General features: G+C 30.6%; 1 pseudogene; it reads right to left on the reverse strand.

Annotated features, from left to right (window-relative positions):
- Window positions 1-13,727: 13,727 nt before the first annotated feature.
- LOC128178798 (uncharacterized) lies at window positions 13,728-41,436 on the reverse strand (annotated as a pseudogene).
- Window positions 41,437-72,089: the final 30,653 nt, after the last annotated feature.

Here is a 72,089-nt window from a genome sequence, read left to right on the forward strand (position 1 = left end):
AAGTGACAAAATTGAGGCACCTAAAAGGATATAATTATACCCGCACTTTCTAAAGAAAGTTCGTTAGTCCTGGGGGTCAAATAATTGGTAAAAAATGACGTTTTTGCACAAAAAACCTTCTTCCTCGAACTCCTCCTACATTTTCAACAGTAGACAAATTATCTCTTGGAATATGTTTTAGGGTTTCAAAAACGTCATTGTTAATTTTTTTATCAGTAGCCAAATGATCTTCTAGAATATGATTGGGGGTGTCATATTAAAGTGTGATCAGGTTCCAGAATTTTTTTTTTATTAAGGGGATCAGTGGGCAACAAAAAATGACGTTTTTTTGCCAAAAAAAGTATGGTTCCCAGAACTCCTCTTACAACTTTTGGAGTAGCTCCGTCATCTCTTGGGATATAATTGAGGCTGTCCTATAGATGTGCAATAAGGTTTTAAAAATTTGAATTTCATCCAGGGAGTCGAATAGTAGCAGAAAATTGACGTTTATCACTAAGAAAAAAACATAGATCCTAGAACTCCTCTTATGATTTAATGGATAGCCTAATCATATCTTGGGATATGATAGGGACTGTCCTATAGATGTGCAGTAAGGTTTCAAAAATTTAAATTTCATCCAGGGAGTCAAATAGTAGCAGAAAATTGACGTTTATCACTAAAAAAAAAACAACATAGATCCTAGAACTCCTCTTATGATTTAATGGATAGACACATCATATTTTGGGATATGATAGGGACTGTCCTAAAGATGTGCAGTAAGGTTTTAAAAATTTAAATTTCATCCAGGGAGTCAAATAGTAGCAGAAAATTGACGTTTATCACTAAAAAAAAACAAACAAAGATCCAAGAGCTCCTCTTATGATTTAATGGATAGACACGTCATATCTTGGGATATGATAGGGACTTCTAAAGATGTGCATTACGGTTTTGAAAATATTGAATTTAACCCTGAGGCCCATTACCTACATACCTTTTGATGCCCTTTAATTAAGGATCAAGAATATATATATGGTTAAGGGGTGGGGATCTTAACCGTTTTCGAGATATTCGTGCACTTCATGTTCGAGGGGGGTCATGACCACCCCCGGGGCTCATGACCTACATACTGTTTGATGCCCCTTGACACAAGGAACAAGAATATACATGGTTTAAGGGTGGGGATCTCAACTGTTTTAAGGGATATTAAGGGACTTGCTGTTCTAGGGAGTCAGGACCACCCACAGGGCACATGACCTACATAACATTTGATGCTCCTTGACATCAGAACCATGAATATATATATGATTTAGGGGTCATGATTATAACAGTTTCTGAGATATATGGTAATTTCAAATTCCTGGGGGGTGGGGATGACCCCAGGGATCAGATCAAATAAACCCTATTGCCAGTAACAGTCAATATATGATTATGAAAACCCTATATTATAATCTTTGTCCGTTTTCAAGTAACCATTTACAATAGAGTCTACTATTCTTCCTACAAGGTTCAACGTTAGACCCCACACCGTTTTGACACCCCCCCACCCCCGAAAAGTGGTTGTCTAACCCAAAATGAGAAAAATCAAACCAGGATGCACAACTAGATATGCAGGCCTATCATATCCTAGAGTTTTGTACAATTCTCTGTTCAGCCATCTCTGAGAAACAAGTTCAAAGCGGGAAAGAAGAAGACGAAGAATAATAATACATGTATTAAGAACCGTACAAAAACAATAAGTCTCCAAAGTTTATTTGGGAAACTTAATAATAAAGATTATAAATAGAGATAGGATCATTAAACATCAATAATCTAAAGATAATTGACAATTTCTGATTCTAAGGGTGTCAGGATAATCCTGACCCCTTAGGGTCATGACTTACATGCCATAATAATCTGATGCTCCATGACCTAAGAAGGAATAATATCTTTGGATTAAGGTGGGGATCTCAATGGTTTTTATGATATTTGATAATTTCAGGAAGGGCACTTGGGATCATGACCTACATACCATCTTAAATACCTTGAACAAAGAGACAATAATATAATATGTACATGATATATGATTTAATTTAAGGACCCAGATATAGATCAATCATCTATGTTTTGTAATACTTCCTATGTATATATACATGTATTAGTTTGTGTTTTGTTCTATACTATTCATGTTCATGACTGTAGTATGGCTTATAGTTTTATTTTAAATTACATTAAATAATTGTCAAATATATCGGGATGACTTGGAACCCCCACCCCCAAACAAACTCAAATATAAACTGCCCCCCCCCCCCCTTAATTGTCGAATGATCTATTAAAATCAAAATATAATTTGGGTGTCTAAAAACTTTTATAAACTGGTAAAAAATGTTATTCTTAAAAAAAATTACATTACACCTTGCATACTTGACAAATGATCTATTGAGATATGATCATATTTCTACCTTGGGATCAATAACTAATATTCATTGACAAATTAAAATTAATAACAATAAATGATTCAAATTATAAATGTTTATACTCCACATCCACCCCCCCCCCCCCCCCCATCTAACCTGGTTCTAAAGATTCAGTCTTCTTAATACATTCTCACATGTGTACAGTAGCAAATTTTAAATTATTTCTTGATTGCTTTTTCTCTCCTGATGCATTTTGGAAATTGCTTAATTCAATTTTTAAGATTTATAAACAAAATGTTATCTGCATGTGTATTCGCCTATTTTGGGCAATTGTAAAGTCTCCGAAACAAAGCAGTGTCATCATTAGGCTAGGAATTACCTACATGGATCAAACACTACATATGAATAAGATAAAATACTTTATTATTTCTAGTTCTAGAATTTCAGAGTGTCTCCAAGAAGGCATAACCTATCTATATACAATTTGATGCGTAATGACAAAAAGAGCAAGAATGAATTATATGGTTTAGGGATGAGGATCTCAGAAGTTAACAAAATATACAGTGTATCATCATTTCCTATTTCATAAAGGTGGGGGGGGGGGGTTAAAGACAACACCTGGGGGTCATTAATATACTTTACACCATATTTTCCTGTTTCGTGGGGTCAGATCGAACAGTCCCATAAGGTCATGACCTACATTGTATTTGATGCATTATAATACATTAAGAAAGAAATACTCCTTCCTTCCTATTATGACTCATATAAAAATGAGTGTCTACACTTACTTACATGTAATACACAAATTTAATACGAAATTGTTTATACAGGGTCAATATGGGGTCAACTCAATAGTGTAAGTCTGACAAATAAAAAAAATAAGTTTTGCAATTAAAATGACAGAAACTTTACAAATGCAATAGGATAGGTAACAATGATAAGCTTATTTAAATATTAAAAGACAATAATACTGTATGCTGTCAAGATCACATTTAGAAAGTGAAAGTAAAACTTATGTGTGCTGGCATCTCATTATATTGTGCTACTGCTACTAGATGTATTGTACTTACCTATATTGGTCAACATCATAATGATAATTAATCCAATTAAAGCACAATAATGAATTCCTTTAGCTGATCTTAACTAATCCTTTTCTGCATATGGAAAACACATACCGGTACATGAAACCATGCATCTAATCGAAGAGCTGGGTAAAACTAGTACCCGCTAATGAGACCTGCAGACCTGTGTTATGTATGTAACTACAGACAAAGATCAGTTATTTGTAACATGCATGTATTTTTGTGACCTATTCTTAAAAACCCCTTGCACTATTTTATTAGGTAAATAACAGCTTTAAGGTGGTGCAGGACACCAGTGCATATTGTGATGTATACTTCCTTAATTGAGATAAACAATAAAGTATAGATATTAATTAAATATTTACCCCAAACTAATGTTACCTAACATTGAAGCGCAATGGGTTAGAGCGTTTACATGTCTGTAAGAGCATTGGGGTTCAAGGTATATTTTTGGTAATTTTACTATTGATATAAATGAATTTTCATGGGGGGGGGGGGTCTCGACCCCTCACTCCAACCCCTTCTCTAAATCTGTGCACACGATGATGTACATGTAGGGACACAGTAGGAAATCTAAAACAGTCAACTGCCACGGGGAGGGGGCATAATAATTTTTAATTTTGTTTGTAATAATTATATAGACGGCCATTATACTTTCTATGACATGAAATGTTAAGATTATTGATTAACTGAAAATTCACTGTAAACAGTTCAACCCCAAATTGCACATAAAGTGCTGCTCATGTGTATCATCATATGGGAAGGAAGTCAATATATCTCATCCTTCAGTTATGAAAATTATAATTTTTAAATGTATTACAGAAGCTTGCATGTGGCCTTTATTTTTAATAAAACTGGGACAAAATAGTGTTATCTAGGGACAAACACTTGGTGCGGGTATTACTGTCTAATGACAGCATCTAGTTATAAAATTAAAATCAAAGGTACCCTAAAGGAAAATGTATGAATGATTTAATCTGTTGATTGTGCCATACCGTATGGGAAACATTTAGTTAAATTACACGATCTGCTGAGTCTGCAACACCAGACTCGGCCGAATTATGTTTTCTGTGTTGATCTTATTGATGTCATTCTTAATAAACAATAAGCATATTATTAAAATAAAGCAATTTTTACGTGTATTATACTCCCTAAAGTATGCATTAGTAAATTAAACGTTTACTGTTGGGACATGCTACCTTGAGCTATACTTTTTTAAAATATTCTTCAGATGATTTGTGTGCAATTTGACTTTAAAAAGTGTTGTGAATGTTTCATCAACATTAACTGCTCCAACAACAACCCAGAATACTATTAAATATGTACATACAAGACAGTGTGAGATAATTGACCATTCTCTGTCAAAGAAAAGGGCCAAAACATGTTAGTCACAATAAGATACATGTAATACCATACGCACAGCGATCAGTAGTTTACTGAGAACTTACAGTTCAGGCCAACAAGAAAAACTTGCGGAAAGTGTCAAGGAAGTTCTTTTAAAATGTTATAATGATAGTACCAAAAAATTACATCTAATATTATAATCTATACTACTATATTAAAATAATAAAATCGAATTTTTTGTCTTTAATACCTAGAAATCGGAAGAATAATGTATTTTGTTTTATATATTTTAAACATCATTGGTACTTGAAGATTACCAATTTGTTTGTATTTTTTAATTAATAATCAACAAATTTTCCTTTAAAAAATTTCCGGAAATCACCTGTATTTTTAGGATTTTACAATCTTGCGCTTGCGCAATACATTCACGCTTACGGGATCTTTAGTTTATGTTTCCACAATATCACATCTGCATGAATTGTTTGGAGAGTGGAGATAGAATATGTTTTATCGTAAAAATGAATAATGTCCTACGGACGCAGTTTTACAATGAAAATGCGTGTACGTTGGTGAAAAGGTGTTAAATTCTTCCATTATATGGATTAAAACTTTTAGTTGAAAGGTATTTGCAGTCACAAAAAGGTTTGTGATGAATTTGACTTATTTTCAAGGCAACTTATTAAATTATTCCAAAATCGTTCCGGGGCGAATCTGCAATTTTCTGCTACATTACGGGTATAAGGGAGGCATTCTATCTGTGGTGAGGGCCTTTCCCGAGACACAGTTAGATTATTCAAACTAAGGAAAGTGTAGTGAAATTAATAGCATTTTTGTAGGCTTAACGTTATAGCTTTGTTATGTAAATGTAAGATAAATGTAAAATAAGGTGTGTTGATGTACCTATTTCGTAAATGTCAGGGGTCAAATTCTAGTATGATACTAATTGCAATTTATAAGTTAACTATCTTACCCTCAACTCCTACATAAGTCTAAATTAATTCCACTTCCCGTGCTTTACAAAAATGAAAAAAGTTATAAAGATGTTGTGAAGATTTTAGAATTGTACAAAGAACTTGTTCTTGACGTTTGTCAGAAGTGTTTCAAAGATGAGACAATTTTTTCATTCATTTTGGGGAAGATCAAATGACAAGAGAACAATTTTCTGGGGCGAAGGCTGCGAGGGCGCATGAAGATTAGCTGAAAGGTCGTTTTAGAAATTGAAGCCCCATAACTTTTGAGTTATTTCATATGTAAATTAACTACCTGAAATGGCATCTAAAAATTTATACAAAAAGAATAGTGTAGCAGAGAGAAGAACATTAAGACATTCGAAAAATATATTCAAAACAAACTTCAACGAAAATATCAATATCCACTATGTAAAAATGTTTTGGAGTATTTTGGAATGCCTGACATCAATTTCGCACCTACTTAAGCAACTCAAATCAGAATTTATTGAACAAGAAGTTGAAAAAATCGTGATTCTTAATGAAAAATAATCAAGAAAAAAGCAGCAATGTAACTGAAGAGGTTGAAGGTTAATAATAGCGAGCGCAGCTCGCCGGCGCGCAGCGCCGGCGCGAAGCGAGCTCTACCGGCAAGGCGTGTGTGAATAGAAAATTCGGACTTGTTGCACATTCATTCAACGGATTTTTTTGGCGTCAGTAAATCGGACCAGTAATGCCTTGTTTTAATCGTCCCAGTAATTCCCTGTAAATATGGTTTCCCATTTCACACTCTCACGAGAACAAGATAAAAGACTATGTACATCATGCATTGTAAATAAAATAATTTCATTACATAAGACTAACAGAGTTGTCGTTCCTTCGAGTGACGTCACAATGGATTTCTTGCACATTGATCCCACATAATTTTTCGGCATCAGTAAATTCCGACCCACAATGCAATTTATCAATGTCGGACGATCTCACTAGACTTGATTCCTTCTCGCGAAAATCAAAGTAAAACTTTTGAGAAACAGATAAATTGTGTAATTTCAAGAATATCATGCTTTTTAAGTAAACAAAACAGTATATTTCACTTATTTTTTTTTCAGGGTTTTTTCAAAGAGACAGACGACACTTGACCGACGTGAACTTTGATGTCACAATAAGGGGAAATTACTCTAAGTAGTTATTGTAAATCTGTTGGAATATAAAAACCAAAATCTTCTCAAAATCTTGCAAAGCTAACGAATGGGGACATCTTTTTTTTTTAAATAGAAAACAGTTGTAACTTGCTCTCATTTGGATGAATGCTCACATTAATTTTTACAGTAATTCATTTTAACGTTTTTTAAAAGGGGGCGCGGCAGCATCATTCAAAGAATATTTACAAGCAAAATGAAAAGAAATTCTCAAAATCAGGGAAATTCTAATCCGGGTGAGGAATGGTGTGTGCGTAGTATGCATTTAGCTTTTTAACTGCTCAATGGTATCTTTTTTTCACATTTATTACATCCTCCCGGGGGGAGGGGGGGGGGGGTCCAAAACCGTTTTTCTTATATGATCAGCAAATTTTTTTTTATACGTAAATTATATTTTTTTAAACGGGGGGGGGGGGGGGGTGGACTCTATGATAAGTCAATTTTTTATATGCAAGTTTAAGAAAATTGTCTGCTGCAAGAAAAGAGGAAATAAACTGCAATAAACAATATGTTAAAATCTTTATTATTCAACAACATTGTATAATCTGTGATAAATTCTATTTGAATAAATAAACAATCTTATAAACTACGAATAATGAAAATTTACTAGAAAAAAATAGGCATGTTTATATTTTATTTTGCATTCAAATTCATTTACGTTACGTTGATACTTTTATTTTTATTGATTAATCATAATTCATTATTTGATCACATGCTGCTCTCGTCCCAACTGTCGCACCGTAAAACATATTAAACCTTTATCAAAGACAAAATTTATGATACATAAGGTTTAGGTCACAAAAATTACCGAGAAAACTAGATTTCTGAGTTTTACACATTTATGGGCTATAATGGACACGGCTGATTGTAATTATTGCAAACACAGATAACAAGGTCAACCATGGACCTAGATGTTAACTTAAGTAAACTTACCTATGTAACCATATTTCATACTCATTTAGACATTAACATACGCAAAGTAAAAGTCCAGGTGAGCACTACTGGTAAGCTCACAACAACATGGCAAAAGTAGCGTTTCCAGTAGACGCCATTTTTCAAAGGACGATAACTCTAATATACAGTAAAATTGTGCAAAATCGACCATCTTGACCACATCGGATGACTACGTCAGGTACCATTTTCCTTTTTTTCATTTTAGAAAAGGATTTGATCATGACATTAATGTATTGATGAGCAGTGATAAGGAGATGAACGCTGTGAATGTTTTAGTGCATTTTATACACATATTTCACAGTAGTTTTTTCACATTTACAAAAAGAACGTAACTTATATCTACACTGCAATGTTATTTTTGTTTTTGTGAAGTTTAACATTTAGGGTACGCATCGGTTTCATCGATTTACATTTAATATTATATGTTATCTACAATCTGTAAAAATTCCATCGTTTTTTGATGTGTAGATTTCTGTAGCTGAATTTTACAAAATTATATGGCATAGGAATACCGACCTAAAAAATCGAAATTCTCTTATAACAGTAAAGATACAGGGTATTTTAAGTGAATTTTAGTATTATTTTTAAAATATAATTTCCATTCATAAGAATGCATTCAATATTGAAGATTTTAAGAATAACATTGAAGTGGTAAAATTTGAGTTATCTCCCTTTTCTCATAGTCTGTTTCAAATTGTTATTTCAGATTGTTGATATTGAATTTGTTCACCATTGTAGCATAGTACAACATTGGATTTGATCACAGTATTTACGGTAAATTGTTATTCATCAATGTCATATCTGTAAATTTTAATTAACATTTGAAAAAACACTTTTACTTGTGTAAATTTATGTAAACTGGTTAACTGGTCATTGTCTGATAGTCAAAATATTGAGTCTTAATATCTAAAAAAATAAGTGAATAAAAAAGCCTTGTATATCAAGATCAAAAGAGGATAATCAAAATTTAGAAAATTAAAAGGAAAAAAAACAAGCCAACATAAAGAATTTGAAAAAAAAAATTCAAAATTCATATTGAAACAAAACCAAATTTAAATATAGAGCCATCAACAGTGCATTCAACAACGGAGTCAGACATTACAATCACAAAGGAGATGTTTTATATTGTGAGAAAGAGGTTGGAGAGAAACAAAAAGAGGGTGTTAAAGTTTTGAATTTTAGAGAGAGTACTAGAGGGAAACCTTCTGATTTTAACTAAGAGAAGTTATTTACGCTCTAAGGTCACATAATATGGGAGTTAATCATATTAAACTTGTTATTTATGCTGTTTTATCTCTTGTCAATTTTAGAATTTTAAATATTCCGCGTAAAAGTACAAATTCTGTTTAAACAACATAAATGGGTGTTTAGGTCAAAATCAATTAAAAGTTATTGAATTGTGAAAAAATGATCATGTTGCGTGATGCCACAACAAACAAGGGCAGACATTTTTATGGTGTACAATTTTGTATAGATTCCAATACATCTACTGCTGGTTTAACAGAAGTGAGGGCCGTCAAGGCCGATAGATATGTTTCTATAACAAAAGACATTCTTAATGAAATAAGTGAAGGACATTCAATTGAATTTTTAAATAATGTATCTGGTTTTATGACAAACAGAAGTTTTACAAAAGAAAAAGTTAACAAAGTTCTAATGAATGAATGTACTGATTTAAATTATAACAAATTTTTTTTTTATTTTTTTAAGTTTTCAGATGGATGTCTTAAAGAAATTTTAAAACTTGAAAAAGATTTTAATATCAATTTTCATAACTTGTTTTGTAAAGAATCCTATACTTTTTATTTTATTAGATGTGTGTCAAAATTATTTTTTAAAGATGGAACAGGTGACCCTCTTTTAGCAGTAATTTTTATTAAAGACCAGGGTATTGGAAACATACCCATCATGAATGTAAGAGGGAATCGTTTTAATGTTTTGTTTAACGTTGCTGCAGGTAATTATTTTTTAAGAAAGCATATTATTTTTTATCTGTCTTCATCAAAAAGCACTTTGAATGTTGTTCAGAACTTTATTTTATGTGCCTTCAAAACAATTTTATCTTATGTATTCTAAAAGCTCTGGGTATTTTATGCAAATCTGTTACAGAAACTTACTGGAGAAAAACAGATACGGTTGAAAATGCAGCAACAATAGGTTCTGTATAAAGAAGAATGTTAGATTTTAAATTCTTGTACAATAAATCCATATTTACTTTTAAAGAGAGAAATTTCATTGTTTTATGGTCCACCCTTACCATGTTCTGATTTAGAGGACAATTTGTATGAAAGTTTTAATGATGATATCACCTGTTCCATCATAAAGAAGTTTTCTTCTGTTGTAAAGGTTAAATGTGAAAAACGTTTTAGAGTTTTTTTTTACAACTATCGGGCAAGTTTTTTTAACCCATCAAATGTTGTTTTAAAAAAATGTAGATCTTGTCCTACAAATAATATCTCTGTTAAAAGACTGATGGGTAAGTTAGACAAGAAAATGAAAGATGTACCAACGTACGATGTTTTTAATCTTCAAACTACTATTTTATTTAATGACAACTGATGAATGGCTGAAAAGAAAATCATTGAAAGAGAAAGAAAAAATTATTAATAATGTTAAAAAAAAACAATGAAAATTATTTTTGTGAACAAGACCAAGAAAACAGAATTGTTACAACATTTAAAGATCATTAAAGACAAACAAGGTTTTGTGAAGAAAACCAAAGAAAAACAGAAAAAAAAATCAATGATGCCGTTGATATTTTGCACAAAGATGGTATGTGGACATCAAGGGAGAGAGTGGACTTAGAAGAGGGGAAAATAAAGAAAAGACAGAAAAAAGAGTGAAATTAAAAAAACAAATTACATTATATAAGAATGTGTTCGCATTTGATAAAACTCTTAATTTTTTTTATAAAATTCAGTGAAAAGGGACATCAGTTTAGTACAGACAAACTTTTAGACAACTTGAAATTTCTCATTGAACACGTGAAGCAGGACAAATCAGAGGATGAAAATTCCCAGAAAGTAGTGTCCAAACTATTCTACCATGTGTGGATTAATGGTGAAGGAGAGAACATAGAGTGGAATGGACAAATAATTGAGTACAATAATGGAATATTTAAAGTAATTTATTGTTAAACTTCAAATGAACACTTATTTTAACTAAAACTAATACAAGTTAAAAATGGTATGGTACAAAGTTGCAGTGTATGGTACAAAATTTGCATGCTTTTAACTACTAATAATCTAATCTAATAATCGTAGCAAATCCAAGCAAAACCTGCCTGTTTGTCCCGTAAAACTTTATCCACTGCATCTTTCATTCCGTTTAGTATAACTCTACAGAGGAACTTACTAGCTACTGGCAGCAGCGTTATCCCTCTCCAATTTTCACAGCAGCTTAGGTCTCCCTTTTTAGGAAGTTTTACAAGTAGCACTTTGTTTTATTTTTTATCTTTTTTTCCCAGATTTTATCTTATAGTTTAAACAAGTATTCACTTATCTCTTTACCTCCATATTTTAACGCCTCAGGCGGTATACCATCAACTTCAGCTGCCTTACCATTCTTTTATGATTTGAAGGTTTTCTAAGTTTCATGATTCTTTATGTTGTCAACCGTTACGTTAAGGTCTTCCTCTGGTGGTAAGGTTACCGGTTTATCTGGTTCTTGCCTATCCAGTACACTGATTAAGTGTTCATTCCAGCTTTCCATTTGTCCGTTTAGCTTGGTGTGACCTTACCATTTTTATCTTTGACAGGTTTAGACTTGCATGTGTAACGTCTGCTTAAGGTTTTAGTGATGTTATAGAGAGCTTTTATTTCTTCCATGTTAGCAGCTCTTTCTGTTTCTGTTGCAAGTTGGTTGACGTATTCTCTTTTGTCATTCCTGCCTAATGTTTTTTATTTCTTTATCTAGATTTTGAAATGTGCATCATTCTTTTGTGCTCTTGTTTTAGCTTTGTCAATTTTTTCTTTCCTTTTACGCTTTTTTTTAACCTTCTGCCATGTGATATCAGACATCCATTCTTTACTCTTGTTGGTTTTCTTTCCTAGGACTGCTTCACATGCATTCTTAATGCTATCCCTTCCAGCAGTTCATTCACTCTCAATATCTAGTTCTTGATACTCACAGTATAATGTGCAGAATCTTTTCTTAGTTCTAATTGGAATACATATACGTCTTTGTCGATCTGATGTTTAGCTTATCTACAGTATACTTCATTCAATTTGTCTCAGTTTTTGCATTATTTGCCAGTTTGATTTTCACTTTGGCTAGTATGTCATTTTATACGGGCAATATAAAAGATTGTTACAGATTGAAATATATATTTACGAATAGGCTTAACATTAATCAATACATATTAATTTGTAGCTGTTCCTGTATTTTACCTCTGCAGATGGATACGGTATTTGTTGCATGTGCTTTATTCAAACTTACATGTACCTGACGGAAGCTTTTGGCTCGCGTTATACTTTGGGGTAGACCTTCCCCAGTTGGTTATATTTGAAGCTTAAACACTGATAAATAGGTAAATGCTTAATATCGTTTATATTTAATGCACATTCATGGTGTAATTCGATAAAAATAAATTATATATTTTAAACAACAACTACCTTAGTTAGTCCAAGATCCAATGTCTGCTCTATAGATAAAAAAATTATTTACATATTTACACAAATTTCCAGCTTCCTTCTTCAAGATTAAGCAAAATGGGAAGCAGAAGATTGCATTCAGGGCAAGCTTTGTAATAAAGGGATTATTGTATTAATTTTTAATAAATTGAACACTTTTATATATTTGTATAGCAAAATAGTAAGTGGCAAACGGAGATTTAAAAAACTATTTATTTGCACGAATTGCTGAAAGAAAATCCTTGCAACTGAGCAGGTGAAAAAAGTTAAAATGTTTTTGATACTATATTTACATGAATCTATTTTGTATATATGAAAATGTTCGTCATTTTGTTGTTAAATGGCCATTTTTAACCGGTCGGTTTACCTCAGTTAAGTTCAGGTAAGGGTGGAGCCTACATTAAAAGATGTGTGAAACCCCGAGGAAAACACGCTCGCTTGTGTATAAATGCCTATATACACGGTGTATTAAAGTGCTCTCAACAGAGTTTTTTCTGATGATATGAAATAATATCGTATTTATATGTACTTATATAACAAGTCGATCGTTGATGTGAATATAAATGCATGAATAACCGCGTGCGACATGGGCAAAATATATCGTTTGATTGAACATATTGACAAAGGGGTACTTTGGTATTTTATTTTGGTTGAGAAAACATCATTTTATCTTCAAATTGGAGTTCACGATTCACAGATCAATAGTTTACGCTGCAATAATTCAATTTCAGAAAGAATTTCTTCATTTGCCGAAGAAAATTTGAGGATTGTAAATAAAATTAGGGTATAAGTAACATAAACTTTCATTTTTAGGTTGGTGAAGATACTTTTTAGAATTTGAGGGAGAACAAAGATAACATCATCAGGAATGAAATGTTTCAAAACCTAAATCAATATCATGTGTAATAAAATTATAAAAATCAGTGAAGTATATACATATACGTATAGACATATGAATAAATGGTGTATATAATGCTCTAATGTTTATGTAATTCGAAGAATAGAATACAGTTATATTCAGCTTCTTAAATATCGTCAATAAAAAAGTCATCATCATTATTAAGTTTTGTTAACATTTCAAATTTAAGATTATAACATACAACTCTAAAAAAACATAGATATAACAAGCATAGCAATGTCCTAGTATTACAATTCATTCTATAGCAAAAGATAAAATATACATATTGATCACAACATCTCCATTGTAACAATTTTTTAATGAAATTTTTGTACAATGCATATGTATCAGTAATTTGGCTGTAGCATGGGTTAAATGTTCAACATCAAATATATAGGAAAATCAATAAACATCTTCTTGTCAAAAACTGCACTGCTACAATTTTAAGATTAAAATAAAGATTTACATATAAATGATAAACATAAAATGTATTGCAAATAGTGACGCTCTTGGCCACACTGGACCATAAGGGGGTTTAAGGTTCAAAATAGGAATGCATAGAGATGTGTAAAAAAAAATTGGAGAACTCCATTGCTACAGTATGTGATAGTACGAATAAGCATAATCATATTGTGTAAATTTTACAAAAGATTGTAGATAAAAAAATGTTCGAAGCATCCCTCTTTGGTAAAGGATTTGCACACATGTTTACGAAAATGTCCAACGATTCTTCTTGGGAAAGTTCCTAAGACAAATCTAAGAGAAATTGAGGTCCATGCTCACTCGAACTTAGGGAATAAAAACCAAAGCTATTTCAGGAATATCATAAACTAAGACGTCTTAAATCATTGGCTCTGTACAGAGGGGTACAGTGGGATACAGTGTGGTACAGTAGCTCTGTACAGTGGATGTACAGTAGATTTACAGTAGGGTACAGTGAATATACAGTGGATGTCAGACAATGTCTGTCAATATTTGGGAATATTAGTGGACATTGAATTCAGTAGTGAATGTAATCAGTATGTTATTCCTGAAACTGAATTCCATTCTCCTCAATCGTTTTCTGTAACACTTTCACATATTCATCCTTTTGAAGGGCAAAGTCTAAAAATACCATAGCCCTTTTCTTTCTCTCTTTGCTTCTGTCCGACCACATCTTTTTTACTTCTTCTGGAACATCTTCCATGTAATTGATTGCAGTTTCAATAAAATCCGAATCAATTTCATCAAGAAGGTTATCCTTATGATCATGGATCCAGTTTCTTACAGGACCTATAATATTTTCCGTACAGTTAGTTATTGTATATAGCTTTTATTAGGAATTAGAGCACGGGTGTTTAAAGTAACTTACCCAATTCTTCATTGGTACTTATTTCTTTTGGTAAACAAAAATGCTTTTGCAAATATGAGCATACTTCATCTAATTCTTCTCTCTGTAATCCCTTACACATTTCTAAGAAACGTTCTGCTCTGTTTCTTCTCCCTTCAATGTTCAACATCTTCATCATTTCATCTTCGTTAAACAATGATGCAATATCTGCTTTGGTAACACTCGAAGGTTCAAGATTTTCTAGCAAAGAGGAGTGGTTTTTCTCAATAAATGATTCATGACTGCTTGATTCATCTCTGTCGTCTACAAAATAACAAACTCAGTTAATGTAAATAGTATATTTTTCCAAACATTATAAATAACAACTTAATGGAAAAATATTACGATTCTGTATTTTATTTTATCAAAATTATGTTCATTTTATGTACATTGTATGGCAATTGGTATTGTGTTATTCATTTTAAAACATAATTTAATCTACCAGTTTTTGTAGGAACTGATGGAAAAGTTCTCATGTAAATCTCTTTTCCATCCACCGATGTCGCTGTCCTTCCAAGAACTCTCGTTGCTACATTTCTTACACGATCTTCAATTCGTTCATAACAATTACGTCCTAAACGCAAACGAATATTAATAAAGGTTGATCCATTTATGGCTTTGCCTAGAAATGAAATAAAAAACAATTTGGATATAACAAGTAATAATGAATAGACATCAAACCATTTTAACCCAAGTTTTAACACAGAAACTTCTTTAAATAAAACTATTTATCTTTGAAGTTTCAAAACATGCACATTTTTTACCAATTGCAATTGTCTTCCCATTATGGATAATTTTTTCGACCCTTTTTCGGGACGCAGCAATTAGTCCATCATCAGTTTGCAGGTATCGAAGAAGCGCTTTTGCATGTTTTACTCTCATCAAAAATGTTACAACAATTGGTCCACTTTCTAAAGCTGTCATAAGAATTTGACCAGGATGCACTTCTATTGTTTTCGCAAGCCAGTATCTCAAATCTTGAACCTCAGCGCTGTATGAATCTAGTTCAAACACCATAAACTGGAACTTCAAATGTTGGCTATCACCACCTTAAAGATGAATAGATTAAAAGTTAATTAAAATAGGGTTAATGAGAAAAATAATAAAGTAAAAAATTTTAGAACACTACTTACGTGGTGTGTAGTTTGTATCAAAACATTCCAGTTTTAACTGATTTTCCTCTGAAAATGCTTTACACTTTTTTACAATATCGCATTCTCCACATTTGTCAAAAATCCACTCCAGAAAATTCATGTTATATTGGAGTTTGAACGTATTTGACAATTGATTCAGCATTGTTGTTGTGTCCACCCCGACAAAATCTTGATCCATGAAGCCTTTAAATTCGTATAAAGAAAGTTGTCAATTAATTTCATATATAAAAACAATCACAATGAAGTAATGCTAAATTTTCAAATTTACTTTTATAAGGGAATATTCAACGCATTTTAAACATACCACGTAAAATAGTCTTTACATCTTGCAATGTATCGTCAGTAATGCAACTTCCAGTTGTCTCAAGAAAGGTCCTAAATTTTTGTAAATGTGATGGATGTGTCTTGCATATCGACATATCTGCAACAAAGTTTTTTTCTTTAAAATACAAAATTTTACTTTGAATAAAGAATTCATTTATCGCGATCGATATTTAAATCACAGAGTGCATTGCTTACATTTAAACAAACATACATCAAGTTATATCGTATTCTAATTCACTTTAATAAATGGGATCCACCCATTCTATTGATATTCATTTATTGAAAGGACATGTTATGAATGAATGCTTTAATCATTACAATAAAAACCGACATAGGCTATAAACACTAATTAGTATGTGTTATTTTTATAAATGGGCGCCGAGAGAATGTGGTCGGTAAAAGTCCTATTATAAGTTAGGAATATTCGCACTTTGTCGGGGTTTGTCGTAGAGATAGTTGCAGTCTATATTCCTTCGACGCAGTAAATCGCTAGACGCGGTAATTATTCAGAGCATGTTCAAAATAATCGTGCCGACACAACGATTTTTTAGTATTTATAGATGTAGACATTTTGCACAACACTAATTTTGCACGATAACGTTGCGAGTGAACTGCACGCTACAATGTAGTACGAAATTACGTATGTAGTACGAATTACTAAAAACATCTTTTTATTTTAAGTTACTTACAGAACATCATCTTTCGAAATTTTACATGAAGTTTCTCCATTTGTTTTTTATTTACGAAAACAATCACTTAAAAAAGAAAATTTATATTGAATATCTGTATTCATATCATTCGTTTTAAAAACCTGATTTTTTCCCAAAAAATTAGTTTAATTTCATAGTATTTTCTTGCGCTTTAGTGATGAAGCATGATTTAATAATTCACTTCTGAATTGTCATAAACATGTATTAGTCTACTTGAGTTTTTAGGTTTTGGTGACAGTACATAAACAGCATGATTAATTTCTTAGCTTCAAACATTTTAATGATACATTTGTATTTTAAAGTACCTTTTCTTGGTTCATTTTCTGTCGAAAAAGGTTCTTTATATTCTAATGCTTCCGGGATGCACCTTCCAAAACCACTTTTCTTTTTAGACATCTGAAAAATTTAAAGCATGTTATGCATTCCTTTTTTTTTGTTTTGATTTATCAATGTTTAAAATAAAATGACTGAAGTTTATTTGAAACAAAGAAAACAAAATACCTTTCTCTTCTTAATTTAACAAAATAACACCGAGAACGCAAATATTATAAGCATATTAATAACCTTGAGTGATTGTTGGTCGGAATTCAAACTGGAATGTAGAATATCTCCACTAAGCTTTGCTTCAGCAGTTAATCTGTCCACAGGCAGCAAAAGGTCTAGTAAAAAAAATGTTGAAGAAATAAGCAATCCTTTTCATTTATCATAGCGGTTTGAACTACATTTACATTAGCTAAAGAAATTTGGATGTTGTTTAACACGATTGGACCATGCTAAAAGACCAAGAGCCGTTCTTAATGCCATTACTACAGACAAAATTGCTGTTTACTATGTACCTTTGCATATGATGAAAGTTTTTTTAACATTTTAAGGAGGCTGGGTGGTCAACGAATTCACCATTATATCTTTCTAAAGTTTTAGCTCTAATTTGTCTATAAAACAATAATATCTATATATTTTAGCTTTGAAATATGAAAACATCTGTTTTATCTTTAAACAGAGCTCTTGTTTCCAGAAGATTAATACGGTCCTAAACGGGCAAGACCAAACAGCCCTATTATATGTACGTCTTTGATAAAGGCAACTATGGCTTGCGTGATATAACGAAAAAGATATCTCTGAGCCAATGCACAAAAGTACTACCTCCGCACTTATGTGATTAATAACAGAAAGTTGCCGACCGATTGGTACATAAATAGACGTATGCCATGCCTAAATAAATAGCGTGTTAAAATTTCAAGCAACTGCAATAAATAGTGGCTGAGATATATTTGACGAATATTTGTTTTAAATTTCGGCTGTAGACAAATAAAGTTTTTATTTAACAGAAAATTGACGTCTGATTGGTACAAATGAAAAATGACAATGATTGATACAAAAATATATCCCAATGTATGGCATGCCTAAACAAAGACTGTATTGAAATATCAAGCAACTGCGATGACTAGTTCCTGAGAAATCATTGACATAAATTTGTTTGAAAATTTAGACAGGCTTTAATAAAAATTGTTATTCAATAGGAATTTAACGTTCCATTGATACAAATTTATTTTCCAACATATGGCATACACAAAGAATGTGTAAAATTTCAATCTGCAATGAATAGTTGCTGAGAAATCGTTGAAGAAATTTATTTAAACATTTCTGCTACAAGTAAACACAGTTGTCATTTAACAGGAAGTTGACGCCCGATTAGTACCAAAAAAAATCCCAACATATGGTATGCCAAAATAAAGAGTGTGCAAAAATATCAAGCACCTGCAATGAATAGTTGCTGAGCAAAATCCGACATAAATTTTGGTAACGGACAAACAGACTCACAAGGGTAAAACAGTATATACCATTCTCCTTCGGAGTGGGGGTATAATAAATATGCAACATCTTTCGTGGGAACATTTGTCCCCACGAATAAATGTAATTATATAGTACTTATTTTCCCAATCAAATAAACAATTACTTTAAGTAGAAATGTCGTTATTTAGCTTTGTTGAGGATGTATATGTGTTGTACAAAAACATACCAGACATGTAGATTACTTCTTCCTTTATCATTACTTTCATGACTTTGTATTTCAGAGATAGCTTCAACATCCACTGACATGTCATACTTATTTTTTCTGACGTGTAAAGTGTCTTCAGTGTTGGCACCAGGCAGTTTCGTAACATAAATGTAACAATCACACATCCATTTTTTACTCCAGACAGAAGGATGTCGTCGTAATGGGCATGAAGTAATGTTGCTAACATCACTCGTAACTTCTCAAGCTCTGTTCTTGTGTAGTCAGGCATTTTAGGGCAATTGACAATGTATTTAACTTTTGTATGATCTGAAACGTTTATTAAAGACGATGCATTAATTTGATGTCTTTCAGGGATTTTTCATACATAACATTTGGTACAAAACATTTCATTAAAAAAGCTTTTTCGCTGAATTCATTTTTTTCCTACTAAGACAGTATCTGCGTTGATTGAAAATAACATGAGATTTCGTTAATATTTAGATACTGAAGGTTCCTAATTAACGCAACGAATTAAAACTTGTAAAACCTTACTTCCCAGAACAAAAAATTTCGCTATCATAATTCTATTATTATTTTTATCGTTTAATATATCATTTTTATGGTTAGATATGTCATCATAACAAAAGATTAAAGCTCGCGTGTTTGAATTTTGCAAATTGATACAAAAGATCGGAATTGCAGAACTTTAGACTCGTGTAAAATAAAGCACTTTTGGTTATTCATGCATAAATGCAAAAAGAGTTTTTCTAAATTTCAGAATCCAATAGAATCGAAAACGTTATCAACATGTAATCAGTAAGAAATATTAATAATAATACTAATATGCTTACATTTTCACAGAGGGAAACAAAATTAATGAAAGAATAAGAACTCATTATACTCATGTAGTCGTTTTTTTTAAATTTTCTTACCACTTTGCAGTATTTTTTTTTTCAAAAAAACAAATTTCCTCTCCTCTCGTTTTAGCATATTCCACACATTGATCATATAGAATAGGGACTTTACACTCAAGAAAAAGTCCTTGTAGAAACACGATATTGTTGTAAACGAGATATTTTTTATCTAAGTATTCTAATAATTCCATCGGTTCTTTGATTTCATCTAAATCGTTTGAATTATTTTCTTCTTCTCGATCTGTAAAAAGTAAAGACAGTCAATGCTAAACTTTAAATATAATTCAGGATGTAATTTTGTTGCTAGCAAGTTCGGAATAATTTATAATAAATATTTGATAAATGCTCGTATTTACGTTCGCAGGGATAAACATTAGTGAGCAACAGTTACATGTACCTACGAAAGCAATGGACAATGGTCCCAACGAACAATGATGATTCATATATATATATATATATACATAGAGAGAGAGAGAGAGAGAGAGAGAGAGAGAGAGAGTTAGTTGATACCTTTAAGGCAATATTTTATCCGATTGAATACTTTTGTTGTCATGTGCTTTTCCAACGACCGTAGTAGGTCATTATAGCGCCAATTTCTAGCCCCTTTATACATGTTTTCTAATAAAGGAAATGCTTCTGCGCCTTCTGCTACTTCTGGGTCTTCACAATTGGCAACATGTCCTTTAACCAAGAATTGCAGTTTATTTGATACCAGAATACCTTCATTTAAGTTTAGTTTGCATTGCGCATGTTTTTGCGCATTCTAATTTAATACAGTTGATTTATACTTCATATTAATTTTTTTCGATATCATTTATAAAATTCAACACAATAAACAAAATACAGATAAAAATATTTAGATTTTTAAAGGAAACTTTTATTTTTAACACGATTTTTACGTTGTGCGGTAGGGGAACATTGCCATTGCGCTTTTATTACGTTATGATAAAATGAAGCTTTGTAGGAGTACGTTATAAGAAATAACATAAAAGAAAAAGTAAAAATTGTACACTGTTGAAATTTTATGTACAGAATGATGCTATCCTCGAGGACATTTTCCTTATTTTTGGAATGAATCCATTATACCAATCATCATTTGTGATGATCCAAATATATAGCAAAATTTGGTGCATTTTTAATATTTTGAGATGGCCCCACTAAAAACCAGACAGTAGAATTTTGTGTTTTTTACAGATAAGGTAGGAAATTATATTAATAATCATATATAACAATTTGAGAAAAAAAGCTATTGTAGTATTTTTTTAAAACTGCTTTGATGTGCAGAAAATGACAGTTTCCTACATATTCCTATAGTAAATGTACCTCTATTTTGAGATGGTCCCTAAAAAGAACCAGACGGTCGATTTTCATGAACCTTCGCAAATAAACTAGAGTTTGTTTAAATTACATATGATTAAAAAATAAAGAATTATGCTATTGTAGTTTTTCCGCAAAAAACCCCAAATCGGCATCCTTAAAAGCGTTTCTTTGAAGTATAACTTGATTTCATTGTTACAATAATAAGGCAATCCATGTGAAACAAGATACCATTTCTTTTAGTATTCTATTTGAAAACAAGTTACTACGAACAAAATACTACGTACAAAAATGAACAAAACAATCAATTGTTATACAAACCATTTGCTTTATCCTTCAAAATTTCTGGACTAGACTCCGTTACTCGTCGAGCTTGATCTTGCTCTTTGAAAAAAAGTAAAAAGAAGTTTTAATATGAAATAGAAATAAAGTTTGCATGCAACAAAAATACTGATCTGGTATACGTTCATGCACTCCCAAGATTAGATATTATTCAAAGTATTCAAATTAAATATATCTGGGCTCAATGATGTGCATGGAAACCGTTTTTATGAAATGGCATTATAGTACATATAACTTTTTATCAATGAATTAACTGAGTTGATAAGGGTGTTAATGCGCATGCATATTGATATTGATATTGCAAATATTCTACGTTATCTTTTAAGTTTGAACTACGATGTCTTACAAATATGCGATGTCAACATCCGATAAATCGTGCAACATAGCTATAGTTTAGCTTACGCAATGAACCCAGCTAAAAATATTTGGGGCATTGCATTTCTTTTTTAAAAGCATTTATGGTATAAAAAGAGATCAGATAAGGTAATTTTGAGTTGTGTGGTTCTTTGTTTTTTTATTTGTAGTTTTTGGGTATATATTTTTTTTGGAGGGGGGATGGGTAGGTGTGGGGGGGGGGGTAAGTTTTCAATTGACCTCTATTTTACCGATATATTATTTTTTCAAACTATACTTAAATTCTAAAGACACTGAACGCACTTTGAAAATATGTATAAACCACAAATTTTGGAAGAAGACAATTAAAAATACATTTTAATCACCCGCAAATCATTCAATTTGATTACAAGAAGGATGTACCATACCCCTCATCTTTCCTTTCGAAACAATATTACACTCAGCAAACTGGAGATTCGCTGTAAACAAAATACCGTAACATTGACAATTGAACTGGCCAAGCAATAGTTTCTCCCTGGTATTTAAGAAATCTGAAGGTGTCTAAACATAAACCTTCTTAAATTTAGACAGAATAAATTAATTTATCATAAAAATATGAGTTACACGGAACACACATTAAAACATTATCAATTAAAATTAAGCATTATTTTTTCTTCAACTGATATTCTTAAAGATCTTATTGAGTTTGACTGACGTATATACCGGTATATTTTTAGATAAAGTTTGTTCATAAACACATGAAATTTAGGCTATTTGAGATATGTCAAAGAATTGATCTCCATCATACAAATCTTTATCGATGTATGGCAAAGCTCAATGCCTTGTACTAGATATAATATCTTATTTTTAAAGGGGTCAATTTGCTGCATATATATATGATAAAAAAATGAAAGAAAGGAAGGACAATTAGTAAGTGATGTAGTTTGTCGTATTTTGATAATATAAATCTCAGGAGTTGTTCTGTTGAATAACGTCAGCTTATTATCATTTTATTTATTGCGAAACAGTTTATTAAGGTCAAGATCTACTTAAGGATTCCAGAGTGTCTTTTTGGTGCAAGAACCATTATGACGTCATAATTGATTTGATGAATCTTTTCCCGTACTTTACGGTTTTAAAGGAATTATGTTTAAAATAAAACAATATTTTGACATTTTATATTTAATCACGGGAAAAGTATTCCCGGTACCTGTATTCAATTTGACATCATTTTAAAGAGGAGGTCAAGAGCTTGTTTAATGCCGTGTTTGGAGAGATTGTAGGCATTCTAGATATATTTCAATAGTCAAAAATGGACACAACTCATTGATTTGTTACTTTTATTCCTCATATTTCATAGAAAGTGAATGTTTTAAACATGATTTTTCATCGTTTTTATCAAAAATTTAAGCCCCGGTACATCCTATGAAGCAAAGATATTGTTATGAAGCATCATAAAAAGAATTTATGTATTGAATTTCATAAACTTGTAGGCACCTTTCATTTACTAGATCTTGACCTTAAAGCTGACACGAATTCATAAAATCCATATTAGTTTCAATCGCTCCTCTACTGCCACTAGGGTATATATACCGGTTGAGAAAGTTACGGTCGGTTGCTTTCCGATCGAGGCATTCACGTTGCACGGACTTCTAAATGCATGAACTACACATTGAAGTAAAATGTAGTAATAAAGAATAAAGAAAACAACAATCAATGAAATACAATATTTATTTATTCTTTGAAAGGATGTCCAAGGTATCCGTATTATTTTGCACTGGCATGCAGTGCTGCCTTACTTCGCATGCACATCGGATACGTGTGTCGTTCATACAGAATGCATTACGCCTGCATCTTTTTGAAAACCCCAGCGACACTTCATCCAACACAGTTGCTAAATGATCCAAGAAAGTAACAACGTTTCCATCCGTTCCTACAAAAACGCCCCGTTTCTAAAATCCATGCTATATTTGACATTGCTCGATCTGCCACAGTGTGTGGTTTGCGCATGTGCGATGTAATACACAGGAAAACGGTCTATATTCGAAGTATCTGCGCCTGGATTTCAGTCTGTTTCGTTTATTGGACATATCTTGCCGTGCAGTGGTTGTCATGCTATTTTTGTTCAAAACGCGTTTTTACAAGTCTTTTCGTCCAAGGTAACGTGATCGTTTGTATGAAATTCCTGAATGCGGGGACGAATGAATAGTGCTCTCGGCCTTATATAGGGGTGTGAAGCGATGAGCAGAACAATAGATTTCGACAACTAATATGGCGGTAGTTGGAGATAAAAGGGAAGTGATGCGTATTTATGAATTCATGTCAGCTTTAAGGATGTTGATAACTCGGGGTTTGAGTTGTCAAATTTAGATTTTTATAAAGTTCAATGTCATGAGTAGAATTTGTTCTACACACAAAAAGAATAGATGATATAACTTGTTATTCCAAACATAGCGTTTGATCTTTAACTATATAATAAAATTAAACTCAAACAAACAAAGACCTAAAACAAAATAGAGAAAATTCCGACTAAAATTTTCATATTATATTTCTCATTAAAACATTTATAGCAGTTCTACAATAATGAAAGTTAGGATTATTTTTGTTTGTCAACATAATTTTGAATATTTTCTGTTTATTTATCTCAATTATTCTTTAAGATAATTGTATGGCACGCAATTTATAAATACTGAAAAATGTTTTTTAAAAATCAAAAAGACACAATCTATCAAAAACTTAATCATAGACCTCACAAAAAGTTTTTTGCTAGCAGAATATGGTCAATATAAGACGTTTTATACAGTAAATGATTTAGTTTTTCAACCATTAGTTTTTTTCAAATTTTGAAACAAAAATGGTTAGGTATTTGAGAACTGATAGAGGAAATTCGGACTGGAATTTTTTTAAGATAGCTTCTAAACATTTAATGCTTTGTATTTGTTTAGTTACACTGTCATTAATCAATAAATTAATTTTATTTAATTTTTTTTTAAAGTTGAATTATATGTAATATTTTCACAATGAAAAAAAACTCATTCAGAGTGTAATATTTTGAGGGATTTTTCTTTATATTCAAATTGCCATTAACACATATTTTCTTAATTAAAACATCAAAATTTTCTACCAAGCACCGCGATTTTTTGAACGTGTAATAATGACGATATCAATGCTCTTTGAAATATTTTTTTTTCAAAGTTCATTTACTTGCTTTCAAACTAAACACATTTTAATTTTTTCAAAGCGCATTTTTAAGTGCTTTGTTACAAAGTTGTGATCTGTATTGGTTTGAATAAACATTTTTAAAGCTATACGTTATATTCGGAAAGTCTAGTAAAGCATACTAGTAGGTGGTTCACTAAAATAGACAATATTCGCCGTTAAACAAAGATGTAGCTGTAACATGCATTTAAAGCATTGACGATGTATGATTCAAATATACCATAACAATGAAAGTAAAATTGCATCAATTTGTGCACGCAAAGTTGTTTTGATTTACAATCCTTAGCCAAAAGGCGATAATCACTTTTTCAACACGTAAAAAACAGTTTTGCGTAGTAGTTTCATATATTTTATTATATCAAAAATGACACCTCATTTAAAAAAGCCCCAATTGTTGTCATGCTTTATTAGATGGGTATTGTCACCTCTTATTTAAAGTAATTTAAAGTAAAGCAAATTGATCCACAATTTATCTTTGTAGGAAAAATTGTAAAAGTTTATCAGCTTTTACCTCACGGGACGGGTGTATGTATCTTTTAATGCTGATAAGGAAACCAATTTAAGGTGTCGCCTTTTGAATTGGTTTGCCAAACATACGATTTTTATTTTTTTTTTAATTGATTTAATTAATTTTTGTAAAATTTATTTGAGTTATGTTTAAACGTGTTTTGTTTTCGGTAAAGCATACAAAAAACAGAACAAAAAAAATTACATGCAATTCAAATATCAAAAATCAAAACTTCATTCAAATCGTGACCAAACTCCTTTAAAATAAGAACAGGGCACATTTTTCAGAACCTATTACTTTGCATCCTTACCTATAGATTCAATATCTTCATCGGATATAAATTGTGATGGACTGGAAATGGATAGATCTGTCAATGCATATATATATATATATATATATATATATATATATATATATATATATATATATATATATATATATATATATATAAAATGAGTAAATTTATATGGATTTTGTATGATATGTTTGAAATGGCAGAGCCTTTTTGAACAATTGAAATATAGACCCATATTTTGTCAAAGAAGATTAAAAATAATTTTTTAAATTTCACTTTCATTCAAAGCAATCAAACTCCCTTATTCTTTTAAGCAAATGATATTTTGAAAACCCTTATGCAGTATTCGAAATCAAAGGTACTATTGCTTGATATAAAATGTGACAAATTTAATGCTTACTAAAGCATTGAATCACTTTCGGTTTTTAAGATGTAGTCTCATACTTGCAGTGGTGCAGGCTTACGACGTTGCAGTCATGGGACTACATTTGTTAAAAATAATTAAATGCTTATACATAACTATTTTCATTATTCAATTTCCTATCTTGTCTGCAAATCTGTTAAATATATTAAAATATCTTTATTGACATAAAGGGAATGTTTGAATTAATGACATTGCAGTTAAACAGCGTTCAACATTTGTGACGTCCATGGCAATTATATTTGTCATGCTCAAAACGAGTTGAAGCTCGGTCCCGAACATAGTATACATAACAATGGAGCTAGAGATTACTTACATTTGTGTAGAATTAATGATATTTTTCTTCGTAAAAGAAAAAGCAGAATCATCAAAGCAACTGTAACCAGGACAAACAGAGAAACAGCGATGTAGATGTATCTGTACGATTAAAAATGAAAAAAATTAACAATATTAATGATTTCTCGGTTTATTTGCTGTTGTTGTTCATTTTTATTCAATTATATACTGGACTTACCTTTCATTATCATTATCTTTCATCTCACTGTAATATGATAGAGTATACAATTTATATTTTTCTCATGTGATGCAATAATGTGCAATCATAAATATGAATAAAACCTTATACAGAATAAACAATAAACTAAAAAGGAACAATAAAACATCTAAAACCATGATTAGAGAATAAAAAATTAAAATAAATAGCTGATATTGAAAGTCATAATTTTATTTGCAAACATTATATCCTAAATATTTTTACCGATATTTAAATCAATATCTATCCAATTAGAATTAGACTTTGTTAATCGTTTCTTTACGATACGTCATACAAAATCTAACAATATTCCGTGCGGGGTTATCTCAGAGCGACTTTTTAAATATAAATAAACATAAAAATATAAGCCATTTAGGTTCAAGATTTATTTAACAAGTCTGAAAATAGTTTGATAGCTTTTTCTACGCTCGGTTATCTATCTTTATTATGCCAAGTAAAGTTTTTTTAACCAAATTTTGTATGACATCAGTCCGATCGTCATATTATTTCATGAATCATGCAAAAAACAATAACACAAATTACAAGAGGCACATTGGTGATAAAAACACACAAGTCAGAACTACCAGCAAAGATTTCGAGCGCAGTGGTTTCATTCGCTATTTGATGGTTCGTTCTGATTTGACCCTGTACGATTATGTTGTTAGATCTTGTATAGCGTATCTTGGATCAAAGAGTGGTTTTATCTCTTGTTTTAATTACACTGTAGATATGAAAAATTCATATTTCAAATAAGACACAAATAACGTCGTTTAAAATGAAGAAATACACAAGTGTTAGTATATTAAACGGAAGAAATAAAATAAAACAGCAAAAAACAAATAAGCATAGTTAGTATTTACATAACTTACCATTAGATCACTATACTTGCCTGACATTTACGGAATCAGAGGTCTTTGAATCTTCATAGCTTGACGTTGACATTGTAGTTCTAAAAACAAACATTTCACTTATTTTTAGCACGTTCTAATTATTTCAAAAGTGTTAACTACAGTCATTTTTGGTATTTCAAATCACCTCGCGTTTCGTGTTTTCGGAAGTTTGAACCGTCTCCATGCAATTACCAAACATCAACGAAATAAACTACTCTAAATTTAACTTACATTATATATAATGGTAGTTAAAATGTGTCGTTTGAATTTTTCCCCATTATCTCTATTTTTTCCTCATTTGATTTAGACATTACAGCAAATTCAACTGCAGGAGTAACTTTCTCAGATAGTTTACAAGAATACAAATTGATGAGTGAAGGGAATACACAATAAAAAAAGTGAAAAAGTTTTGTGTTAGGTTATAACTTAGTCCAGAGCTAATGTTGTAAAATCTTGGTTCCAGGCCCCTACACATCCAATTTACTTATTTTCCTTTAGGTTAAGAACTACGTAGATAATAATTCGAAAGATAGCTTAAGATGTATACTTACATTTGATGTGTCGGTGTGATTTCAGTTGTGACTTTCGAATTGGGACTGCAAAGAGACCAATACGTCAATTGCAATTACATGTATACATAATCGTTGATTAAATCATTGCAAAGATTAATGTTTACTTACGAATTCAAAGTGTCTGGACAATCAATCTGGGCTTCAAAACATTTTGATATGCGATTAATCTTTAAGCAATAGGGATCTATAAAAAACCAAACATTCAAACAATAATTTCATTGATAAATGTTGACATGCCCCAACATATCATATAAATGTCATGTACTAAATATATTTTGACCAAAAAAAATGTTTTGTATATTATTTTATATATTATTTCATCTGACTTTTTTGCTTTCATATTGTAACAAAATATATTCATTTTTAATGATTTCGATTAAATCATATAGATATATTTATAGTCAGGTTTTACAATATGTATATAGCATATTTTAGACAAAAACATGAACTAGATTTCATTTCGCTGCATGATTTAAATTCTGACTTACACATAAACACTTTTTTTGAGTGAAACATTTTTGTTGGACATCCCGAGGTAAACTTACTACAGTTGTAGTAAGTTGGATAGTTAGATACGTGTTGTTGCCGGTAATTATAGATAGGGCAATTCCCTAAAGACAAAAACAAATAGTAATTCAGTTATTATGACATATATTTGAATTTCATTGGCTGATTAATATATTTCTTTCTTCTGAAAAGAGAGAGAGAGAGAGAGAGAGAGAGAGAGAGAGAGAGAATTTGTATTACCTGGTGACACGGGTACATTTGTGCCACAAAATTCCACGGTTTCATTTAAAAATGTACTTGGCAAACAATGGTAAACCATCGCCTGTTCAGTTACATCAGTTGAGTCCAACCTATGGTAACAATTTAGTCTCTTTGACGCCTCTATCCATTGGCTGTAATTCCTCGGATTGGGACACGAAGGTACCCTGTACACCCATCGTGGCAAAACTGCGCTGTAGCATTGTCTCATGTAAATAATAATGGACTAAAATAAATCAGAAAAATATTAAACATAATAGACTAGGAATACAAGTTCTAATTTATTGTTTATGATTATATTTTTTACTTATCTTTTTTACAAACATTATGAGAGTATTTAGTTTTCTGTATTAAATTTTTCAACTGGACTGAAATTTCATTTTCTGCTGAGCGTTTGGCTACTACATAACTATTGGCAAACCAAATGTTTTACAAGGGTTTTGTCACTTTTGTTTTAGAATGAGACATGTTGTCTATTTTAATTAGGTGCATTCCTGTTTTTGTTAATAGTATTTGCTATAAAAAAAAAAACATTTAGAACATAATGAAATGTGAATAAGTGTGTATTTTTGTTGTCATCGTTATTAAAAAATTTATTTTATTGATGTTTCAAAACCACGAGCCTTGATTCGATATTAGAAAAGTTTTAGCTCTGCAACGCGCTTGTACCTCGACAAGTGACATATTTATAGACCATTTAAAATCTTCATTTCACTATTATATATATTAAAAGCAGGGTATCACTTTGAATATTTTAAGAAAAAACTAGAGCCTAAAGTTAATAAGTCGGTCAACATTCAAATAAAATACATGTAGGTAGATAATTGGTAGATTATTTTTTAGATATGTTTTCAAAACACAGGCACTTCAAGTTATATATTTTTCTCAAAATAAATAAATGTTTACCATTTACCTAATGATACACAAGGTACACATCGCCGCCATCTTTGATTTATTCAAACCTATCAGCTGGAAGTTTCGCTTAAAACTCCGGTAAAATAATTTGGCAATCCTCTCCTTCTTCCGTCAAAGGACCATTGGAAAGACGTTAAAGGAACGATGGGGGGACGGAGAGGATTGCAAAATGATTTTACCAATGAGTTTCAAGCAAAACTTTCAGCTGATGTGACGGTTTCAAATAAATCCAAGATGGCGGCGATGTGTACCATGTGTATTAATAGGTAGAGGCTGTATATTTTTATTAAGAGAAAAATATACACTTCAGGTGCCTGTGTTTCATAATTAATTTTCTTAATATTAAAACTGTGTAGTAGGAATAACCTGAGTATTTATTCTTTATAAATATTCAAAGTAAATGCATCATGATACATTTTCAATATAAACATTAGAGTGCGGTGCTTAAAGTATTTTATTGATTGTTGCATTTATATTTATCTTTTATTTGATAAATCCTTTTATTCTAACTGTTCTCTCTATAACTAAACAATATGTGTATGCTTGAGTTTAGTAAAATATTTTTAAACGAATAGCACTGAAACCTAAATAAATTGGTGTGGTATTTATTGATGTTGTGAGTATTACATTTGTAGCTCCCCGTCTGAACTCGTTTATGGCCTGCATCTATTAATATAGTACCTTGTATGAACATTCATCGCGTAAGTACCTTGCACTATTTACACCTTTGTACATTTACTAAGTAAACAATGGTGATGTTAATAATATATTTATGTTAATTTTCTATGAAACGATGCAAAAAATTAAAAGTATATCAATGACATTAGAAAAAATAAACTAGTAATATTTCTCTCACTCTCTCTTATTTAAAGAGAGAGGTTTGTTATTATAACATACTCAAATATGCAAAGCACAAAGAAAGACGGGGGCTTAGATATGCAGATTGCCTGTTGCTTAATAATAATAATAATATGTTTATACATGGTAAACTATATTGTTTAAGTTTAATTATGAATTGTATGTCCATATTGAAATACCTGAAGGAGAAGTTGAGTCACTATTTGTGTCATTTCTTTCAAGTTTCTAAGGCGTTGTTGTTTATCCTAATCTAAAAACATTTACAAGAAAACATTTTATTAGGCATGATCATCTTTAAGATTCCAAAAAATCATAGTTTATAAAACAATTAATTTACTTTAGAAATATATCATGGGGATAGCACACATACAGATAAGCTATAGATTGAGACACTTAAATAATTTTTTTAAGCTAAGTATATTTTCTTTATTGCGTTTATTTTGTTATTTGTGCTAGTATTTGTACAAATGATTTCTACATACTAGTTTTCTGAAAGCTTTTATCATCCAATCGCAGCTTCAAAAACAATGTTGCATGCCATCAATAAGTTGCTGCATGTAGGATATGTTTATTTTCAAATTTTAAATATAATACCTGATAATGAATATGAAGATAACATGGGTATACGAGAGCTAAATACCTTGAGCTAAAGACCTTAATATCGGATAATAGGAGTTTTTGTATTCACTTTCACAGTGGAGATACAGCTATGTATACTTAAATTTTGTAATGTAAGGGAGGAGCACACTGACGACTTTTACTTCACTTATTTCAATACAATCTCGTGACATCAAAAAATTTGTTACTTTGTAAATATTATAATGTATAGTTATGGAGCAAAAAAAAAATTGGCAGGTTGTAGATTCACAACACGTGATTCTTATAAATACAAGTACATGCATACCATCTAGAAAATACACCACCAACTTTTCCATGATTTATGTTTATAATACGAAATGTCGATTTAGTTGCACGTTTCCATTTCAATAAGTCTGTGAAGGTTAACACATTAATTTTGGTAACACACTTACCCGACCCAGTAAAGATATGCAAATAAATACGTTTAAGGTCAGACGACACGTTACTCGAGAATCTTTTTTGTATCTCCTCGTAATAAAGAGTTTCAATAAAAAAACATTAATTTTATAATTACTTTAAAAATGATCCAAATTTACTTTAATGGCCGAGTATATATATATATATATATATATATATATATATATATATATATATATATATATATATATATATATATATATATATATATATATATATATATATATATTGTACACAACAGGTATGTGCAATTTGAAACTTAAAAAGTATATGTGAAACCGAATAATTTAGAAATTAAAAAGGATCCGAGTCAAACGACCAATTTTATAATTTAGGTTAAATTGATAATTTTAAGTACAAAGCTAAAATCTGACCAAATATAAGCTTATCATATAAAAGAGATTGTAATATTTGCACGGTTAAAAATTATGAATCATCAAAAAACCAGGCTCACATTTTCTGCAATCTCGGACCCAGCAAGTTATCAAGATGTATGAATTTCATGCATAAACATACATATAATGTGAATATGCATACACAAAAAAACCATACAAAACAAGTATTTCTAAAGCAATTAAGAATAAAAGAATCAACGTCTAGTAGATTAATCTTTGAAATTTTTCTATTAAAATTACATTATGCAAAATTTTTTTTATCTGCTATAGCTAATTTGAAAAATTTCTTATTGAGATTTTTATACAATAGAAGCCGTGTTTTTACCTGAATACATGTTACTCCTACTACCCATGTATTTAAGAGTAAGAACACAAACACTTAACCAATTACTTTATTATAAGAAATTAATTGCGAAAACTTTAATGAACTTGTGACGAACAAACCAATTACCACGTATATGTAAAAAAAAAATTGAAAACTTTCGTTCAGTGTATAAAACATTGTGCTAAATTATCTATTATAACATTTATAAGTGATTGTTTACTAATCATCTATAGATTGAAAACATCAGAGGTCATTTCCACAAACTGCACAAAATTTGTCACAAAGTTACTTAGCTTTTGGTAAAATGCGTTTCGATTCATTTTTGTAAAACTGATAGATGAATTCTTATATTATGTTTTAAACTAAATTCATTCAGATAGACGAATGTCGATGCAAAAATCATAATATGAGGTGATTTCAACAGTGAGTAAATTTTTTTCAGGGGCGGGGGGTCACATATCATGATTATCGTAAATATAGCACATATAAACAGGAATATTTACTAAATAACTTATGAAACATTCAATTTAACAATGTCCCAAATGTGATTTCATCTTACGTGGACTTTAAATTAGTTTACATTTTTTTATCAGCTGGAAACACGCCAGTAAATTTTAGGCATTATTTTTAGAACTTAATGTAGAAACGTTAAACGTAAATATAAAAACAGAATTTTTTCAATTTTGTTGTCCAATATTTGTTCCGATCCGACATCAGCTTAGTTTTTAAACATTTAAGGACAGAATACCCCATCTTAAACAAAGCTACATCTTAAATATGCAACATTCAACCTTACCTCAACAAATGGTTGTAGAGTGTAAATCATTTACCACCTTTTATATTTCTAAAGGTTTTTAATCTTAAGTCTTCAGCCGCGCAGTACTTAATTAATCAAAAAGCCATTGTTCTGTATGTATACTTGTGTGCACAATTTCCATTCAATCATGTAAAGCCCTATGTATTCTTTTTTATCTGTTAACAATTTTACAACAGTTTAGACCAGTTTTTAGCATAAACCAATCAGTTCAAGAAATGTTAACATTTTTGGCCACATATGCACAAGATGGCGGGACAACCTCCGATGATTCCTTCATTCGCTGCTATAGTTAATTAAACAACAATAACGTACTTATATATTGGCATCTTAAACCTTTTAATGATTATTTTCCTAGTTATCTCCCGAAATTGACTTATATATATATATATATATATATATATATATACTATTGCAATTTCCGCTGTTCATGCTTTTTATTTATGTATCACGATTTAATTTTAAATTGAAGTTAAAAAAAAGAATCGCAATTTTGTAGTCACATGCACTAATAATGAAAGTCAATTTCAATTTCTCTTTTCCAAAAACGAACGCATTTTTTCTCGCTTAAAACTTAATCTATAAACTGTATAAATGTTAAATTTCAGAAGTTCTAATCAAAGTTTAATATACTCTATCTCTAAATGAAAAATACAACCTTTTGTTTTGAAAAAGACAATGGCGTAGGTATATAGTCAGGTAACCCAGCATTTTCTACTATTTAGGTAAAATGTTGATGAAAAAACAATCTATTAACAATGAAAACAATTGAAAACAAATTTCAACAATAATACCCATCTAACTATCAAAACTAATAATTTTTTAGTAAACCCCTTCCAAATTATACTAGATAAAACAAAAAACGAAAATAGAATTAAAAATTTTTAAAAGACTGTTACATTAACGCATTAGTTAAACATTTTTAAACTTTCAATTTACAGGTTTTTTAACTTTCAATTTACAGAATTGATTTGCTCCTAAATGTGTTGCAAAGAACATAAGACAAACCTTTTTCGGGTTCTGTCATTCGCCTTTCTGTATTTCCCAAACACTATGTTTAGATTTATAATATTAGTAAAGCAACCTATATACATCTTCTTTATTTAAAAATATACACAGCGAGTATTTACGATATCAGCATCTAAAGTCATTTTGATTCGGTAAAATATTTCGTTCGGATTCAACTTTATTTTCAAATAAAGCTAAAAGATATTAATTAATTTACAGGTTTCACATTCAATTATTTTTTAAATTTGTATATTTGACATGTAAAGAAGTTCTCAAACCTTCCAAATATTTCTACATATACCTTTATGTTTTACATGTTGCACAAACCATAATTCCTTTAAAGTTTATATTCATATATTATGCAAACTGGGTTGTTTTAATTAAGATAAATTCTACAATATCATGTGATATGATACTGTTGTCACTGTATCACAGTTAGTATTGTCTCGTCATTGAAATTTTTTCTATCATAATATGAGACAAGAGGCCCGCCCATATGTTACGATGGTCATATTAGCACCAACGTAATTTGACCTAAGTTAATTGCTGACTAGTACATTGTAAAACAATCAAATTAAATGTAATAAAATGACCGATCCATTAATGCACATCTCTTGCATGCCAACATTACCATTATATTTCAACTATGGAAATGCAAATTCAAGCCATCATATCTTGCATACAGTACCGATCAGACTCAACCTAACACCAGAGTTAACCCCAACTAAACCCCGGGTTTTCTTTTTGGGTTTACTTTGGGTTTACTCTGGGTTTACTTTTTGAAAATATGGGTCCTCTCGGGGTTTACTTTGTGTTTACTCAGGGTTAACTTTGGGTTTACTTGGAAATTGCTTTTGAGGTCAACGGTACGCACTGAAGTGTGAAGCAGACCCGTCTTTTATCTAACCATCCTACTGCATGCAATTTCTGCCCCTTGTATATTCCGAATACACAGTTAGCGTCTGTTTTAAGGGATATACTTCTAACTGGGTTTACTCTCTGTGTCCACTCTTGGTTTACTTTTGGTTTACTCTGGGTCCACTCTATTAAACCCGAAGTAAACCCAGAGTAAACCCAGAAAGTAAACCCAGGGTTTAGTTGGGGTTTACTTTCTGTTAGGTTGGGTCTGGTCGGTACTGTACCTTTTTAGGTTTCTATGTATATATACATTAAAACAATTTTGTTCTATCAAATATTTTAAAGGGGCCTAGTCATAATTTTGGTCAAAATCTATTTTCTGTTTTTATTACTTACAATGCTTTAACAGGACATATCTAACGATCAAATGCAATTTGACATATTTTAGAATTTCCATTTTTTTTTTTTTTTTTTGCATCTATCTATAAATTCTCTCTAAAATTGGATCCCACTTATAAGGGTCTATATTTGGGCTATTGATATGAATGGAAGAATTAAAGATACTAGTTTAGATATCCGTTCTTTAGTGACTTTTCCCCAAATCATATCCTCCATTTTTTTAAAGAGTCATCTTTTCTATTACATATTTTCTAACAAAACTTGATTTCCCCTTAAAGAGTTTCTCTTTGATTAATGGCGTTGATTATTAACCTAACTTGAATATTTTACGTTCTTGCTTTTATACATTGATTTTCAGACAAATGCATAAATTTATCCTCATATAGGTTATATGTTGGTGAGTTCCCAGCCCTTCAATGTAAAATACAAATATGTCCTCACCCAAATTTTAACATTATTTTTGTTCTGTTTTGCATTAAAATCCCTTTGTTAAATCTCTCGTAAGCTCCAAATATTACTTTATTAAAAAACTAAAAACCTTAAATTCACATAAAATTTCACACTGCTTTCACAAATAAGGTTTATACATTTTCTTAAGAAGTATTTTGTCTTAATACTTCTGAAAAAATCGACCCACGTATATTTCCGATACCTGCTCTTATGGTATAACTGACTCTGAAGCAACTTCTTCTTAGAGGTCCTTAAATAATAATTTCAAACAATGTTATCATTTTTTTTCTTTAACCTGTTGTGATCTATTTTAGGTAATCCCTAATCTTAAATTTTAAGCTTAAACCAACCCACCCACTCCACCCCTCGGTTTTGTTTTGTTTTTTCTGTTGTTTTTGGGGGTGTTTTGAAGTTTGTTTTGTTGTTGTTTTTTTTTTTGGGGGGGGGGGGGGTAATTTTGACTTACATTGATGAACGGTGTTGCTGGATCTGGAATCTAAGTATATGAGCTTTCATCAATATTAATTTGAAAAATCATAACCTCTAGTTCTTCAGAAAAATAGATATGAAATTAGATATTTTGTATTTATATCCGTAATTGGCATTTAACATTTCCATATTTTATGACAATTTCATGTGAGTTATTACTTAAAAAATGTTAATCTACAAATTTTAAGAAGCTTATGTAAAAAATATGAAAACAAAAGGATATTCAGTACTTCATCAATATCAAACTTTTCTAAATAATATTCTATGATATGGAGCCTGGTCCTTCATTTAAATTAACGTGCCCATGGTTAATCAGTACTAATCTTAAATTAACTCCAGCATATATTAGTGTATCGGTTGATTGGATCGAATATCATCATACATGTAGCTTACTAGTTGAATATTGGGCTCGTTAACAGCAAAACTCGAGTTAAAATCCGCCTGAGGTTTCTGTTTACTGTGGTATCATTAGTTTTCGTCGTGGGTCAATTTTTGTGGAATTCGTGAGACCTCTCATCCACAAAATAACATCCTTCACGAATCAATAAATTTGGGGTAATAAAGTTTTATTTAATTAAGGTCTTCCGTTTTTGTACTGTTTATTTTTTTTCTCCAAATTTTGTGCACGCGATTTCTCAAAAACTACTCAACCGATCTCGACAAGTTTTTTCACAGATGATGGGACATTTTCTGAATTTTATATCTTTTTGAATTATTTGTCGTCGTCACTTCCGGTCCGGATTGACGGTCGATTTTGTAATTTTTTACGACCAATTTTGTGCAGAGCTGTTTTGATCAGTATCTTTGTATCAGTTGATATTTTGTTAAGACATATAGAACAAAAGTAGTAGAGAATCAAAAGTTATATTAAAAAAAACAAGAAAAAGGGGCTGGCCCCTTTAATTAGGGTCCAAGTGACTCGTAAAGTCTATTACGAATAACATGAAAACGATAAATATTTTGTTATGCATTATATAATCTAAGTTGTTGCTCACTACATTATTGGTGTGAAAAAGTCACCGCCAGGCCCATGTTTGACGTAGTTAGGAAATTTTATTCATTATCTTAAAATTTGGGAGGGGGGATAATTTTGAAATCGGTTTGATATTTCGTGGTATCATTTAAAATAAACAAAAAACAAGAGGCCCATGGGGCCACATCGCTCACCTATGCAAAAATGAGCGTTCAAAAGATATTGTGCCATATGGTCCCTCATTAGAATAACAAAAAATAAATATTGTAAAGTATTTAAATTTTACTCTTATTTTTACTTACACGTAATCTTTCACATTGTACCTTCATGAAATACTATTTTTTACCAGAATAAGAAAATCCTACGCAAGATATAAAACTAAACATTTGGTAGGGGCACACTGTTAAGTTGTTAACTTCCAATTCCCTATATTTTCGTTCTACCCCCCCCCCCCCTACTTTGTAAAGCGATCAAAATATATGAGAGCTTGTAGGTACATTTTGTTCATCAACTACTTACTAGTTATTGTATTTCAAAAATAAAAATATAATAGTTAGTGTTTTTATTTAAAAAAATATATGTATAGATGTGAAAAAGAAAATTGTACCTCAATGTGCTCAGTTCCTCAAATTTAAAACATTCAAAAACTGTATTTGTCTTCTCCATTATAATTAAATGACTGTTATTTACTTCGCCTACTAACCAGGATAATTTTCCGCTGTGATATTTTCTTAGGAATAGCGATAATTACTTTATCCCCGCAACAGAAATGTGTCAAAACTATGGAAACTGTTTTAATGATGTCGTTTTTATTTACTCGTGTCTGAAAAACTATCAAAATTGATGTAGATTTCACATTATTTATCGTATAAATAGGGGGCCCCAGAGAGTAAGTATATACAGAATATCATTCTTTTATTTTGTTTGTACAAGTATTTAACATACTCTAATTCATATAGAATTTCTAATGTTCAGCAAAAATTTCAGCGTCAATGGTAGATTTATAAGCAAGATACAGAGCTCACAGTTCGCCTAGGTTTGAGTCATATTTTGTTCACACGAGTTTATTACATTCAGCTTAAGATTTTTAACTTGGTATTTCCTATTCAGCATTTAAAATGAAAAAAAAAGAATGGCCTACGATTTTCAATTCTTTTATTCACTCAAGACCAGTTCACTGGTATTTGAGGTTCAAAATCAGTTTATACAAATGTACACAAACACAGTCAAGGATCACATGTACAGTAGGAGTAATAATGACGAAAAAAGGTTAAGTTTAGAATACAATAAGTTGTTAAAGTTGGTTCCTGGAAGAACAGACTTTGAAAATTTTCTTAATAAATATCGACAATTTTTTTACTTTTTTAATCTTTAGTTTTTAAGATCTGTGTACAAACATAGAATTGTGAGCAAATCTCTGTATCTTGCTTATAATTCGAAGCTTAACACTCAAATATGGTTAGTAAATAGAAATTGTAAACATTCACTATAACAAATAAAGAACACAATTTATTTTTTCGAAATGAATGTATATATACCTACATATTTCCGTCAGCGATATCAAACTCTATTTAAACTGAATAAACTCGAGAAAATGCCGAGCATCCCAACAATACCTATTGCATTAATCTACCATTACGCAAAAGATAATGCCGAATTACCGATAGAATGAATTGTATTTCAGTACTTTTTTGATACATCAGATTTTGCTTCATTTGCGCAGGTAAACAGTTAACTGTTTGATTTACCGAAGTCTCTGTTTGATCATCGTCGGATACCCACGGGTGATCGCGTCTTTTACTTATCTTATAAGTAAAAGACGCGATCACCCGTGGGTAACTGACGATGCTGTTTGATTTGATACGTAAAAATCACGAAAAACAGACGATAGTTCCCAGGTTACAAAGCATAAATAATGAAAGCGAAACGAAAATCAGAACAAGCTAACACCAACGTCATGTGTGAAAACTGTCAACGCATTGAAATATTTAGCCTCAATTTACTTCACAAAATCGGCACCAATATATTTTGCATGTTTCAAAAATTTCCCTTCATACGCGAACTGTTGCACAACAAGCAACATTCACTATAACAAATAAAGAACACGGACGGACGGACGGACAGACATACGGACGACGGACAAAATGTGATCAGAATAGCTCACTTGAGCTTTCAGCTCAGTTGAGCTAAAAATCGGACGGAAGACCTACTCGTTACTCGTAACGAGGTCGAATCTATTTTTATTTATTTTTGTAAGTAGAAGAAAATACGTGAAATTACGTCCCCACGAACCTGTAAAATTCAAGCAATCCACGAAAATTCTAAAAAATAATATATTCCCTAAAATAGCTAATTTTTTATTTAGCGGACTTAAATACTTCATATGCATCATGTTATTTTTCATAAGCAAGTCGTTTTCTGCTAAATTGAAAAGCTATTTTAAGGTACAGTGATTAATCTTAATTTTAATAGGAAAATAGATTTGTTTTCCAATTACATACAATCTATGTTTCTTTATTACATAATTAAGCTTTAATTTAAGAATATTCGTTGTTTTTATCAAAAAGATGTTGATTATCAAGGGCGAAATATATGATACAGAAGGTTATAGGTAACATAAAAAATTAAATGTTTGAGTTATACACATCTATCAAATTTCATGAGGCGACTGCTGAAAATTTCTGCAGGGTGTCCGTGACGTCCTATATAGTTTGAGATAACACTTCAAAATGTGAAAGTTGGCCGAGGCACGAAAAATTATCCCCAAGTGCAGCGTAAAGACAAATGGCATTTTTGATAACCCGTTTTAACTTTGATGAGTTAAATCCAATCAAGTTTTTTTAAAGGGGGGGGGGGGGTCCACAAACATTGATATGCACGTGTACTATTTATTGCATTCTGGGCTTGAGACAGACGAACAAACGTTTACTCATTTATTGATTAATTGTTACTGCATGTACTATTGATGGATTTTTACATATTAATTGTTTCACTTAATTCAAACAATTACACGAAAGAGCGAGCAAAAATACGTGTATAAAGTCTTTATCAGTTAGTTTCACTTTCGGAACTACATGTCAAGGTAGAGAAAAAAATCACTTAAATTATATACTTAAGTGATATATTTGAAATTATATTAATATTTTCTATGTAACTTTTCAAATTAAGAACTCATATGCACGATTTCAATTTTCTTTGTGTAAATGTTTTTTATGCATTTTCAAAAAGAAAATTGAATGATTTGTTTTAAGTCAATAAATAGCAAGTTTTACACAATAGCATTTTTCTCCCTTAAATCTAAATAAATATTATCAATATTATTTTTCAGAAATGTTAATCTCGATTAGGTTTATTCTACCTTGATACGGAAATGACAACTCTTTGTTCTATATCAGACCATGACGTAGATGTAAAGTTAAAATATTTGCATTAGATGTTAAATAAAAAAGTAGTCAATCAAACAGTCTATCAATCATAAAAAGTATGAAAAACGTATGAAAAAATTTGTTATCATCATGAGAACTATCGAACTATTAAACTGTTTCTTTAATTACGCCCTACCTAAATCATATTTGCTAAAAGGTCGAAACCGAAAGTTGAATGAATAATATTTTGAAATTATTTTGAAAATTGTACTGAATGTACGGCAAGAAAAATTGTATTTGACTTTTAGTGAACAGAAATTAATAAATTGTTTTAAATCGCGAGGAACAGAAGTAAGTCATACCTTTTTCTGCGTCATTCATTCGTCTTCTGTATTTCCCAACAACTATGTTTAGATTTAAAATATGAGTACGGCAACCTATATTCGTCATCATTTAGAAGAAATATAAAGCGGGTATTTAAAGAAATACTGTGCCTCTAAAGACACTTTGATTCAGCAAACAATTTTCTCTATATTTTACATTTTCAAATAAAGCTATTAAGGAAATTATATATAACTGGATTCATTTTCCACAAATATGTATTGCTTGAAATGTACAAAAGTTCTAAAACGTTTTAAATTGTTAAAGACAGACCTTTTTGTATTAGCAAAAATCCTAAATCCATCAAATTGTTATATCTATGTTATGTGATATGTGTACCTTTATCTAACATAAAATACTAGGATACTTATCAATTAAGCATGTATAATGATATAAGGTATATTTACAATATAATATAAAATGATATCATTGTCATTAAATCACGGTTTGTCAAAAGAGTGTTTCATTCATTTTCTTCCTCGTTTTAATCCTTCTCCGATTGAAAATAAATATTTTCTTGACTAGTTTCTTAAAAATAAGATAAAAACCCATTTTGGATTGGTATGTTCATTACAAATTGCATTCAATACAACTATCAATAATTCAACATACATTTGAAAAACAAAACACCAACTTTTCTATCTAATAAAATTTATCACAAACATCATTAGGGCTGGATGGGTAGGGGATGCTAAAGACACACTACAACCTGTAAGTCTTTGTAACGAATGTCGCGTTTATCAAACATTTCCTGGAAAATCTTTTAAAACTGAGCGCAATAGCGTTCATGCATGAAATAACAAGACGGAATCTTTTAGAAACAAACAAAGTTATATACGTAATGTCTAAAATGAGCCTTTTCCTCTTTAGATTTTTGAATCTCATTCCTTTATAGATGTTTATCTAGAACCCGGTGCAACGTTAACGTTGACGTTCTAACAAAGTGAATGTATAGACATTTTTAAATGTACATTTAAATTTTGATAACAAAATTAGGAATTATTAAAGAGGGTAGCTATGTACAGAACGTACGAAGGTAAAATATCAAGATCGCGTGAACATTAACTTTTTCATCCACTGAGATGCAAATAGAAGTCCATGTGCATCTCAATGGACGCAAAAGTTAATGTTTATGCGATCTTGCCATTGATGGTATCAGATACATACTAGACTTCAAATGCAAACTACACAAAATAATTTTTTAATGATAATGATCAACATTGTTTGAATGAAAATGTTTCTTTTCATTAAAGTATGTTATATATCATTGATGGTATTTTTAAATAAAGATCGTGTTTAAAAAGAAACTGATTGGAGTCACAATTACAGTTATTGCCAGAAATGAGGAAACATATTTCGTATTATATACTTAGTTTATTTTTAAATACATATCAAAGACAGACATGTTCTTGAAACGCGGTATACGGCATGTTGAAAAGTGTCAACCTTCATTTCTAGGTCTCTGCAAGTTTCCTTCCATGTTGTGCTTAAACAAAATCCTCTTTTGAAGTGTAAACTCTTAGAAAATCTTAACATTTTCTTTTATCCCTTTCGTTTTGTCCGTTAACGAGTTGCATATTTCACTTGGAACATCTTCAATGTTTTAAATGATTGTTTTAATAAATAGATTCCATTTCGTCAAGACTATGCTCATGATTTTTAAAAATCCATCATCTCATAGATCTTTTGAAAATCATTTAAAGATATAAACGCCATTTCTACCTTAACAGAACCAGTTAATTGATCATTCTGGTACTTACACAATTCCTAAGTATCTGACACTTTGACCCATGTATTTTTATTTATTATTTTTAACACCATCGCAGGCAGAATCAGCCTTCATTTCAAAGGTGAATTTGGAAATAGTTTCCCTCAGCTACATGTATTACTTGTTTTCTTTAAAATGCAATTACTATATCTCTTTTTCTTTTTGGCAAATTGGTTTTTATTCTTAAAATATAATCTGCTCTTTTTCATTACTTTTTAAGTTACTCATCTTTAACGAAACGTTAATGTGTCGAACAATTATGCAATTTCACTTTTATTCAAATTGTCTATTGGGTGAAGATTTTCCAACAATTTTTTGGTTATTCTTATCAAAAACGTTTCACCTGCTTTCATTACTGCAAACTTTAAAATAAAACAATGAGAGGCTTTACTACGGGGCGACGTAATGTAATACATGTATAATTCAACATAAAATAATTTAAATTGGGTTGTTTTTTTTTTCAATTTAGTGTCTTCTATTTTACATCAAGACTATTAATTTTTACGGAACGTTTTTCAAATTTAGCTCTTCTCTTTGAATCTTATAGGATGGTTTCCAAAGGAATTTCTTGGGTAACGAAGACGTAGGCGTACTAAGTTAGACCCATTTAAGGCTTTGGCTGAAGATGAAATATTCTTTCGATCAAAAAAGAATACTATTGAAGAAAGATATCTTTGCTTCGCTTTTATGGCAAAAAAAATTATCGGTTTTTTTTTATCAAATAATGATTCGATTGGTTTATTTATTTTAATACAACCTCCATTATCATCAAAACTATCTTTGATATACACGATTTCACTTCATAACCAATTTTCAAAACATTTTTTCAATACTACAGAAGCTTGTTGTTCTATATGAAATGACTATGTTTGGTGTATTTACATTTTTTTTAACATTAATCAAAAGCTGAAAAAATGTGTCCATGAAAAAGAGTTTCAGCACATTTTTAAAAATTTTTGTTCAAAGTTGTATTCCGTTGTTTAAAAAATAAAAGAAGAAAATGATTTATACTGTCTCAGAGGCGCTATAAATATGTTTTATGTGTAACATTACTGTTTGTATTGAATGTTTAACCTATCAAAGACGCTTTGACAGAGTAAGATTAACTTTCATTATCAACAACATTAATTCAAACTTGTTCAGTTATGCCAATTAAAGTTTTTTTATACCCGCACTTTCTAAAGAAAGTAGGCTGGGGCTGATGTGCAATAAGGTTTTAAAAATTTAAATTTCATCCAGGGAGTCAAATAGTAGTAGAAAATTGACGTTTATGACTTCAAAAAAACATAGATCCTAGAACTCCTTTTATGATTAATGGATAGACACATCATATCTTGGGATATAATAGATGGATCGTAAGCTCCAAATATTACTTTATTAAAAAACTAAAAACCTTAAATTCACATAAAATTTCACACTGCTTTCACAAATAGGGTTTATACATTTTCTTAAGAAGTATTTTGTCTTAATACTTCTGAAAAAATCGACCCACGTATATTTCCGATACCTGCTCTTATGGTATAACTGACTCTAAAGCAACTTCTTCTTAGAGGTCCTTAAATAATAATTTCAAACAATGTTATCATTTTTTTTCTTTAACCTGTTGTGATCTATTTTAGGTAATCCCTAATCTTAAATTTTAAGCTTAAACCGACCCGCCCACTCCACCCCTCGGTTTTGTTTTGTTTTTTCTGTTGTTTTGGGGGGTGTTTTGAAGTTTGTTTTGTTGTGGGGTTTTGTTTTTTTTTTGGGGGGGGGGTAATTTTGACTTACATTGATGAACGGTGTTGCTGGATCTGGAATCTAAGTATATGAGCTTTCATCAATATTAATTTGAAAAATCATAACCTCTAGTTCTTCAGAAAAATAGATATGAAATTAGATATTTTGTATTTATATCCGTAATTGGCATTTAACATTTCCATATTTTATGACAATTTCATGTGAGTTATTACTTAAAAAATGTTAATCTACAAATTTTAAGAAGCTTATGTAAAAAATATGAAAACAAAAGGATATTCAGTACTTCATCAATATCAAACTTTTCTAAATAATATTCTATGATATGGAGCCTGGTCCTTCATTTAAATTAACGTGCCCATGGTTAATCAGTACTAATCTTAAATCAACTCCAGCATATATTAGTGTATCGGTTGATTGGATCGAATATCATCATACATGTAGCTTACTAGTTGAATATTGGGCTCGTTAACAGCAAAACTCGAGTTAAAATCCGCCTGAGGTTTCTGTTTACTGTGGAATCATTAGTTTTCGTGGTGGGTCAATTTTTGTGGAATTCGTGATACCAATCATCCACAAAATAAACTCCTTCACGAATTAATAAATTTGGGGTAATAAAGTTTTATTTAATTAAGGTCTTCCGTTTTCGTACTGTTTATTTTTTTCCAAATTTTGTGCACGCGATTTCTCAAAAACTACTCAACCGATCTCGACAAGTTTTTTCACAGATGATGGGACATTATCTAAATTTTATATCTTTTTGAATTATTTGTCGTCCTCACTTCCGGTCCGGATTGACGGTCGATTTTGTAATTTTTTACGACCAATTTTGTGCAGAGCTGTTTTGATCAGTATCTTTGTATCAGTTGAATATTTTGTTAAGACATATAGATTAAAAGTAGTAGAGAATCAACAGTTCTATCCAATAAAATCAAGAAAAATTGGCTGGCCCCTTTAATTAGGGACCAAGAGACTCGTAAAGTCTATTACGAATAACATGAAAACGATAAATATTTTGTTATGCATTATATAATCTAAGTTGTTGCTCACTACATTATTGGTGTGAAAAAGTCACCATCAGGCCATTGTTTGACGTGGAAAGGAATTTTTATTCATTATCTTTAAATTGGGGGGGGGGTTAATTTTGAAATCGGTTTGATATTTCGTGGTATCATTTAAAATAAACAAAAAAAAACAAGAGGCCCATGAGACCACATCGCTCACATGAGCAACAATGGGCGTTCAAAAGATATTGTGCCATATGGTCCCTCATTAGAATAACAAAAAACAAATATTGTAAAGTATTCAAATTTTACACTAATTTTTGCTTACACGTAATCTTTGACATTGTACCTTCATGAAATACTATTTTTTACCAGAATAAGAAATTCCTACACAAGATATAAAACTAAACATTTGGTAGGGGTACAATGTTAAGTTGTTAACTTCCAATTCCCTATATTTTCGTTCTACCCCCCCCCCCCCCCCCACCCCCCTCCCCCTTGTAAAGCGATCAAAATATATGAGATCATGTAGGTACATTTTATTCATCAACTACTTTCTAGTTATTGTATTTCAAAAATAAAAATATAACAGTTATTGTTTTTAATTTAAGAAAATATATGTATAGATGTGAAAAAGAAAATTGTACCTCATGTGCTCAATTCCTCAAATTAAAAACATTCAAAAAATTAATTGTCTTCTCCATTATAATTAAATGACTGTTATTTACTTCGCGTACTAACCAGGATAATTTTCCGCTGTGATATTTTCTTAGGAATAGCGATAATTACTTTATCCCCGCAACAGAAATGTGTCAGAACTATGGAAACTGTTTTAAAGATGTCGTTTTTATTTACTCGTGTCTGAAAAACTATCAAAATTGATATAGATTTCACATTATTTATTGTATAAATAGGGGGCCCCAGAGAGTAGGTATATACAAAATATCATTCTTTTATTTTGTTTGTACAAGTATTTTACATACTCTAATTCATATAGAATTTCTAATGTTCAGCAAAAATTTCAGCGTCAATGGTAGATTTATAAGCAAGATACAGAGCTCACAGTTCGCCTAGGTTTGAGTCATATTTTGTTCACACGAGTTCATTACATTCAGCTTAAGATTTTTAACGTGGTATTTCCTATTCAGCATTTAAAATGGAAAAAAAGAATGGCCTAAGATTTTCAATTCTTTAATTCACTCAAGACCAGTTCACTGGTATTTGAGGTTCAAAATCACTTTATACAAATGTACACAAACACAGTCAAGGATCACATGTACAGTAGGAGTAATAATGACGAAAAAATGTTAAGTTTACAATACAATAATATGTTCAAGTTGGTTTCTGGAAGAACAGACTTTGAAAATTTTCTTAATAAATATTGACAATTTTTTTACTTTTTTAATCTTTAGTTTTTAAGATCTGTGTTCAAACATAGAATTGTGAGCAAATCTCTGTATCTTATAATTCGAAGCTTAACACTCAAATATGGTTAGTAAATAGAAATTGTAAACAATTAAACACAAGAAACATGCACTATAACAAATAAAGAACACAATTTATTTTTTCGAAATGAATCATATATATATATATATATATATATATATGTATATACCTGCATGTTTCCGTCAGCGATATCAAACTCTATTTAAACTGAATAAACTCGAGAAAATGCCGAGCATCTCAACAAAACCTATTGCATTAATCTACCTTTACGCAAAAGATAATGCCGAATTACCGATAGAATGAATTGTATTTCAGTACTTTTTTGATACAACATATTTTGCTTAATTTGCGCTGGTAAACTGTTTGATTTACTGAAGTCTCTGTTTGATTTGATACGTAAAAATCACGAAATACAGACGATAGTTCCCAGGTTACAAAGCATAAATAATGAAAACGAAACGAAAATCAGAACAAGCTAACACCAACGTCATGTGTGAAAACTGTCAACGCATTGAAATATTTAGCCTCAATTAACTTCACAAAATTGGCACCAATATATTTTGCATGTTTCATAAATTTCCCTTCATACGCGAACTGTTGCACAACAAGCAAATTCATCATTGTCAGATCGACCCTTTTTCGTATAATGTCATGGCTGCTTTAAACAAAGCACCTCGTTTTAGAAGTATGGAATACGAGTCTTGGTAAAATGAGTATGCAAATACGGGCCGTGGCAAAATAAAAGCCGGGGCAGATCGGCAATCGTCAATTCCAAATACGCATTATTTTGCAGTAATATTTACAGCGAATACAAATATACTGGTCCATCAAATATCCTGAAATTTTAATGAAATTGGCAGATAAATAACTGCAAATATCTTGTTTTGCCCAGGCAAAGTCTTGCCTACCAATTTTACCGGATGCCGAACCCGAAGCTATTAAACTGATTGAAACACGCATTTCCTTTATTATTATTTTCGTAATAACTCAGTTTTGAAACAGAATTAGCCCTTAATTTTTGCAATTCATATTTTCCTTCCCATAAAGATAATTTATGCTAAACAACGTTGAATTGGAATCAGTAGTTCTTGAGAAGAAGATTTTTAAAAATGCACCCCCCCTTTTTCTACAGTTTCAAGGTTTTCTCCGCTTTAAATACAGATCGGACTTTTATTTCTGCAATTTATATTCACCCTCCCATAAGGATGCTTTGAGCCAAATTTAGTTGCAATTGGATAAGCGGTTTTAGAGAAGAAGTTCAAAATGTAAAAAGTTTACAGACGGACAGACAGACGGACGAACGGACGGACAGACGGACAGACGGACAAAATGTGATCAGAATAGCTCACTTGAGCTTTCAGCTCAGGTGAGCTAAAATTGGAGGGAAGACCTACTCGTTACTCGTAACGCGGTCGTATCTAGTTTTATTTATTTTTGTAAGTAGAAGAGAATACATGAAATTACGTCCCCGCGAACCTGTCAAATTCAAGCAATCCACGAAAATTCTAAAAAATAATATATTCCCTAAAATAGCTAATTTTTTATTTAGCGGACTTAAATACTTCATATGCATCATGTTATTTTTCATAAGCAAGTCGTTTTCTGCTAAATTGAAAAGCTATTTTAAGGTACAGTGATTAATCTTAATTTTAATAGGAAAATAGATTTGTTTTCCAATTACATACAATCTATGTTTCTTTATTACATAATTAAGCTTTAATTTAAGAATATTCGTTGTTTTTATCAAAAAGATGTTGATTATCAAGGGCGAAATATATGATACAGAAGGTTATAGGTAACATAAAAAATTAAATGTTTGAGTTATACACATCTATCAAATTTCATGAGGCGACTGCTGAAAATTTCTGCAGGGTGTCCGTGACGTCCTATATAGTTTGAGATAACACTTCAAAATGTGAAAGTTGGCCGAGGCACGAAAAATTATCCCCAAGTGCAGCGTAAAGACAAATGGCATTTTTGATAACCCGTTTTAACTTTGATGAGTTAAATCCAATCAAGTTTTTTTAAAGGGGGGGGGGGGGTCCACAAACATTGATATGCACGTGTACTATTTATTGCATTCTGGGCTTGAGACAGACGAACAAACGTTTACTCATTTATTGATTAATTGTTACTGCATGTACTATTGATGGATTTTTACATATTAATTGTTTCACTTAATTCAAACAATTACACGAAAGAGCGAGCAAAAATACGTGTATAAAGTCTTTATCAGTTAGTTTCACTTTCGGAACTACATGTCAAGGTAGAGAAAAAAATCACTTAAATTATATACTTAAGTGATATATTTGAAATTATATTAATATTTTCTATGTAACTTTTCAAATTAAGAACTCATATGCACGATTTCAATTTTCTTTGTGTAAATGTTTTTTATGCATTTTCAAAAAGAAAATTGAATGATTTGTTTTAAGTCAATAAATAGCAAGTTTTACACAATAGCATTTTTCTCCCTTAAATCTAAATAAATATTATCAATATTATTTTTCAGAAATGTTAATCTCGATTAGGTTTATTCTACCTTGATACGGAAATGACAACTCTTTGTTCTATATCAGACCATGACGTAGATGTAAAGTTAAAATATTTGCATTAGATGTTAAATAAAAAAGTAGTCAATCAAACAGTCTATCAATCATAAAAAGTATGAAAAACGTATGAAAAAATTTGTTATCATCATGAGAACTATCGAACTATTAAACTGTTTCTTTAATTACGCCCTACCTAAATCATATTTGCTAAAAGGTCGAAACCGAAAGTTGAATGAATAATATTTTGAAATTATTTTGAAAATTGTACTGAATGTACGGCAAGAAAAATTGTATTTGACTTTTAGTGAACAGAAATTAATAAATTGTTTTAAATCGCGAGGAACAGAAGTAAGTCATACCTTTTTCTGCGTCATTCATTCGTCTTCTGTATTTCCCAACAACTATGTTTAGATTTAAAATATGAGTACGGCAACCTATATTCGTCATCATTTAGAAGAAATATAAAGCGGGTATTTAAAGAAATACTGTGCCTCTAAAGACACTTTGATTCAGCAAACAATTTTCTCTATATTTTACATTTTCAAATAAAGCTATTAAGGAAATTATATATAACTGGATTCATTTTCCACAAATATGTATTGCTTGAAATGTACAAAAGTTCTAAAACGTTTTAAATTGTTAAAGACAGACCTTTTTGTATTAACAAAAATCCTAAATCCATCAAATTGTTATATCTATGTTATGTGATATGTGTACCTTTATCTAACATAAAATACTAGGATACTTATCAATTAAGCATGTATAATGATATAAGGTATATTTACAATATAATATAAAATGATATCATTGTCATTAAATCACGGTTTGTCAAAAGAGTGTTTCATTCATTTTCTTCCTCGTTTTAATCCTTCTCCGATTGAAAATAAATATTTTCTTGACTAGTTTCTTAAAAATAAGATAAAAACCCATTTTGGATTGGTATGTTCATTACAAATTGCATTCAATACAACTATCAATAATTCAACATACATTTGAAAAACAAAACACCAACTTTTCTATCTAATAAAATTTATCACAAACATCATTAGGGCTGGATGGGTAGGGGATGCTAAAGACACACTACAACCTGTAAGTCTTTGTAACGAATGTCGCGTTTATCAAACATTTCCTGGAAAATCTTTTAAAACTGAGCGCAATAGCGTTCATGCATGAAATAACAAGACGGAATCTTTTAGAAACAAACAAAGTTATATACGTAATGTCTAAAATGAGCCTTTTCCTCTTTAGATTTTTGAATCTCATTCCTTTATAGATGTTTATCTAGAACCCGGTGCAACGTTAACGTTGACGTTCTAACAAAGTGAATGTATAGACATTTTTAAATGTACATTTAAATTTTGATAACAAAATTAGGAATTATTAAAGAGGGTAGCTATGTACAGAACGTACGAAGGTAAAATATCAAGATCGCGTGAACATTAACTTTTTCATCCACTGAGATGCAAATAGAAGTCCATGTGCATCTCAATGGACGCAAAAGTTAATGTTTATGCGATCTTGCCATTGATGGTATCAGATACATACTAGACTTCAAATGCAAACTACACAAAATAATTTTTTAATGATAATGATCAACATTGTTTGAATGAAAATGTTTCTTTTCATTAAAGTATGTTATATATCATTGATGGTATTTTTAAATAAAGATCGTGTTTAAAAAGAAACTGATTGGAGTCACAATTACAGTTATTGCCAGAAATGAGGAAACATATTTCGTATTATATACTTAGTTTATTTTTAAATACATATCAAAGACAGACATGTTCTTGAAACGCGGTATACGGCATGTTGAAAAGTGTCAACCTTCATTTCTAGGTCTCTGCAAGTTTCCTTCCATGTTGTGCTTAAACAAAATCCTCTTTTGAAGTGTAAACTCTTAGAAAATCTTAACATTTTCTTTTATCCCTTTCGTTTTGTCCGTTAACGAGTTGCATATTTCACTTGGAACATCTTCAATGTTTTAAATGATTGTTTTAATAAATAGATTCCATTTCGTCAAGACTATGCTCATGATTTTTAAAAATCCATCATCTCATAGATCTTTTGAAAATCATTTAAAGATATAAACGCCATTTCTACCTTAACAGAACCAGTTAATTGATCATTCTGGTACTTACACAATTCCTAAGTATCTGACACTTTGACCCATGTATTTTTATTTATTATTTTTAACACCATCGCAGGCAGAATCAGCCTTCATTTCAAAGGTGAATTTGGAAATAGTTTCCCTCAGCTACATGTATTACTTGTTTTCTTTAAAATGCAATTACTATATCTCTTTTTCTTTTTGGCAAATTGGTTTTTATTCTTAAAATATAATCTGCTCTTTTTCATTACTTTTTAAGTTACTCATCTTTAACGAAACGTTAATGTGTCGAACAATTATGCAATTTCACTTTTATTCAAATTGTCTATTGGGTGAAGATTTTCCAACAATTTTTTGGTTATTCTTATCAAAAACGTTTCACCTGCTTTCATTACTGCAAACTTTAAAATAAAACAATGAGAGGCTTTACTACGGGGCGACGTAATGTAATACATGTATAATTCAACATAAAATAATTTAAATTGGGTTGTTTTTTTTTTCAATTTAGTGTCTTCTATTTTACATCAAGACTATTAATTTTTACGGAACGTTTTTCAAATTTAGCTCTTCTCTTTGAATCTTATAGGATGGTTTCCAAAGGAATTTCTTGGGTAACGAAGACGTAGGCGTACTAAGTTAGACCCATTTAAGGCTTTGGCTGAAGATGAAATATTCTTTCGATCAAAAAAGAATACTATTGAAGAAAGATATCTTTGCTTCGCTTTTATGGCAAAAAAAATTATCGGTTTTTTTATCAAATAATGTTTCGATTGGTTTATTTATTTTAATACAACCTCCATTATCATCAAAATTATCTTTGATATACACGATTTCACTTCATAACCAATTTTCAAAACATTTTTTCAATACTACAGAAGCTTGTTGTTCTATATGAAATGACTATGTTTGGTGTATTTACATTTTTTTTAACATTAATCAAAAGCTGAAAAAATGTGTCCATGAAAAAGAGTTTCAGCACATTTTTAAAAATTTTTGTTCAAAGTTGTATTCCGTTGTTTAAAAAATTAAAGAAGAAAATGATTTATACTGTCTCAAAGGCGCTATAAATATGTTTTATGTGTAACATTACTGTTTTTATTGAATGTTTAACCTATCAAAGACGCTTTGACAGAGTAAGATTAACTTTCATTATCAACAACATTAATTCAAACTTGTTCAGTTATGCCAATTAAAGTTTTTTTATACCCGCACTTTCTAAAGAAAGTAGGCTGGGGCTGATGTGCAATAAGGTTTTAAAAATTTAAATTTCATCCAGGGAGTCAAATAGTAGTAGAAAATTGACGTTTATCACTAAAAAAACATAGATCCAAGAGCTCCTCTTATGATTTAATGGATAGACACATCATATCTTTGGATATGATATAGGGACTGTTCTATAGATGTGCGGTAAGGTTTTAAAAGTTTAAATTTTATCCAGGGAGTCAAAAAGTAGCAGAACATTGACGTTTATCACTTCAAAAAAACATAGATCCTAGAACTCCTTTTATGATTTAATGGATAGACACATCATATCTTGGGATATAATAGATGGATCGTAAGCTCCAAATATTACTTTATTAAAAAACTAAAAACCTTAAATTCACATAAAATTTCACACTGCTTTCACAAATAGGGTTTATACATTTTCTTAAGAAGTATTTTGCCTTAATACTTCTGAAAAAATCGACCCACGTATATTTCCGATACCTGCTCTTATGGTATAACTGACTCTAAAGCAACTTCTTCTTAGAGGTCCTTAAATAATAATTTCAAACAATGTTATCATTTTTTTTCTTTAACCTGTTGTGATCTATTTTAGGTAATCCCTAATCTTAAATTTTAAGCTTAAACCAACCCGCCCACTCCACCCCTCGGTTTTGTTTTGTTTTTTCTGTTGTTTTTGGGGGTGTTTTGAAGTTTGTTTTGTTGTGGGGTTTTGTTTTTTTTTTGGGGGGGGGGGGGGGGTAATTTTGACTTACATTGATGAACGGTGTTGCTGGATCTGGAATCTAAGTATATGAGATTTCATCAATATTAATTTGAAAAATCATAACCTCTAGTTCTTCAGAAAAATAGATATGAAATTAGATATTTTGTATTTATATCCGTAATTGGCATTTAACATTTCCATATTTTATGACAATTTCATGTGAGTTATTACTTAAAAAATGTTAATCTACAAATTTTAAGAAGCTTATGTAAAAAATATGAAAACAAAAGGATATTCAGTACTCCATCAATATCAAACTTTTCTAAATAATATTCTATGATATGGAGCCTGGTCCTTCATTTAAATTAACGTGCCCATGGCTAATCAGTACTAATCTTAAATTAACTCCAGCATATATTAGTGTATCGGTTGATTGGATCGAATATCATCATACATGTAGCTTACTAGTTGAATATCGAGCTCGTTAAAAGCAAAACTCGAGTTAAAATCCGCCTGAGGTTTCTGTTTACTGTGGAATCATTAGTTTTCGTGGTGGGTCAATTTTTGTGGAATTCGTGATACCAATCATCCACAAAATAAACTCCTTCACGAATTAATAAATTTGGGGTAATAAAGTTTTATTTAATTAAGGTCTTCCGTTTTCGTACTGTTTATTTTTTTCCAAATTTTGTGCACGCGATTTCTCAAAAACTACTCAACCGATCTCGACAAGTTTTTTCACAGATGATGGGACATTATCTAAATTTTATATCTTTTTGAATTATTTGTCGTCCTCACTTCCGGTCCGGATTGACGGTCGATTTTGTAATTTTTTACGACCAATTTTGTGCAGAGCTGTTTTGATCAGTATCTTTGTATCAGTTGAATATTTTGTTAAGACATATAGATTAAAAGTAGTAGAGAATCAACAGTTCTATCCAATAAAATCAAGAAAAATTGGCTGGCCCCTTTAATTAGGGACCAAGAGACTCGTAAAGTCTATTACGAATAACATGAAAACGATAAATATTTTGTTATGCATTATATAATCTAAGTTGTTGCTCACTACATTATTGGTGTGAAAAAGTCACCATCAGGCCATTGTTTGACGTGGAAAGGAATTTTTATTCATTATCTTTAAATTGGGGGGGGGGGGGGGTTAATTTTGAAATCGGTTTGATATTTCGTGGTATCATTTAAAATAAACAAAAAAAACAAGAGGCCCATGAGACCACATCGCTCACATGAGCAACAATGGGCGTTCAAAAGATATTGTGCCATATGGTCCCTCATTAGAATAACAAAAAACAAATATTGTAAAGTATTCAAATTTTACACTAATTTTTGCTTACACGTAATCTTTGACATTGTACCTTCATGAAATACTATTTTTTACCAGAATAAGAAATTCCTACACAAGATATAAAACTAAACATTTGGTAGGGGTACAATGTTAAGTTGTTAACTTCCAATTCCCTATATTTTCGTTCTACCCCCCCCCCCCACCCCCCTCCCCCTTGTAAAGCGATCAAAATATATGAGATCATGTAGGTACATTTTATTCATCAACTACTTTCTAGTTATTGTATTTCAAAAATAAAAATATAACAGTTATTGTTTTTAATTTAAGAAAATATATGTATAGATGTGAAAAAGAAAATTGTACCTCATGTGCTCAATTCCTCAAATTAAAAACATTCAAAAAATTAATTGTCTTCTCCATTATAATTAAATGACTGTTATTTACTTCGCGTACTAACCAGGATAATTTTCCGCTGTGATATTTTCTTAGGAATAGCGATAATTACTTTATCCCCGCAACAGAAATGTGTCAGAACTATGGAAACTGTTTTAAAGATGTCGTTTTTATTTACTCGTGTCTGAAAAACTATCAAAATTGATATAGATTTCACATTATTTATTGTATAAATAGGGGGCCCCAGAGAGTAGGTATATACAAAATATCATTCTTTTATTTTGTTTGTACAAGTATTTTACATACTCTAATTCATATAGAATTTCTAATGTTCAGCAAAAATTTCAGCGTCAATGGTAGATTTATAAGCAAGATACAGAGCTCACAGTTCGCCTAGGTTTGAGTCATATTTTGTTCACACGAGTTCATTACATTCAGCTTAAGATTTTTAACGTGGTATTTCCTATTCAGCATTTAAAATGGAAAAAAAGAATGGCCTAAGATTTTCAATTCTTTAATTCACTCAAGACCAGTTCACTGGTATTTGAGGTTCAAAATCACTTTATACAAATGTACACAAACACAGTCAAGGATCACATGTACAGTAGGAGTAATAATGACGAAAAAATGTTAAGTTTACAATACAATAATATGTTCAAGTTGGTTTCTGGAAGAACAGACTTTGAAAATTTTCTTAATAAATATTGACAATTTTTTTACTTTTTTAATCTTTAGTTTTTAAGATCTGTGTTCAAACATAGAATTGTGAGCAAATCTCTGTATCTTATAATTCGAAGCTTAACACTCAAATATGGTTAGTAAATAGAAATTGTAAACAATTAAACACAAGAAACATGCACTATAACAAATAAAGAACACAATTTATTTTTTCGAAATGAATCATATATATATATATATATATATATATATATATGTATATACCTGCATGTTTCCGTCAGCGATATCAAACTCTATTTAAACTGAATAAACTCGAGAAAATGCCGAGCATCTCAACAAAACCTATTGCATTAATCTACCTTTACGCAAAAGATAATGCCGAATTACCGATAGAATGAATTGTATTTCAGTACTTTTTTGATACATCATATTTTGCTTAATTTGCGCTGGTAAACTGTTTGATTTACTGAAGTCTCTGTTTGATTTGATACGTAAAAATCACGAAATACAGACGATAGTTCCCAGGTTACAAAGCATAAATAATGAAAACGAAACGAAAATCAGAACAAGCTAACACCAACGTCATGTGTGAAAACTGTCAACGCATTGAAATATTTAGCCTCAATTAACTTCACAAAATTGGCACCAATATATTTTGCATGTTTCATAAATTTCCCTTCATACGCGAACTGTTGCACAACAAGCAAATTCATCATTGTCAGATCGACCCTTTTTCGTATAATGTCATGGCTGCTTTAAACAAAGCACCTCGTTTTAGAAGTATGGAATACGAGTCTTGGTAAAATGAGTATGCAAATACGGGCCGTGGCAAAATAAAAGCCGGGGCAGATCGGCAATCGTCAATTCCAAATACGCATTATTTTGCAGTAATATTTACAGCGAATACAAATATACTGGTCCATCAAATATCCTGAAATTTTAATGAAATTGGCAGATAAATAACTGCAAATATCTTGTTTTGCCCAGGCAAAGTCTTGCCTACCAATTTTACCGGATGCCGAACCCGAAGCTATTAAACTGATTGAAACACGCATTTCCTTTATTATTATTTTCGTAATAACTCAGTTTTGAAACAGAATTAGCCCTTAATTTTTGCAATTCATATTTTCCTTCCCATAAAGATAATTTATGCTAAACAACGTTGAATTGGAATCAGTAGTTCTTGAGAAGAAGATTTTTAAAAATGCACCCCCCCTTTTTCTACAGTTTCAAGGTTTTCTCCGCTTTAAATACAGATCGGACTTTTATTTCTGCAATTTATATTCACCCTCCCATAAGGATGCTTTGAGCCAAATTTAGTTGCAATTGGATAAGCGGTTTTAGAGAAGAAGTTCAAAATGTAAAAAGTTTACAGACGGACAGACAGACGGACGAACGGACGGACAGACGGACAGACGGACAAAATGTGATCAGAATAGCTCACTTGAGCTTTCAGCTCAGGTGAGCTAAAATTGGAGGGAAGACCTACTCGTTACTCGTAACGCGGTCGTATCTAGTTTTATTTATTTTTGTAAGTAGAAGAGAATACATGAAATTACGTCCCCGCGAACCTGTCAAATTCAAGCAATCCACGAAAATTCTAAAAAATAATATTTTCCCCAAAACAGCTAATTTTTTATTTAGTGGACTTATATACTTCTTATGCATCATGTTATTTTTCATAAGCAAGTCGTTTTCTGCTAAATTGAGAAGCTACTTTAAGGTACAGTGATTAATCTTAATTTTAATAGGAAAATAGATTTGTTTTCCAATTACATACAATCTATGTTTCTTTATTACATAATTAAGCTTCAATTTTAGAATATTCGTTGTTTTTATCAAAAAGATGTTGATTATCAAGGGCGAAATATATGATACAGAAGGTTATAGGTAACATAAAAAATTAAATGTTTGAGTTATACACATATTTCAAATTTCATGAGGCGACTGCTGAAAATTTCTGCAGGGTGTCCGTGACGTCATATATAGTTTGAGATAACACTTCAAAATGTGAAAGTTGGCCGAGGCACGAAAAATCATCCCCAATTGCAGCGTAAAGACAAATGGCATTTTTAATAACCCGTTTTAACTTTGATGAGTTAAATCCAATCAAGTTTTTTTTAAGGGGGGGGGGTCCACAAACATTGATATGCACGTGTACTGTTTATTGCATTCTGGGCTTGAGACAGACGAACAAACGTTTACTCATTAATTGATTAATTGTTACTGCATGTACTATTGATGGATTTTTACATATTAATTGTTTCACTTAATTCAAAATATTACATGAAAGAGCGAGCAAAAATACGTGTATAAAGTCTTTATCAGTTAGTTTCTCTTTCGGAACTACATGTTAAGGTAGAGAAAAAATCACTTAAATTATATACTTAAGTGATAAATTTGAATTATAAAACTTCCAATTAATATTTTCTTTGTAACTTTTCAAATTAAGAACTCATATGCACGATTTCAAATTTCTTTCTGTAAATGTTTTTATGCATTTTCAAAAAGAAAATTGAACGATTTTTTTTAAAGTCAATAAATAGCAAGTTATACACAATAGCATTTTTCTCCCTTAAATCTAAATAAATATTATCAATATTATTTTTCAGAAATTTTAATTTCGATTAGGTTTATTCTACCTTGATACGGAAATGACAACTCTTTGTTCTATATCAGACCATGACGTAGATGTAAAGTTAAAATATTTGCATTAGATGTTAAATAAAAAAGTAGTCAATCAAACAGTCTATCAATCATAAAAAGTATGAAAAACCTATGAAAAAATTTGTTATCATCATGAGTACTATCGAACCATTTCACTGTTTCTTTAATTACGCCCTATCTAAATCATATTTACCTTATCAATCTTGCTAAAAGGTCGAAACCGAAAGTTGAATGAATAATATTTTGAAATTATTTTGAAGATTGTACTGAATTTACGGCAAGAAAAATTGTATTTGACTTTTAGTGAACAGAAATTAATAAATTGTTTTAAATCGCAAGGAACAGAAGTAAGTCATACCTTTTTCTGCGTCATTCATTCGTCTTCTGTATTTCCCAACAACTATGTTTAGATTTAAAATATGAGTACGGCAACCTATATTTGTCATCATTTAGAAGAAATATAAAGCGGGTATTTAAAGAAATACTGTGCCTCTAAAGACACTTTGATTCAGCAAACAATTTTCTCTATATTTTACATTTTCAAATAAAGCTATTAAGGAAATTATATATAACTGGATTCATTTTCCACAAATATGTATTGCTTGAAATGTACAAAAGTACTAAAACGTTTTAAATTGTTAAAGACAGACCTTTTTGTATTAGCAAAAATCCTAAATCCATCAAATTGTTATATCTATGTTATGTGATATGTGTACCTTTATCTAACATAAAATACTAGGATACTTATCAATTAAGCATGTATAATGATATAAGGTATATTTACAATATAATATAAAATGATATCATTGTCAATAAATCACGGTTTGTCAAAAGAGTGTTTCATTCATTTTCTTCCTCGTTTTAATCCTTTTCCGATTGAAAATAAATATTTTCTTGACTAGTTTCTTAAAAATAAGATAAAAACCCATTTTGGATTGGTATGTTCATTACAAATTGCATTCAATACAACTATCAATAATTCAACATACATTTGAAAAACAAAACACCAATTTTTCTATCTAATAAAATTTATCTCAAACATCATTAGGGCTGGATGGGTAGGGGATGCTAAAGACACACTACAACCTGTAAGTCTTTGTAACGAATGTCGCGTTTATCAAACATTTCCTGGAAAATCTTTTAAAACTGAGCGCAATAGCGTTCATGCATGAAATAACAAGACGGAATCTTTTAGAAACAAACAAAGTTATATACGTAATGCCTAAAATGAGCCTTTACCTCTTTAGATTTTTGAATCTCATTCCTTTATAGATGTTTATCTAGAACCCGGTGCAACGTTAACGTTAACGTTCTAACAAAGTGAATGTATAGACATTTTTAAATGTACATTTAAATTTTGATAACAAAATTAGGAATTATTAAAGAGGGTAGCTATGTACAGAACGTACGCAGGTAAAATATCAAGATCGCGTGAACATTAACTTTTTCATCCACTGAGATGCAAATAGAAGTCCATGTGCATCTCAATGGACGCAAAAGTTAATGTTTATGCGATCTTGCCATTGATGGTATCAGATACATACTAAACTTCAAATGCAAACTACACAAAATAATTTTTTAATGATAATGATCAACATTGTTTGAATGAAAATGTTTCTTTTCATTAAAGTATGTTATATATCATTGATGGTATTTTTAAATAAAGATCGTGTTTAAAAAGAAACTGATTGGAGTCACAATTACAGTTATTGCCAGAAATGAGGAAACATATTTCGTATTATATACTTAGTTTATTTTTAAATACATATCAAAGACAGACATGTTCTTGAAACGCAGTATACGGCATGTTGAAAAGTGTCAACCTTCATTTCTAGGTCTCTGCAAGTTTCCTTCCATGTTGTGCTTAAACAAAATCCTCTTTTGAAGTGTAAACTCTTAGAAAATCTTAACATTTTCCTTTATCCCTTTCGTTTTGTCCGTTAACGAGTTGCATATTTCACTTGGAACATCTTCAATGTTTTAAATGATTGTTTTAATAAATAGATTCCATTTCGTCAAGACTATGCTCATGATTTTTAAAAATCCATCATCTCATAGATCTTTTGAAAATCATTTAAAGATATAAACGCCATTTCTACCTTAACAGAACCAGTTAATTGATCATTCTGGTACTTACCCAATTCCTAAGTATCTGACACTTTGACCCATGTATTTTTATCTATTATTTTTAACACCGTCGCAGGCAGAATCAGCCTTCATTTCAAAGGTGAATTTGGAAATAATTTCCCTCAGCTACATGTATTACTTGTTTTCTTTAAAATGCAATTACTATATCTCTTTTTCTTTTTGGCAAATTGGTTTTTATTCTTAAAATATAATCTGCTCTTTTTCATTACTTTTTAAGTTACTCATCTTTAACGTAACACGAAACGTTAATGTGTCAAACAATTATGCAATTTCACTTTTATTCAAATTGTCTATTGGGTGAAGATTTTCCAACAATTTTTTGGTTATTCTTATCAAAAACGTTTCACCTGCTTTCATTACTGCAAACTTTAAAATAAAACAATGAGAGGCTTTACTACGGGGCGACGTAATGTAATACATGTATAATTCAACATAAAATAATTTAAATTGGGTTGTTTTTTTTTTCAATTTAGTGTCTTCTATTTTACATCAAGACTATTAATTTTTACGGAACGTTTTTCAAATTTAGCTCTTCTCTTTGAATCTTATAGGATGGTTTCCAAAGGAATTTCTTGGGTAACGAAGACGTAGGCGTACTAAGTTAGACCCATTTAAGGCTTTGGCTGAAGATGAAATATTCTTTCGATCAAAAAAGAATACTATTGAAGAAAGATATCTTTGCTTCGCTTTTATGGCAAAAAAAATTATCGGTTTTTTTTTATCAAATAATGATTCGATTGGTTTATTTATTTTAATACAACCTCCATTATCATCAAAACTATCTTTGATATACACGATTTCACTTCATAACCAATTTTCAAAACATTTTTTCAATACTACAGAAGCTTGTTGTTCTATATGAAATGACTATGTTTGGTGTATTTACATTTTTTTTAACATTAATCAAAAGCTGAAAAAATGTGTCCATGAAAAAGAGTTTCAGCACATTTTTAAAAATTTTTGTTCAAAGTTGTATTCCGTTGTTTAAAAAATAAAAGAAGAAAATGATTTATACTGTCTCAGAGGCGCTATAAATATGTTTTATGTGTAACATTACTGTTTGTATTGAATGTTTAACCTATCAAAGACGCTTTGACAGAGTAAGATTAACTTTCATTATCAACAACATTAATTCAAACTTGTTCAGTTATGCCAATTAAAGTTTTTTTATACCCGCACTTTCTAAAGAAAGTAGGCTGGGGCTGATGTGCAATAAGGTTTTAAAAATTTAAATTTCATCCAGGGAGTCAAATAGTAGTAGAAAATTGACGTTTATGACTTCAAAAAAACATAGATCCTAGAACTCCTTTTATGATTAATGGATAGACACATCATATCTTGGGATATAATAGATGGATCGTAAGCTCCAAATATTACTTTATTAAAAAACTAAAAACCTTAAATTCACATAAAATTTCACACTGCTTTCACAAATAGGGTTTATACATTTTCTTAAGAAGTATTTTGTCTTAATACTTCTGAAAAAATCGACCCACGTATATTTCCGATACCTGCTCTTATGGTATAACTGACTCTAAAGCAACTTCTTCTTAGAGGTCCTTAAATAATAATTTCAAACAATGTTATCATTTTTTTTCTTTAACCTGTTGTGATCTATTTTAGGTAATCCCTAATCTTAAATTTTAAGCTTAAACCGACCCGCCCACTCCACCCCTCGGTTTTGTTTTGTTTTTTCTGTTGTTTTGGGGGGTGTTTTGAAGTTTGTTTTGTTGTGGGGTTTTGTTTTTTTTTGGGGGGGGGGTAATTTTGACTTACATTGATGAACGGTGTTGCTGGATCTGGAATCTAAGTATATGAGCTTTCATCAATATTAATTTGAAAAATCATAACCTCTAGTTCTTCAGAAAAATAGATATGAAATTAGATATTTTGTATTTATATCCGTAATTGGCATTTAACATTTCCATATTTTATGACAATTTCATGTGAGTTATTACTTAAAAAATGTTAATCTACAAATTTTAAGAAGCTTATGTAAAAAATATGAAAACAAAAGGATATTCAGTACTTCATCAATATCAAACTTTTCTAAATAATATTCTATGATATGGAGCCTGGTCCTTCATTTAAATTAACGTGTCCATGGTTAATCAGTACTAATCTTAAATCAACTCCAGCATATATTAGTGTATCGGTTGATTGGATCGAATATCATCATACATGTAGCTTACTAGTTGAATATTGGGCTCGTTAACAGCAAAACTCGAGTTAAAATCCGCCTGAGGTTTCTGTTTACTGTGGAATCATTAGTTTTCGTGGTGGGTCAATTTTTGTGGAATTCGTGATACCTCTCATCCACAAAATAACATCCTTCACGAATTAATAAATTTGGGGTAATAAAGTTTTATTTAATTAAGGTCTTCCGTTTTCGTACTGTTTATTTTTTTCCAAATTTTGTGCACGCGATTTCTCAAAAACTACTCAACCGATCTCGACAAGTTTTTTCACAGATGATGGGACATTATCTAAATTTTATATCTTTTTGAATTATTTGTCGTCCTCACTTCCGGTCCGGATTGACGGTCGATTTTGTAATTTTTTACGACCAATTTTGTGCAGAGCTGTTTTGATCAGTATCTTTGTATCAGTTGAATATTTTGTTAAGACATATAGATTAAAAGTAGTAGAGAATCAACAGTTCTATCCAATAAAATCAAGAAAAATTGGCTGGCCCCTTTAATTAGGGACCAAGAGACTCGTAAAGTCTATTACGAATAACATGAAAACGATAAATATTTTGTTATGCATTATATAATCTAAGTTGTTGCTCACTACATTATTGGTGTGAAAAAGTCACCATCAGGCCCATGTTTGACGTGGAAAGGAATTTTTATTCATTATCTTAAAAATGGGGGGGGGGTAATTTTGAAATCGGTTTGATATTTCGTGGTATCATTTAAAATAAACAAAAAAACAAGAGGCCCATGAGGCCACATCGCTCACCTGAGCAACAATGGGCGTTCAAAAGATATTGTGCCATATGGTCCTTCATTAGAATAACAAAAAATAAATATTGTAAAGTATTCAAATTTTACACTAATTTTTGCTTACACGTAATCTTTGACATTGTACCTTCATGAAATACTATTTTTTACCAGAATAAGAAATTCCTACACAAGATATAAAACTAAACATTTGGTAGGGGTACAATGTTAAGTTGTTAACTTCCAATTCCCTATATTTTCGTTCTACCCCCCCACCCCCCCTCCCCCTTGTAAAGCGATCAAAATATATGAGATCATATAGGTACATTTTTTTCATCAACTACTTCCTAGTTATTGTATTTCAAAAATAAAAATATAACAGTTATTGTTTTTAATTTAAGAAAATATATGTATAGATGTGAAAAAGAAAATTGTACCTCAATGTGCTCAATTCCTCAAATTAAAAACATTCAAAAAATTTATTTGTCTTCTCCATTATAATTAAATGACTGTTATTTACTTCGCGTACTAACCAGGATAAGAGATTTTCTTAGGAATAGCGATAATTACTTTATCCCCGCAACAGAAATGTGTCAGAACTATGGAAACTGTTTTAAAGATGTCGTTTTTATTAACTCGTGTCTGAAAAACTATCAAAATTGATATAGATTTCACATTATTTATTGTATAAATAGGGGGCCCCAGAGAGTAGGTATATACAGAATATCATTCTTTTATTTTGTTTGTACAAGTATTTTACATACTCTAATTCAAATAGAATTTCTAATGTTCAGCAAAAATTTCAGCGTCAATGGTAGATTTATAAGCAAGATACAGAGCTCACAGTTCGCCTAGGTTTGAGTCATATTTTGTTCACACGAGTTTATTACATTCAGCTTAAGATTTTTAACGTGGTATTTCCTATTCAGCATTTAAAATGGAAAAAAAGAATGGCCTAAGATTTTCAATTCTTTTATTCACTCAAGACCAGTTCACTGGTATTTGAGGTTCAAAATCACTTTATACAAATGTACACAAACACAGTCAATGATCACATGAACAGTAGGAGTAATAATGACGAAAAAAGGTTAAGTTTAGAATACAATAAGTTGTTAAAGTTGGTTTCTGGAAGAACAGACTTTGAAAATTTTCTTAATAAATATTGACAATTTTTTTACTTTTTTAATCTTTAGTTTTTAAGATCTGTGTACAAACATAGAATTGTGAGCAAATCTCTGTATCTTATAATTCGAAGCTTAACACTCAAATATGGTTAGTAAATAGAAATTGTAAACAATTAAACACAAGAAACATGCACTATAACAAATAAAGAACACAATTTATTTTTTCGAAATGAATCATATATAAATATACATGTATATACCTGCATGTTTCCGTCAGCGATATCAAACTCTATTTAAACTGAATAAACTCGAGAAAATGCCGAGCATCTCAACAAAACCTATTGCATTAATCTACCATTACGCAAAAGATAATGCCGAATTACCGATAGAATGAATTGTATTTCAGTACTTTTATGATACATCAGATTTTGCTTAATATGCGCTGGTAAACTGTTTGATTTACCGAAGTCTCTGTTTGATTTGATACGTAAAAATCACGAAATACAGACGATAGTTCCCAGGTTACAAAGCATAAATAATGAAGACGAAACGAAAATCAGAACAAGCTAACACCAACGTCATGTGTGAAAACTGTCAACGCATTGAAATATTTAGCCTCAATTAACTTCACAAAATTGGCACCAATATTTTGTGCATGTTTCATAAATTTCCCTTCATACGCGAACTGTTGCACAACAAGCAAATTCATCATTGTCAGATCGACCCTTTTTCGTATAATGTCATGGCTGCTTTAAACAAAGCACCTCGTTTTAGAAGTATGGAATACGAGTCTTGGTAAAATGGGTATGCAAATCCGGGCCGTGGCAAAATAAAAGCCGGGGCAGATCGGCAATCGTCAATTCCAAATACGCATTATTTTGCAGTAATATTTACAGCGAATACAAATATACTGGTCCATCAAATATCCTGAAATTTTAATGAGATTGGCAGATAAATAACTGCAAATCTCTTGTTTTGCCCAGGCAAAGTCGTGCCTACCAATTTTACCGGATGCCGAACACGAAGCTATTAAACTGATTGAAACACGCATTTCCTTTATTATTATTTTCATAATAACTCAGTTTTGAAACAGAATTAGCCCTTAATTTTTGCAATTTATATTTTCCTTCCCATAAAGATAATTTATGCTAAACTACGTTGAATTGGAATCAGTAGTTCTTGAGAAGAAGATTTTTAAAAATGCACCCCCCCCTTTTTCTACAGTTTCAAGGTTTTCTCTGCTTTAAATACAGATCGGACTTTTATTTCTGCAATTTATATTCACCCTCCCATAAGGATGCTTTGAGCCAAATTTGGTTGCAATTGAATAAGCGGTTTTAGAGAAGAAGTTCAAAATGTAAAAAGTTTACAGACGGACAGACAGACAGACGGACGGACGGACAGACGGACAAAATGTGATCAGAATAGCTCACTTGAGCTTTCAGCTCAGGTGAGCTAAAATTGGACGGAAGACCTACTCGTTACTCGTAACGCGGTCGTATCTAGTTTTATTTATTTTTGTAAGTAGAAGAGAATACATGAAATTACGTCCCCGCGAACCTGTAAAATTCAAGCAATCCACGAAAATTCTAAAAAATAATGTTTTCCCCAAAACAGCTAATTTTTTATTAAGTGGACTTATATACTTCTTATGCATCATGTTATTTTTCATAAGCAAGTCGTTTTTTGCTAAATTGAGAAGCTACTTTAAGGTACAGTGATTAATCTTAATTTTAATAGGAAAATAGATTTGTTTTCCAATTACATACAATCTGTGTTTCTTTATTACATAATTAAGCTTCAATTTTAGAATATTCGTTGTTTTTATCAAAAAGATGTTGATTATCAAGGACAAAATATATGATACAGAAGGTTATAGGTAACATAAAAAATTAAATGTTTGAGTTATACACATATTTCAAATTTCATGAGGCGACTGCTGAAAATTTCTGCAGGGTGTCCGTGACGTCATATATAGTTTGAGATAACACTTCAAAATGTGAAAGTTGGCCGAGGCACGAAAAATTATCCCCAATTGCAGCGTAAAGACAAATGGCATTTTTAATAACCCGTTTTAACTTTGATGAGTTAAATCCAATCAAGTTTTTTTAAGGGGGGGGGTCCACAAACATTGATATGCACGTGTACTGTTTATTGCATTCTGGACTTGAGACAGACGAACAAACGTTTACTCATTAATTGATTAATTGTTACTGCATGTACTATTGATGGATTTTTACATATTAATTGTTTCACTTAATTCAAAATATTACATGAAAGAGCGAGCAAAAATACGTGTATAAAGTCTTTATCAGTTAGTTTCACTTTCGGAACTACATGTTAAGGTAGAGAAAAAATCACTTAAATTACATACTTAAGTGATAAATTTGAATTATAAAACTTCCAATTAATATTTTCTTTGTAACTTTTCAAATTAAGAACTCATATGCACGATTTCAAATTTCTTTCTGTAAATGTTTCTTTGCATTTTCAAAAAGAAAATTGAACGATTTTTTTTAAAGTCAATAAATAGCAAGTTATACACAATAGCATTTTTCTCCCTTAAATCTAAATAAATATTATCAATATTATTTTTCAGAAATGTTAATCTCGATTAGGTTTATTCTACCTTGATACGGAAATGACAACTCTTTGTTCTATATCAGACCATGACGTAGATGTAAAGTTAAAATATTTGCATTAGATGTTAAATAAAAAAGTAGTCAATCAAACAGTCTATCAATCATAAAAAGTATGAAAAACCTATAAAAAAATTTGTTATCATCATGAGTACTATCGAACTATTAAACTGTTTCTTTAATTACGCCCTACCTAAATCATATTTACCTTATCAATCTTGCTAAAAGGTCGAAACCGAAAGTTGAATGAATAATATTTTGAAATTATTTTGAAGATTGTACTGAATGTACGGCAAGAAAAATTGTATTTTACTTTAAGTGAACAGAAATTAATAAATTGTTTTAAATTGTGAGGAACAGAAGTAAGTCATACCTTTTTCTGCGTCGTCATTCATTCGTCTTCTGTATTTCCCAACAACTATGTTTAGATTTAAATCATGAGTAAGGCAACCTATATTCGTCATCATTTATAAGGAATATAAAGCGGGTATTTAAAGAAATACTGTGCCTCTAAAGACACTTTGATTCAGCAAACAATTTTTCTATATTTTACATTTTTCAAATAAAGCTATTAAGGAAATTATATATAACTGGATTCATTTTCCACAAATATGTATTGCTTGAAATGTACAAAAGTTCTAAAACGTTTTAAATTGTTAAAGACAGACCTTTTTGTATTAGCAAAAATCCTTAATCCATCAAATTGTTATATTTATGTCATGTGATATGTGTACCTTTATTTAAGATTAAATACTAGGATACTTATCAATTAAACATGTATAATGAAATAAGGTATATCTACAATATAATATAAAATGATATCATTGTCAATATATCACGGTTTGTAAAAGGGTGTTTCATTCATTTTCTTCCTCGTTTTAATCCTTCTCCCATTGAAAATAAATATTTTTTTTTTACTAATTTTTAAATTAGACAAAAACCCATTTTGGATTGGTATGTTCATTACAAATTGCATTTAATACAACTATCAATAATTCAACATACATATGAAAAACAAAACACCAACTTTTCTATCTTATAAAATTTATCTCAAGCATCATTAGGGCTGGATGGGTAGGGGATGCTAAAGACACACTAGAACCTGTAAGTCTTTGTAACGAATGTCGCGTTTATCAAACATTTCCTGGAAAATCTTTTAAAACTGAGCGCAATAGCACTCATCCATGAAATAACAAGACGGAATCTTTTGGAAACAAACAAAGTTATATACGTAATGTCTAAAATGAGCCTTTTCCTCTTTAGATTTTCAATCTCATTCCTTTACAGTTTATGTTTATAGATATTTATTTAGAACCCGGTGCAACGTTAACGTTAACGTTCTAACAAAGTGAATGTATAGACATTTTTTAAATGTACATTTAAATTTTGATAACAAAATTAGGAATTATTAAAAAGGTAAGCTATGTACAGAACGTACGCAGGTAAAATATCAAGATCGCTTAAAAATTAACTTTTGCATCCACTGAGATGCATATAAAAGTTCATGTGCATCTCAATGGACCCAACAGTTAATGTTTATGCGATCTTGCCATTGATGGTATCAGATACATACTAGACTTCAAATGCAAACTATACAAAATAATTTTTTAATGATAATGATCAACGTTGTTTGAATGAAAATGTTTCTTTTCCATTAAAGTATGTTATATATCATTGATGGTATTTTTAAATAAAGATCGTGTTTAAAAAGAAACTGATTGGAGTCACAATTGCAGTTATTGCCAGAAATGAGGAAACATATTTCGTACTATATACTTAAAGTTTATTTTTAAATACATATCAAAGACAGACACGTTCTTGAAACGCGGTATACGGCATGTTGAAAAGTGTCAACCTTCATTTCTAGGTCTCTGCAAGTTTCCTTCCATGTTGTGCTTAAACACAATCCTCTTTTGAAGTGTAAACATCTTCAATGTTTTAAATGATTGTTTTAATAAATAGATTCCATTTCGTCAAGACTATGCTCATCATTTTTAAAAATCCATCATCTCATAGATCTTAAGAAAATCATTGAAAGATATAAACGCCATTTCTACCTTAACAGAGCCAGTTAATTGATCATTCTGGTACTTACCCAATGCCTAAGTATCTGACACTTTGACCCATGTATTTTTATCTACTATTTTTAACACCGTCGCAGGCATAATCACCCTTCATTTCAAAGGTGAATTTGGAAATAATTGCCCTCAGCTACATATATTACTTATTTTCTTTAAAATGCAATTACTATACCTCTTTTTCTTTTTGGCAAATTGGTTTTTATTCTTAAAAAATAATCTGCTCTTTTTCATTACTTTTTAAGTTACTAATCTTTAACGTAACACGTAACATTGGTGTCAAACAATTATGCAATTTCACTTTTATTCAAAATGTCTATTGGGTGAAGATTTTCCAACAATTTATTTTTATTCTTATCAAAAACGTTTCACATGCTTTCATTACTGCAAACTTTAAAATAAAACAATGAGAGGCTTTACTACGGGGCGACGTAATGTAATACATGTATAATTCAACATACAATAATTTAGATTGGGTTGGTTTTTTTTTTTCAATTTAGTGTCTTCTATTTTACATCAAGACTATTAATGTTTACGGAACGTTTTTCAAATTTAGCTCTTCTCTTTGAATCTTATAGGATGGTTTCCAAAGGAATTTCTTGGGTAACGAAGACGTAGGCGTACTAAGTTAGACCCATTTAAGGCTTTGGCTGAAGATGAAATATTCTTTCGATCAAAAAAGAATACTATTGAAGAAAGATATCTTTGCTTCGCTTTTATGGCAAAAAAAAGTTATCGGTTTTTTTATCAAATAATGTTTCGATTGGTTTATTTATTTTAATACAACCTCCATTATCATCAAAATTATCTTTGATATACACGATTTCACTTCATAACCAATTTTCAAAACATTTTTTCAATACTACAGAAGCTTGTTGTTCTATATGAAATGACTATGTTTGGTGTATTTACATTTTTTTAACATTAATCAAAAGCTGAAAAAATGTGTCCATGAAAAAGAGTTTCAGCACATTTTTAAAAATTTTTGTTCAAAGTTGTATTCCGTTGTTTAAAAAATAAAAGAAGAAAATGATTTATACTGTCTCAGAGGCGCTATAAATATGTTTTATGTGTAACATTACTGTTTTTATTGAATGTTTAACCTATCAAAGACGCTTTGACAGAGTAAGATTAACTTTCATTATCACCAACATTATTTCAAACTTGTTCAGTTATGCCAATTAAAGTTTTTTTTCATACGCGCACTTTCTAAAGAAAGTTCGGGTATATTGTTGTTACCCTGTTCCGTCCGTCCGTCCGTCACGTTTTACTTTCTCAAACTGCTCTTATAAACCAGCAAACTGAATTCTTGGAGTTTGATTTGGGGTATCATGTTGTTTTGTAAAAAGGTTTCAAAAATTCTCTGTTGGTCCTGGGGGTCAAATAATTGGTAAAAAATGACGTTTTTTTCACAAAAAACCTTCCTCGAACTCCTACATTTTCAACAGTAGACAAATCATCTTTTGGAATATGTTTTAGGGTATCCTATAGATCCGCAATAAGGTTTCAGAATTTTCAATTTTGTCCTGGGGTCGTTTAATGGCTGCAAAATGACATTTTTTGACCAAAAAAAACTGATTTCAAAAACGTCATTTTTTTGGCAGTAGCCAAATGATCTTCTAGAATATGATTGGGGGTGTCATATTGAGGTGTGATCAGGTTCCATAATTTTTTTTATTAAGGGGATCAGTGGGCAACAAAAAATGACGTTTTTTGCAAAAAAGTATGGTTCCCAGAACTCCTCTTACAACTTTTGGAGTAGCTACGTCATCTCTTGGGATATAATTAGGTCTGTCCTATCCTATAAATGTGCAATAAGGTTTTAAAATTTAAATTTCATCCAGGGAGTCAAATAGTAGCAGAAAATTGACGTTTATCACTTAAAAAAACCATAGATCCAAGAGCTCCTCTTATGATTTAATGGATAGACACATCATATCTTGGGATATGATAGGAACTGTTCTATAGATGTGCAGTAAAGTTTTAAAAATTTAAATTTTATCCAGGGAGTCAAAAAGTAGCAGAAAATTGACGTTTATCACTTCAAAAAAACATAGATCCTAGAACTCCTTTTATGATTTAATGGATAGACACATCATATCTTGGGATATAATAGGAACTGTCCCATTGATGTGCATTACTGTTTTGAAAATTAAATTTAACAATGAGGCCCATTACCTACATACCTCT

The sequence above is a fragment of the Crassostrea angulata genome, chromosome 3 (assembly GCF_025612915.1).
Source record: "Crassostrea angulata isolate pt1a10 chromosome 3, ASM2561291v2, whole genome shotgun sequence".
Classification (NCBI taxonomy): domain Eukaryota; kingdom Metazoa; phylum Mollusca; class Bivalvia; order Ostreida; family Ostreidae; genus Magallana; species Magallana angulata.